Source organism: Cornus florida, unplaced genomic scaffold (assembly GCF_030987335.1).
Source record: "Cornus florida cultivar Cherokee Brave unplaced genomic scaffold, ASM3098733v1 CherokeeBrave_3.0.0_Hap2_Chr04, whole genome shotgun sequence".
Taxonomy (NCBI): Eukaryota; Viridiplantae; Streptophyta; class Magnoliopsida; order Cornales; family Cornaceae; genus Cornus; species Cornus florida.
In genome coordinates, this window is record NW_026775574.1 from 84315062 (window position 1) to 84378384 (window position 63323).

The window sequence follows — 63323 nt, forward strand, 5'->3', positions numbered from 1 at the left end:
AGGTGGTCTGACGGCGGCGGCGATTATGGACGAGGTGGTATGACGGCAGCGAGGAATGGAGGGTCTCGCCGCCCACTCATGGCCGGTGGCGCCTCCACCATGGCCTCATTTGGCTCACTCTTTTCAAGATTTTGAAACTGCTCCAAAGAAGGGCACTTTGTAATGTGTGTGTAATTTATTTATTTATTTATTTATTTTTATTTTTTTACTTTTTTAAAGAAAAAAAAAGATGTGGGTCTCTCTTCAAAACCCTCGGTGTATATATATATATGTGTGTGTGTTCTGAAGCTTATTTATTTATTTATAATATAAAAAACCCAAGAAGAATTATATATGAAAACAATTTTAATTTCCATTTATATTACATAAGAGATCTGCTCCCAAAATTATTCAATTTCTCTCTCTATTCTAGTAGGATTAAATTGGTTTTATATCTTCTTCTTCCCCTTTCTATGTATATATGTGTGTGTCAAGTATAACCGGACAAGATGATATATATCTGTACACATATATATATATATTTTGAAAAGGTTAGTTTGGTATATTAAAATTAATTAGAACGTTAAACTGGTAATTTTAGCATTCTAATGGGTCAATTGACAAGTCAAAGGACTTTCTAATTATTTTATCACGTGTTAGAATGCTAAGGGGTGTCTTTGTCAATTGGAACAAATTTGAGGGGATATTATTGTTCAAAAATAGATTAACTTTCATCTGGTTGTCAATAAGGCTTCAAAGAGTGTGAGTGTAATTAACGCCCCCAAAAAAATTCTTGATTAGAACTAAAATTTTCTCCAGCGACGTTAAGTGCTTGGGATGGTGGGATCTCGTACAGTGAGAATTTTATGAATCATTTTTTTATTTTTTTTTTCTCGGAAAGTTTAAAACACAACTTTGTTATTTGTTTTTGCTAGTATACTATAGCAAAACAAAAAGTAAAAGACTTCTGAAAAAAAGATCAAAATCAGAAGCATAAAAATGATATTTTTAATTGCTTTCGCACTATAGCAAAACATTGTTCAATTTTTTAGTCTTTTTTTTTTCCTTTTGAAAATGACACTTTTATATATTTTTATTTCCAAAAATTTTAGAATAAATTTACGTTACCAAGTAAGATTGGAAATAATGTTGAATCCAAATAGTGTTGAACACACTATTAGTATTAATATTATTGTTTTAGGTCAAAATAAAAATAAAAGTAAAAGTGATTACCAAACAAGGACTTAATATCCACCTTTAAACTGATGCAGAAGGATTGTAGTAAGCAAGCAGCTAAACTATCCCTTAAATTGTGGAAGTTCTAATTCCATAATTTTGCTTGCTTCCAATTCCTTTTTGCAATTAATCATACAGAATCTCTCTATCTCTCTCTCTCTCTCTCTCTCACACACACACACACACACACACACACAAACACAAAATCAGATACAGTATAATATATATATATAGATATATATATATATATATATATATTATGTACTTTCTAATGGCACAAATAAGAACATCCACAAATGTGGGGATGGACCCACCATTAAACAACACCAGCATTAAAAAATTTGAGTGAGTCGACTGATATATAGATAGTGCAAATAATGCGCCACCAGATAAGAAGTACACAGATTTTATCAGCTTTTAGAACCACAGCAATATCAATATGGAGTTTTTAAAACATGTAAATAGAATGTAGGGCCCATTTTTGCAGATGTAGAGTCAACCGGCCAACATAACCTAAAAGGCTACTTATCCTACAAGGTCACACCTCATGCGCCCTTTAAGTGAATCTTGAGGTAGTCCAAGTAACAGCCAAAAAATAATAATATTATTTTTTTAAAAAAAAAACAGTGAATTATTGAAGCAAGATGCATTTTCAACTCATTGGGTGCCAATTCTAATCACCCATATAATATATATAATTATGTCAACTTGTACCTATTGGGGTTCTTAATGCTTATATAAAGAAAATGGTTGGCTGTTATGATTAATAAGAAGTTAGTGTACGAGTTGATATGGGTATCTGTTTATCCTCTGCATCTTCAGAGATTCAAGATAGCCATGACAATGTGGTATTGTGACAGCCCAAGTTTTGTAAATTCGATGCATTAGTGATGATTAAAAGATGATTCGATAATAGATTCGAAATGCAAAAGCAAAAGGTGAAATAACGATCTTTAGAGATACAATGCGTCTCTAAGACACCAATGTGACCCTCAATGAGGTTACGGAACCCAAAGGAAACAAATGCAGAAGTGTCGTTTCAAAAACGGAAAAAAAGAACCTAGGGGCAAAATGGTTATTTTGCAAAAAAGTGGATTCAGGTGCTATCGAGTACACCGCTGGAAAGACAGTGACAAATTAGTCAAGTTCAAAAAAAAGTTTACTCAATTTGGAGTCCGAACGGGGGAGAAAAGTCAAAAACAAAAATGATGTCGTGGCGGCCCGACGAGGATAACCCACCACTGCTGTAACTGAGAGTAAAAACGAGTATCTAAACGGACTTTTTTGGAAAAACTCCAAGAAGAAACCCCCCCAAAAATCAAGTTTCCCACCCCGATCGCGGACGGAAACAAAAAAAATGCATTGTAAAATGCCCAGAATGCCCCCAAGAAAATCAGGTCAAGAGGAAAAAAACCAATCCAAGCTGCTGCCCAAGTTTTGGAAATAGGGCTTCGGGAGGTTTTTAAATTGCCTAAATTGAAAATGTAATTTTAAAATACACCCACAAGACCTCCGGAAGTTTCGGATCGGTCATGACGATTTTAAAAAAAAAGTCGATGAATAGTACCAATTACATTTGTACTAAAACTTTGCAAAACCTGGCAGCAAGGATTTTCTGAAAAAATATGAATTTTTGAGGGCCAAGATGATGTTTTCTGGAAAAACATAAAAAAAAAAAACCCCCCTCAAAATCAAGTTTTGTACGTGACTCGCGAGGAAAAATGAAAAAAAAAAACTCATTGTGAAATACCCGAAATGCCCCTGTAATAGAATAGGGTCAAACTAAAAAATATGCAACTTTAGGTTTTTGTTTCATCAAGGAAGGTATTGTTTGCCAAAGTGAGAATGCAAGTGTATGTAATATGATAAAATAGATATGCTACAATGACCTATGGCCTCATTATAATACATTTACAACATTTGACATGTCAGACCTCCAAGTTAGAAAAATTACATTTTATAGACAAATCATGAACATGCTAACACTTGCATGTGAATAAGAATGCTTCTGAAGAAGCTCAACTCAGCAAATCACCCAAGCAATTGCAATCTCCAATCTTGTATCCTGTACCTGAAATATGCCCAAGTATCGTAGGGGTGAGTAACATAAAGCTACTCGTAGGAAATGAGCATGCATCGACCTAAAGTTTTACAAGTTGCATGATTTAATTCTTGTGGTTCATTCCACCTAATGTCTATGTCAGGGTGAGACTCAGGGAGCATCCTAACTACCTAAGATCATTGCTAGCATCAATCACCTCATTCATGCAATTTTAATAACATAGGGTCATGCTTACACAAAACAACAACATAGGAGCATGCTTACACAAAGCAACAACATAGTGGTTCTTAAGGTTATCAACTTGAAGTCTAAAATGCAACATCAACGAAATATAACAGTTTAGCATAATTAAAATATCTAATACCATACATCATGACATAGATTCTCTAAGTTATCAACTAGAAATCTAAACGTGTGAAATCAACTAAATATAACAATTTAGCATAATTAGAATATCTAATACCACACATCAAGACATAGATTCTCTAAGTTATCAATTAGAAATCTAAAAGTATGAAATTAACTAAATATAACAATTTAGTATAGATGTACTTAACAACATCAAATCACCGATAGCCAAAACCACAAGTCACAACATAAACATGATTGTAAACTTGGAATTGAATGCGAAAACAAATAGTGGAAGACTTGGACATCACGTCTCGGACTAAACCAAGAACAAATTGGTTATTTCGGGCATTAACCCGCTGGGAAGACCACCCGAGTGCGCATTATCTCAATTGGAGAGAACTCGTACCTCCCGCACTAAAGTCGAACTTTAGCCATATCACAGTAACAATGTCCCAAGACTCCAAAATAATTAAGTTAACAACTTATATACGTATTAAACAGTACACGAAACTATCTTCATGCACAAGTAGGTTGTAACCACATAATACATGCTTTAAATCCACAACTACTATAGGATGACAATGTCGAATCTTCAAAGCGCAATTCGTTACGCACTATAATAACATCACATGTTGAATCTTCAGTGTGCGATTCGTTACACGCTATAACAATATAATTCAATATTGAAACATAAACTCATAATTTTATTATAAGCCTAAAATCATGCCTTAAACATATTATCAATGTCAATTACATGATTCAATCAACGATGCAACAAGGTAGAATTTAATTACATCATGATAATTAAATCTCTCAATTCTAAAACAACTCTAAATGATCCCAAATTAACATATGCTAGTACATAAGTCATAGTTATCACAAATATCAAGCTAAACACTCAATTAGGCCAACGGAACCCTTAATTAGATTTTAATTAATCATTTTAATTGAAATCTCTAGATTTTCATACTTGTCCAAATGCTCTCAAATTAAAGTATGTTAAACAACATGCCAAAACCTAATTTAGAAGTATACTACAACTTAATTTCATACAAGGTACGACCATACACTTTAATCTTTCACAAAAGATAAATATTAATTAAAAAGAGCAATTCTTATTTAATTAATCCCAATTTAATATATGTTAACAAACATATTAAAACTAGATTTTCTAGCATGCCACAATTCAAATCAAAGTTATATATCATCATGAATTTTAAATCTTATACAAAGAAAAAAAAATTAACAACTTTCAAGATTTAATACAAGGCATATATATAAGTTGTATAATCATACTAAAAACTCAATACAACACACACAAAAGCTTAAAACATTCCCTACCTCAATTTGAGATGAAAATCTCAAAAACCATCAAAATGGAACAGCTCCGAATCCGACGAAACTACTAGGTTTTGTCGGGGACAACGCCGTGAACATAACCCCATGAAAGCCCCATCAAAATCATAACTTGACCTTAAAACCAAACTCAAGAAATGGTCAAAACTGAATTCTAATAAGGAGGAAAGGTAGAGCACGGCGAGGGGAACAACAAACGTTAAGACCGAATACTTTACATCAAGGAAAAATGAACCAAAAGAGGAGAGAGAAGATGGCAGCACCCCTTGGGCTGCCATGGGAGCTCCAGGTCGTGCATGAAGAGGGGAGAAGATGAAAAATGAAATATCTCACCCCCCTTTTATAGAAATCTCAAAAAGTACCCCGGACGGGCCTCGCCGGGTCCAAAAAAGTAAAATTTGAGCAGATGCATTCAAATGGCAAAACTTTGTGAACAAAAAAGATTCAAAATGATAAAATATGAACAACAAAAGAAACAGCGTTGAAAACTGAGTTCTGAACAGAAAGTTATGCCCAAAACAAGTTTGGTACAAACTAGGGCCAAAAACCCTAAAACTGGAAAACAATGACCAGAAGGAATTTCTAAGAGTACACAACTCGACGAAAAGTGAAAATGAATCCCGTACGAGGATCCAGGCTCAAAACAAGGCATTTAGCAATAACTTTCATTAATTGCACAATGGCCCCTCCAAAAAGTGAAAACTGCACTAATGGTCCAGAATGAAAATATCTTCCAAAAATATTTTCTTAAAAACCCTTGAAATAAAATATCTTCAAAAGATATTTACGAAAAACACCCCAAGAAAAGAAAATAATTTCAAAGAACTTTGCATCTATGCCCCTATGGACACCTGGAGCAACCAGAGTACTTTCTTGCAAAAGTAAAGATACGTATTTCGTGGAAACCACTTAAGATGGAGATACATGAAGTCAGAAACCACTCCGAACACAAGAAGTGTGGTTACGCCAACAAAGTGTCAAACGGGGAAAAGACAAAATAGGGAAAAGGACGAAATAGGGAAAAGGACGAAAAGTGAATAGTGTCGAAAAACGAAAAATGTGGAAATGACTCGGTCCTCAAAGGAAGTTGTCAATCAACAGAAAAGAGTCTCGGAAATCACTCCAGAGCATTCGAGACGACACTAAGCGAAGAGGAACTGAACTCAGAAAGGAAAGACAACGGAAAAAAAAAATATCCGTGAAAATCCGGGTCATTACAGGTATGCTATGAAGAGACTGTAAGTAATGAAATTCAAAGGCTTGGTTCTCTTTGTTCTGAGCAAGGAAGCAAAGGGTCAAACCAGGATGCTGCAATTCTCCACCAGGTATGTTAATGGTCCTTTCTAGCTTTTAGAATTCTTTGCGGTTTATGGGTTGTGCTCGAATCGTAGAACTCTATGCGCTGGCTTGGTTTGTAACTCTGAGAATGCTTCGTTCAGTTTTATGAAAACTTAGTCATAATTTCTGAGTTATTGAGAACTGTTTTCAGAGTTACAAATCAAGCAGGCGTATATATTTTCCCAGTTTTCATTGAATGCCACAAAGATATAAATTTTCCAATAGAGATTTTTCTGAGAAAATTACAAAAGCATTCCTGATTTTTGTCTATTAACTTTGTTTTTTGCTCCTCTGGAAGGGCTATGGAATGGAAGGAGGAGCTTTTGTGGAGTGTTTGATAGGCATGGAATGAATGGTGACATAGTGAGCAAGCTATTCAGAAATCGTTTGCCATCTTTGCTACTGAACCAAAAGAATGCTCTGCCTGCAAGGCTTAATAATAATGAGAGTTGAAGGTGAAATGGCGCCAAAAAAGAATTTTTACAAGTGGAAAAAGTCCTGTATTAATGCCTTCAAGGTGATGGACAAGGAGATCAAGCTTCTTGAAAATTTGGACTGCCCTTGCAGTGGTACTACTGCTGTTGTTGTCGTAAGACAGGTAAGAAAATTAAACAAAGTACTATAGTCATATTAACGGTTTATTTTCCATAGATAATGTGAATTTTGGAGTTTTACTTTATGGTGTTTCTTGTGATTAATTCTGAAACTAAACTAAATAGGATGAGGATATTGTTATTGCTAATCTCGGTGACTCAAGAGCAGTGCTAGGGACAATCGCTGAGGATGGAGTCAAGACAGTTCAATTAACAATTGATTTAAAGCCTAACTTACCCGGTAATAGTTTTGCCTTTTTTTTTCTTTTTCTTTTACCTTTGTAAGGAACACAAACACACGCTCACTTTGCCCTTGTGAGGACTTGAACCCTCGACCTTCAACCTTCGAAGGCGGGGAAGTATCATTAGAGTGTCTGCACTATTTTCGTAGAGTACTTTGTCATTCTCTGTTCAGTGCAGTAACTTTATAGAGGGTTGAATTAGGTTTTTGACAGCTTTTTCAGGATAATGTGAATATGAACATGTTTATAATGATGGATTATTAATAATTTCATGCAGCGGAAGCATATCGAATAAGGAAGAACAATGGCACTGAAAGAGGAATCACGCATTCAGCGAGTGTGGTTGCCCCATGAGGATTCCCCTGGCCTAGCCATGTCTCGCGCCTTCGGAGACTTCTGCTGAAAAAACATGGCTTAATTGCCATCCCTGATGTCTCTTATCGCCGTCTAACTTCTAAAGACCAGTTTCTTGTTCTTGCCACTGATGGGGTAAAGGGCCATTTAAATGAAATAGTGATTTAAATGCTCTTCAATACCACAAAATATATGCATAATCACACACACACACATACGCAGTATTTATATTTCATATGGAGCACACTGCAATTTGAGACATTTCGTCTTTTAAGAAAATGGTACCAGAGACTAATAAATTATTTAAAATGGTGTTGATATAAGACACATTAAATCTAGTTCAAAAGTTTGTTTTCAAACGTTTATTAGTAGAATAAAATGAACTTGTGTCGACTAACCATATGTCAGACTAATTCAGGTGTGGGATGTGCTTGGTAACGATGAAGTAGTGACAATTGTGTCATCAGCAGAGAGTGAGGAGGCAGCAGCAAGAGCAGTGGTGTACGCGGCTATCGCTGCGTGGGAAGAGAAGTTTCCCTCCACAAAGAGGAATGATTGCACTGTGGTCTGCCTCTTCTTGCAAATGAAGGAATAATATCAATTGCTTGTGGAGACTTGAGTGTGTAGCACATCACATGGTTGGGCACTACACTACAGTTACTTGCAATGACCATGGTGCACAATCTCGAGTGTGTAGCACATCACCGTCTGAAACAGTGGCTGTAGCCTCTTCTGTTCGAGTTGGTTTTAGAAGAAACCTCTTTATTCTGCACCAGTGCTTGCCTGATGTTCTGCTGCTTGAATTGTTTCTACAAAATGGTGTAAAACAGAAAATAATAATAAACATACAAATAAAAAGCCAGCGGTTGCCTATAAGAATACGAAGGGAGTCATGAAGCATATTGCAATTGGACAACGAGAAAGAAGTGAGAAGTCATGAAATTAAAAATTAATAAGGTTCACATGCTGTTATTGCTATTGCACTGTTATTATGGCTCAAATTAGAGGTAATTCAGGGACAAATTAGTGTGTATTCGGCAATCCAACTGCGGTAATAAAAAAAAAATCTATTAGGTTGTATTATTAATATAGTTGTAACTATCTAAAAAATTTATTCATATAACTGTAAACCAGCAGAAATTGTATATGTTGCAATATTTCCGCATGGCCTAACACCAAGAACATGTGATAAGAAGAACTTTTATTGAGAAACCGTCAATTCACGGCATAGTTCCCTATTGTTTTGGTCTTCCATTTGAAGTTATACATTTCTCCCAAAAAATGCCTCAAAAATAAATAAAAAATAAAAAAGAAGCCAATTTCATGTATACAGGGGGACAATAGAATTTTTTATCAATGAAGCATCAATTTTCTAGGCCAGCGAGCCGTGAAATCATGAACAAGACAGAGCAGTCTGGATTCTGATACCATCTATTGGTTCTTGGTTTTCCCAATCTCAACAGACCCTCAAAATTTATTAGATATCCACAAATATCAAATCCACGATACTGGGATTAAAATGCAATCATTTTGAGGATCCAATGCTCCTTGAACAGAATGCACCCAAAATGCTGCATCATAATATCATATATGCTCCAATGCATGCATATGTATCTATATATAATTGAAAAAAGGAAAGCAGAAGCAGTCCCATTGTCAAGTGCAGATGGTTGGATGAGGATTTTTACATTATACACAAAAGGTATCGTAACACACCTCAAATTCCTTCACTTTTGTCATTAATGGCTCTTTGTAGGCATTTGGCTCGCGTGTTTTGAGGATGTTCCATAACCACCTGACCGAATGCATTTGCCTTCTGACCTCCACAAGCCTGAATTGCATCCACCTGCAATTATACATTCGAGTGCATAATGGAATAAGCAGAATGGAGAAATAATGGTGCAAGGAAGGTTTTCAGAAAAAATATTCAGTGGAATTTCAAATAGTCAACAGCTGGAATCCTCCGTACACAAATTAATGTAAAACATATAAAAAACAATCTTTATAAGAAAACAAACAAATATCATGCTCACAGAAATTACTATATCGAACAAACTTATTGAAAAAAAAAAAAAAAAAAAAAGCATTTTCCCCACAAGACTTGAGCTAGAACTTTTTCCCCATTATCTTTTTACCTAAAGACATAAGGCATGTGTTCATTGTTGGCACCATACCAGTTATGATTTTCTTCTTTCGAACGCTTACAAACATCCAAAACAAACCTGCACATATCAAGAATGCAACAACAGTCGGTTCTCAATCATGAACTCCATTTCCCACAAATTAAAATGAAGGAAAATAAAATTAAGAACCCTCTTTCACCATTCTACAGATTTCAGGTTTAACTGTTTAAGAAAAGTTAAGTAACGAACACATAGGTGATAAAAATGTTTCTCTTAACCGGTGGGAACTGCATAGATGGTTTAAACCTATTCACAGTTCTACTTAAAACATCCGATATTGAAATTAGTATCGAAATTCTAAGTTGCTGCATGATTTTCTCTTTCTAATTTCTCGCCATTTTTTCTTTAAAGGATATAAAAGTAAATGACAGAACAAAATAATAGTATGCAAATGATCATGTAATTTTTTATAAAATTCACAGATTTTTTTGATAATTATGTTAAAGAATGAGGAATTAGTACCTCCAACAAAAGGATTTGTTTGATCCATCTCAACTGATGTGAACATCATGTAAAGTTAGAATTTGAAAGAAGAATCTGGCAATCTATAGTACACTTCGATCAGATTATCTGAAAAATTAAATCAAAATAATTACAATCAAGTCAATTAAATAATAATGAAAGAATTGTCTTGTTAGAAAAACAGCTAATATTAGAGGGAATTGGAAATTTTGAATAATTAATTTGGGTTGAATATCTAAATTCACTATGAAGATATGATATATTTCAAAATAAACATTTTCACAACTCAAGTTCCATTCTATTTTGTCCAATTTGGGGTCCTATATATCCTTGCTGAACGGAACTCCATAATGTTTATAGAAATTTCAGCTAATATTAGAGGAAGTTGCTGAAAGGCAGCCTTTTTTTTTTTTTTTTGAAAGGCTCCTGCAGCTTTGATTTTACAAAAATAACAAAAGTGAAAACTTTGGAAATTACATGCATCTAAAATGCATGAATAAGGATGGAGTCTTAAATGTGATGCACAAAAAGCAAAGGTAATACGTAAAGGCAGAGTATCTCAGAATGCCAAACAACAAACTCACATAATTGAATCTGCGAATTAAGAAATTCTAAACTTATGATAAAACTTAATTGGACTTTTGTGATGCTTTGGACAAGAGTGCAGATTTCTTTGACTCAATACTTTGTAGGTTGAATTCTTGTTTTAAGTGTCTTAAATTCAATCATAGCAATAGATATTGCAGAGAGAAATCGGAATAATGATAATTAGAACCTTAATAATAGGCAGCTTTGATTATTGATGCAAACACAACCCTTTCACTTGCAAATATATCCAAACATAAGGAAGAAAGGACACACACGAATATATATACATACATATAATATTGACATTATATAATTGAATCGAAAAATAGAATCAAAATTTTGACATTATATAATGCATTAAGGATAAAAATTCGTGAAGTAAACTTCTGGATTAGACTTATTAAATCAGTAAATCATTAATTTTTTTTTTTTCACTTTTTAAAATATAGTTGACATGGTGGTGAGGATATAAGAGGTCAATTGTTCGTTTGTTGAATGCCAACCGTTGGGCATGAAAGTCACTTCCTTCCAATTCATGCACCGAGTCACTAAGAACAAATCACATACATGATGTATACACGCTACTTATACGTGTACATAGATTTAGCACAAATCGTGGAGGTCAACAATCCCTTGCAAACTTATGTGTGTATATATGTATAAAAATATATATACCGACAACCAAATGATACCATTCTAGGACAAACCCACCCCGCACAACCCCCTGCGTAAGTTTACTGCAAAAAATACCACTTGTCAAGGAAGCTCTAGGCTGTTTTAATAAATAAATAAATAATAAAAAACCGCCTCTCTATGTTATGAACCTTTGTTTTTACTGTGAGTCCCATTATATCTAATTTTTATTTGAATTGTTTTAAACAAATGTAATGTAGTAATAATATATTTAACTAGATTTGTGATAAAAAAAAAATTACTCTACTACTTCTCTAACACATTTTTTTCTATTCATGTAGAATTCTTTGTGTTTTATAGCTGAAGTAGTGTATTTATCTAACATATTTAATTAAAAAAACGTAAATTCTCTAATTAACTTTGTTTCGAGCACCAAAAAAAATCACCATTACAATCACTAATGAATGCAATTAATGCTTGACCTCATGATAATAGTCACGATTGTTTCATCAAATTAGTACATACTACGTAATAAATAATGCACAAATCATATTGTGTGGTAAAAAATATTAATGTGATCCTATTGTTAAAAGAAATAAAAAATTTAAAATGTCATAAAATAAAATTATACAAGACAAACAGAAATGGAAAAATTATAAAAAGAAAGAGAATTTTAATTTACAGAGAAGGTTAAAGTTTGACCGATTGATGAGAATGTAAAAGTTTGAAGATTTGTACATGATAATGGCAAAGAGACAGTGAGTTGATGACGGATTAGTATGATATGGAGCAAATAATTTTTGGTACAATCCTTACAGATAATATTATCATAAGATAAATCTCATTCAATTATCATCATCTCTACAAATTATCTTCATTGTTAATAACATAAGAGAAAATCTAACTTAAGTTGTATGGAAGTACACAAATGCAAAAATTTTGATTCTATTTTTATCATCTACAAACATAAGGAAAAAAAGACACACAAATATATAATATTTATTGAGAAGTTACCTTTTGTAACATGAAATGGGCACCACATGTAATATGATGATGAGACACACTTGCCTCCCTGCCTCGTTGTAATTCTTCCCATCGCCTGCATGTGCTATTCATTTATACGAACATATGGTATGCGTGCTATCTTATGCCAATCCTCCCCCCCTTCCTTCTCGCATCTTCTTTTGAGTTGTTCACAACATCCCGAAATCACCAGAGTTGTGAGATTGGTTAGGCTTTGAATGGTGTCTGGAAGTGAGTCAACCTTAGGGCAACGCCAAATACTCAGTTGTTGAAGAGATGCAAGATTTCCCAACCACTCAGGTAACGATGTCAGCTCTTTATTATTTATGATGTGTAGAGATTGCAGTGCAGGGACATGCTGTAAGGCCTCCGGCAAATCCACCAAGTCCAAATTGTCAGAAAATTGCAGCCATCTGAGGGAATGGAGGTGTTTACAATTAATACAATCCTCCGGTGGAGAAACGACCTCTGGCCATCCCTCAAGAGTCGAAGCCGTAAGGGCTTCAAAGGACTGATTTGCCTCGGACAGGGATTCTATCATTCCACCAACAGATTCTTTAATTCCACGTAAACCACAAGATTGGAGACGTTGTAGTCCTTGCTCTGCCTCACGACATCCATAGATATGCAGTGAGTTCAGAGCAGTGAGGTTCTGTAGCGACCCTTCCAGGTAGGAGAGTTGCTGATGATTCCTCTGAATCGCAAGCTCGGTAAGACGAGTAAAATTTGAGATTGAATTTAATAAGACATCGCTGCATCCCAATGCACATAAAAGATCGAGTGACGAAAGGCATGGCAATGTCAGTTGAGGGCAATCTTTAATGACCAAACAGGAAAGACGAGGGAATACTACTACATCTTTTTCTTCCTCTCTTGACAACCTTTCCAAACTTGGCAATTCAATAATAAACAGCCTCTCCAGAGAAGGGAATTTCATTCCAGCTGCTCCACCGTGGCCAGAATCATCATTGTCTATGTACTCCACATCTTTCAACCACCCTATTTCCAGTTCTTTTAGGAAACACAATCGACCAAATGGCGGAAGATTTTGACAATTATTACAACCAAAGAGTTGAACAGTCACTAAATTTTCAAGCACTGGTTCCCTCATCCAAAGTGGGAAAGAGGTACCTGGATAATTTGCTATGATCAACTCTTTCATATTTGGGTGAGGTTCAAGAGCGTCAAGTACGGTAAGTACCCGTTCAGCATTTTCTGCCAATGACGACTCTGATTCAACTTCAAATGTCCACCGCAATTCCAAGCTGTAGATGTTCTGTTTTTCGATTAAATTGGCTTCTCTAGCATCCATCCAATTCTCCACCCTCTCCAGATGTTCAATCTCTAATTTTCCTCCAAGGTTTAAGCCTCGCAATTCACCCAAACGAAAACCAGTCCTCCCATCCACAATGAAAAGACTTAATGTCTTGAGACTGGTTAATTGCCCAATTTTCGGAGCTACTTGTGTTAGCCTATTACAGCCTTCCAAAAATAGATGTCGGAGATTGGTCAAGCGTCTCATGTACTTGGGTAACCTCTCAAGACTCTCACAACATTCGAGGTTTAAGGTCTGCAAATTCAGCAAGTTACATATTGTGTTGGGGAGGGCAATAAAGCCATTATTCGAAAGGTTCAAGTACCTTAAATGGATTAAATTTCCAATTGAAGACGGCAGCTCACTTATACAAGTTCCGCTTGCATCCAAAACTCGTAAGGTACTAAATTTCATGACATTAGGAGAAAACATATTCACAAATAATGTTCTCAAAGATTCAACATTTTCTAATACTTTGGAGTCATGAACGGATATTAGGTGACGAGTACTCTTGTTTGGCATATTCTCTGGCCTTTCAACCTTCATCATGTGGCATTCATCTTCCATAATAGATTGAGCAAGATCATGAACAAGATCATGCATCTTAAAACTTTCAATATTGCCAAATTCATCATTCTCCACCTCTTGGAAAAAAGATCTCCAATGCAATTCATTCCATATCTTATTAGCAATATCTTCCAACTCCATTGTTCCATTAGATGAAATGCAACCAGTAGCCATCCATAAATGAATTATACGATCCTTCTCGATTCTAGAATCCTTTTCAAATATGGCACAATAAGCAAAACACTGTCTACACTCCAATGGAAGATTATTGTAACTTAATCTTAGTGCGGGCATTATGGAGCATTTTTCATCTTGTGACAAACTCCAAATTTCGCTATCTTTCACACGAAGCCACTCATTTTTTTCATTTTTTAAGCGCAGTAAGCTTCCTAAAGCCTTGGCAGCTAAAGGCACTCCCCCACACTTTTTCGCAATCTCCTTCCCAATCTCCTCAAGATCTAGACGTTCTTCACCCTCGTGTCCAAAGGCTCGTTGCTTGAACAATGACCAACAATAATCTTCTGTCAAACCCGACAAACGATATGGAGGGAGCGTTCCCATAATTGATGCCACATTTTCAAGACGAGTAGTGATGACAATTGAAGCGCCCCTTGATCCAAATGCGAGTACACATTTTAACTTGTCCCACTTTTCTTGATTATCGTTCCACACATCATCTAAAACAAGCAAATATCTTTTTCCATTCAATTTATCTCGAAGTTGTCTTTGGAGATGATCTAGCTCTAAGTCTTCGCAAGATTTGTTTGATGCTAGAATTGATTTTATGACCCTCTTAATTTCAAAATCTTCGGAAACACAAACCCAAATTTTTAGCTCAAAATGCTCACTTACCCTCTGATCATTGAACACTAGTTGGGCAAGCGTTGTTTTTCCGAGCCCTCCAATACCAAGTATAGGAAGGACGGAAACATCCTCACACTCACTTGCATGCTTCACCAGCTGTTCAATGATACTTTCTTTATCATTTTCTCTCCCATACACATGTGGTCCAGTTAAAAGAGAGCTGGTTTCACGCCATTCAGGAATTCCAACTCGATTCGCCACAACCACCTCATGCAAATGAAAATTTCTCCGATCCTCAGCAATTGCATTCAACTTCTCATTAATCTCCTTCATTTTATTCCCAATCTTATGACGAAACAGAACATTGTCTACAGGAGAATAACAAGATAAGAAACAGCCGCGTACCTTATCAAGAGTTTGGCGCTTAGACTCCTTCAATCGGGCAGCTTCAGTTGCACACTCGTCCAAGACGTCATCTATATGGTAAGTTGTTTGTTTGAGCTTCCGCAACCAAATCTTGATAGCTCCGTCTTGCAGCTGTCTGAGCTCAGCATCTTCAAGAACTGCCCTGATTGTAGAGAGTGTGCTGGAAAGCTTTTCCATCTCCTTATCAACACCCCACAGCAATCCTATCTCCCGTTGGATCATGGAGTTCAGATTGTCAAGAACAACTTGAAGAAGTGCGTCCGCCATTGTCACTCGAGTATAGCTGATCAGATCAAAGAGTGTGTGTAGTATATGCTCTCAATAATGCAAAATAGCAGAAATGGTAAGTTTGGAACTTGGAAAGAAGAAAGTAGTAGTACTAGTATTATTGTTCATATCGAATACAATGAGCTAGAAAAAGTCTCTCACCTGTAGAGGACCTAGCTATAACACCCACCAATCAATATTGGGCATGTTACTTTCGAGCAATGTTATTAATCCAATCACAGCATATGAGTGACCTAGCTAACAAGTCCATCTGGGTGACGTTACCACTGCTCAATGCAGTTGCAAAGAAGATGCCCAGGGACATCATCATTTGATTGGATAGGATTAGACTTGCTTTAGTGAAAGTCTTCGTCCAATGTGAATTTGTGGCTCATTTTTCCATTGATGTTCTTACTTTAGAAAGCAAAGGGCTCGCGACAGTCCAAGGAAATTAAAGATTGTAGGCCCAGTATACCAAAAAAAAAAAAAAAAATTTGTCCTCCCCTCCATCTCTTACTTTTTTTGAAATTTAAATTTACTTTTATAGTTGTATGTGAAGTTGGAATTTTCACTGTTCGTCGGTGGAAAGCTCAAAGCAAAGACCGAGGTTAGAAAAGTCGTCCAACGTCATCCGTGAGGGTAAATCCAGCGACGAGAATTTTGCCCCCGTCAGTTAAAAAAACATATGAGATATGAGTGTACAGTACTTTCGCCTTTTTCAATAAAATTTCTTCATTTTATTGCAAGATCTCTCTTATATAAATTATAAGAAAAATGAAATTCAAGCTTTACTAGGTAGTCGTTTTAGGCCTGCCTTCAGTACTTCAGATACTATCAATGGCATTAATAAGAAGGCATGTTGTCATTATTTCATGTTATGTCCAAAGAAAAAGTTAGGGGTTCAAATTTCATTAAAGATATGATGTGTGCGTAATTGTTTTAAGTTTTAAAAAAGAAAAATCTTGACCCATTTATTAAGCAAGTTACCAATATCATATTACTTATATAATCATTCTGTCGATTAAAATGTCATAACTATAGTTTGCAGTCGCGGTAACTATGGCACTGTAAATGGGACTGAAGTGAGCAAGTAGCAACTTAAGAGAGGTTTTTTTTTTTTTTTTTTTTTAAGTTTTTGTATTTTGGGTTAGAGTTGATGCTTTTTGGTCTTCTGAATATGAAATTTGCAATAAAAATATAATTAGTATATTGGGTCACTTTAGTGTTCTTTTTATATATTCTAAGGATTTTGGATTCATATGATCTCGTAGCATTTGGAGTACTAGTATTCAATTTTTCCTATGGAATAAAATGAGCTAGAAAAAGACAGGACCTAGCTATAACACCCACCAATCAATATTAGACATGTCATTCCCACACAATTGTATTGATCGATCCAATCACAGCATACGAGTGACCTAGCTAACTAGTCCATCTGGGTGATGCTATCACTGCTTAATGCAGTTGCAAAGAAGTTGCCAAGGGAGATCATCATTTGATAGGATATGATAGACTTACTTTATTGGAAGTCTTCCTCCACTCAATTTCCATGGACGTTCTTACTTTAGAAAGCAAAGGGGTCACGACAGTAGAATGATTGAAAGATTGTAGGCCCGCCCTACCTACTAATTTCCATTATTTTTCATTGATGAGTATACAGTGGCATGTTAGCATCACACAATACTTTCACCATTTTTTATAAAAATTTCAGGAAATGATATTGGGATATATTTGTGAAATATAATTATGGTATTGAATTGAAACCCTTTTTTAGGGCTCAACTTAAGTTATCAATTGTCTTAATTATATTGTTTTGACAAATAGGCCTAATTTGTATCATGCCTCAAATTATAAGGAATCTATTTGAGAGAGTGTGTTTGACAAAAGAGAAACGTAAAAGAACTTAAGTCCGGAGTGAGTTTTTTTTAGTGTCTGAGAACGATAAGGTGTGGGTCTATTTTTAAAATTGACATAGCAGATTCCTCATCATTAGATTTAATGGCAGATAGAAGCAGAAATATGGAGGAGCCAGATCCTTTTTTTAGGTCCTTGTAGCATTAGTAGTTAAGGTTACAATACTTGCAAAGTTATACGACTTGAACACAATACAAAATAAATGGGTTTGGATTGGGCTAAATTGTATTTACATCGATAATGAAACATGTCATGTTCTTTACTAGCCAACTCATTTATAACTCGATTAATCTGTTTAATCAAACATGTCTTATTCATATTAGAAATGTCTTATTTAGATAAACAAGTTATTATATTGTCATATGTTGTGTCATGTCAAGTTTTGACTCATTTATTAAATAGATTATTTCCTTTCATCATTTATTAAACAGATTACACATATCATCTTACTTCTGTAATAATTCTGTCATACTCGTGTTTCGCATCAACCCAAACAACGATATTTATGTCCTAACGCAACAAGAGCATGACCCGCAAACACAGGAAGATAAATAAAAAATAAAATACAACTACTTTGATACTCTCACTCTGGGCTCTTGTCACTTGTATGATCGAAGCAATGTGATTAACTCACATGCTGCAAGTCTGAGGGGAAATATATTGTTCATTGTTCCTTCATTGTAATTGAATACGGCTCTTGATTCATGTCAAAGTATATAAAGAATAAAAATGGTATAAAATCTTCGCTCAGAATTAAATAACAAAAATCCTCAATTCAAGTGAAGTTTCAAAAACGAACCGAGTATTCATACAATCCAACAAAAATGGATTCTTCTCTTCTTTTGTCACAGGAAAAGCGGAGCTCTTCCTTTTCCCCGAAGATGTGTAAGCAATATTTATTAGTGAAGGTCTTCCTCCACTCATTTTCCATTATTGGATAGGATAGACTTACTTTATTGAAAGTCTTCCTCCACTCATTTTGCATGGATGCTCTTACTTGAAAGCAAAGGGGCCGTGACAGTAGAAGGAAATGAAAGATTGTAGGCCCGCCCTACCAACTAATTATTCGTTGATGAGTATACAGTGGCATGTTAGCATCACACAGTACTTTCACCATTTTCAATAAAATTTCAGGAAATGACATTGAGACCTACTAGCCGGATATATTTGTGAAAAATAATTATGGTATTGAATTGAATTCTTTTTTAGACCTCAGTTCAAGTTATTAATTGTTTTAATTATTTTACTTTAACAAATGGACATAACTAGTATCATGACTCAAATTATAACGAATTCATTTGAGAGAGAGTGCGTGTGTTTGGCAAAAGAGGAATGTAAAAGAGCTCAAGTCCGGAGTGAGTTCTTTAAGTATTTGAAACGATAGTGTTTGGATCGATTTTTAAAATTGACATTGCAGATTCCTCACCATTGGATTTAATGGTGGATGGAAGCAGAAATATGGAGGAGCCCGATCCTTTTTTTTTTGGCCCTTATAACATTAGTAGTTGAGGTTACAATACTTGCAAAGTTACATAATAAATGGGATTGGATTTGGTTTAATTGAATTTAGATCGATAACAAAATATGTCATATTCTTCATTAACTAACTCATTTATAACTCGGACTAATCTGTTTAACCAAATATGTCTTATTCATATTATAAATGTCTTGTTTAGATAAACATGTCATTATATTTGTCACGTTTCATGTCTTTTGACCCATTTATTAAACAAATTGTTTTACGCATGTCATCTTACTTGTGTAATAATTCTGCCGTGCTCGTGTTTCGTATCAACCCATACAAAGATACTTGTGTCCTAACACAACAAAAGAGCATGACCCGCAAACATAGGAAGATTAATTAAAAAATAATTACAACAGCTTTGATACTCTTACTATTGGCTCTTGTATGAAGCAGTGTGAGTAACTCACATGCTGCAAATCGGAGGGGAAATACATTGTTCATTGTTCCTTCATTGCAATTGAATACAGCGGTTGATTCATGTCAAAAGTATATAAAGAATAAAAATGGTATAGAATCTTCGCTCAGAATTAAATAACAAAAATCCTCAATTCAACTGGAGTTTCAAAACGAACCAAGTATTCATACTATCCAACAAAAATGGATTCTTCTCTTTCTTTTGTCACAGGAAAAACAGAACTCTTCCTATCCTTTTCTTTTTTCCCCGAAGATGTGTAAGCAATATTTATTCTGTTGCCTCAATAGCTGCATCTGTGTCCGATCAAACAATAGGAAAGGTTTATCAACTCCAAAATCAGAAATTGGTAATATATAAGTTCTTGGAAGATCAAGTGGATTTGTTTTTCGGATTCTCCTCTCCAAGCAAGTCGTCGTATGTAACAGGCACCCGTATTCTATCATAAACAGATATGTGTTTCACCCCAGCATTGGACTGTTCGAGTTGGTTTTCCACAGGGGGCACTAGCTGTGCACCATCTGAAACAATGGCTGTAGCCTCATCCGTGAATGCATGGGCAGTTGTTTTAGAAGAAACTTCTTTTTTCTGCACCAGTGCTTGCCTGTTGTTCTGTTGCTTGAATTGTTTCTGCAAAATGTGTAAAAAACTTAATTAATAAACATATAAATAAAAAGGCTTCAGTTATCATACACTATTTCAAAATAAAAGAATATGTAGGGAGTCATGAAGCATATTACAATTGGACAACATGAAAAAGGTGTACTAGATCGTAGTTCATAGAAGTGAGAAGCCATGGTGGCTATGTTATAATATACAACAATTAGAATGGAATTAAAAATTAAAAAAGAAGCATTAGAATAGGGTTTACATGCTTGTTTTGCTATTGCACTGTTATTATGGCTCAAATTAGAGGTAATGCAGGGACAACCCCCAAAACTGTTGGACAGTGGTATTCAGAGTGACAAGATAGTATACAAATTAGTGTGTGTATAGCCAATCCAACTACGGAAAAAACAAAAAAAAAAAAAAAAAAGGTCTATTAGATTGTATTATTAATTTACTTGTAAACCAGTAGAAACTCTAATTGTTACAATATTTCTGCATGGCCTAATAGCAATAACATGTGATATGGCCATTTACTTATAAAGATGAAATTTAATTAATAAACTGTCAATAACATGTGATAGTTACCTATTGTTTTGGTCTTCCATTCATATTTATACATTGCTATACTATTCAAGTAGGGAGAGAGGAAGAGGGGGCAGCGTCTGAAGAACTCCCAAAAATCTTTTTACATCTGTGCATTGTCATACAATTTGAGTCATAAATAAAATGAGATGACTAGGTGACCTAAAGAAAGACTGCATTTTGATAAGAGAAGAAAAATTCTGACAAAAAGTAAAGAACGTAGATTTCCTTCCATTTGGATACCTACATTACGCTTCACAAATGGATGGATATAATTGATAAGAAAACATAAATTATATTGTATAATGCACACATGACTATTGCACAATTTGAGAAGAATGGGATCTAGATCAGCTTTCTACCAAAAAATGCCGCCTCGAAAATTAAAACAAGCCAATTTCATGCATTCAGGGGGGACTACAGATATATATATATATATATATATATATATATATATATATATATATATTGTTTCGGATAGGTAGGACTATAATTCATTATCAATGAAGCATCAATTTTCTAGTCCAGTGCCATGAACAAGACCACATGAGCAGTCTGGAGCATCAATTTTCTAGGCTAATGCCATAAACAAGACCGCATTAGCAGTCTGGATTCTGGTACCATCTATTGGTTCTTGGCTATCCAAATATCCACAAAATATCAAATCCTCTTCTTGAGCCATGATACTGGGATTAAAATGCAATATAATCCCATATTGAGGATCCAATGCTCCTTTTAGAACATGCACACAAAGTGCTGCATCATAATATCATATATGCTCCAATGTAGGCATATGTATCCATAAATATATAATTGAAAAAAGTAAAGCAGAAGCAGTCCCATTGTTAAGTGCATATCGTTTGATGAGGATTTTTTAAATTTTACACAAAAAGTATTGTAACGCACCTCAAATTCCTTCCCTTTTGTCATTATCTCTTTGTAGGCATTTGGCTCGCGTGTTTTGAGGATGTTCCATAATATGCCACCACCCGACCGAAAGCGTTTTCCATCAGCTGTTTTCTGGCCTCCACAAGCCTGAATTGCATCCACCTGCAATTATATATTCAAGTGCATAATGGAGATAAGAAGAATGGAGGAAAAATGGCGCAAGTAATAACAAATCAACCCTCAAGAAACAATATACATTGTAGCATGTTTTCAGAAAAATAAAAATTCAGTGGAATTTCAAATAGTCAACAGCTGGACTCCTCAGTACACAAATTCATGTAAAACATATAAAAAGCAATATTTATAAGAAAACAAACAAATATTAAATTCATAGAAGTTACTACATCAAGCACGCTTAATAAAAAAAATGCATTTTCCCCATAAGATTTGAGCTATAACTTTTTCCAAATTCTCTTTTTACCTAAAGACATAAGCCCTGTGTTCACATGTTTGTACCACGCTAATATCTCAGCCATCTATCTATGAATAGCAATCAGAGTTAAACAGTTTTTATGTCATTCTATCATAATAATCTGCCCACACACAAACACTTGCATTTAAATTCGGAACCTGGTTTCAATTGAAAAAAAATGGCTTGGCCACATACTTGCATTCTAGAATTTCTACACAAAATAAATTAAATAAATAAATAAGTAAAAATTGATATCATAAGACTGCAAGGGGGTAAAGTCTTAAATCTTTCACACTAAAACCTAAACGATGCAAGTTAGAGTCATCATAATAAACATGCTCTTAAGCATATATTTTCTCCATCTCAAAGTAAGTGTCATGCTTTCCTTTTTAATCTGTCCCAAAATAATAGTCCACTTTCCTTTTTCAAACAATATATTTCACATCTTTCCATATTATGTCATTTGAGTTTAAAATTTCAAACTTCAATATTCAAAACTTAAAAGGGCAAGTTAGTAATTTTCCAGGCAGACAATGCATGTCCAAACTATAGAAAATTCCTGGAATAATTGGACCAATTTCAGTTTGTTCAAGAGGATGTCATGTTTAAGTATCTCATCAAAATATCAAAAATCTCAGACCCTCCCTCTGCCAACCAAAAAGAGAAAAAGAACTGCTACTAAGGATAGTAGTGCAAACTCACTTAAAAATTCATGAAATCAAATACTATTATTAAGCAAAAGGTTTGAAAATATCATTTCAATTCAAAACTCAAATAAAAACTTGGCGATTCCAATGATAATGGAATTTGAAAATTTCAGTAGCTTTATAAATAATTTTTAAAAATTAAATAAATAATAAAAATAAAAAGAGAGAACAGACTGACACAGAGGACTGAATTTTTCCATCTCATTTGAAAATTATTTTTCTTTCTTATAGGATCTATTATCGATAAATTTTCTAGTCATAAGAGTGTCTATATGCGTACCAAGTTATGGAACTGCAAAATGATATGTGAAATCATTTGATATCAACCTACACCAATGGGAAACAACAAAGCAGTTCATCCTGGACATATCTCGGCTCAGAGTTCCACATGACTAAAAGCAATGAAATCGATTCTGCAAGAGACATCTGCGAGGGTATGAAAACAACATTGAGCATCAGAAACTAAGAAAAGCATTAGATCGTCAAATAGAGTGAACTATCACTGTCAGCTCTAAGCTGTTCCAAGATCAATTGGATCCCAGATTCTCACCTTTTCTTGCAAAAACCAAGTGGGACAATCCTGTCTTTACCTATGCCGAAGAGTAAAGACTTCCTAAAATTTCAACCTTAAGGGGCACTGAAAGCGGCAGCAGCTGGATCATAAGGGAAGAACATCCTTAGGAGTACTCTACTCACATTGTTACTTTAAGCCCACTCACTCAATGACAGTCACTAGGCCAGGAGACTCGGGACTATGTGAAAAAAAGCCTGAGGGTACAGCAAGGGATAGACTAACACACACTTTGTGCACCCAAAGGGACAGAGACAGGTGGAATTTTGATGGAGAAAAGTTTAACATAGCACAAACTCAAACTTACGCTATAACATACAGGAAAAAAAAAACTATCCCAATCAGTGCCAAAAACACAGCCAACCAGATACCATATATAATACCTCCACCATAGTACCAACATGCATACTTCCTGAAGATATCATGCAGATGTGATCTTGCCGCTCAAAGAAGTCTCATCAAACATAATTAAATTTAACATACAACCTAATTAGCAATGTCATGGAGATTTATCATGTCATTAGATTTTGCCACATACAGTGATTGATACTCGTATTGATATCACATATATCCCAACTCTTGCCTCGCGCAATGTTTAAGGTTGCGGTCTAAGAGCAGCCACTTTGTGTACAAAATCAATAAATAAATAAATAATTGTCAAATGTTAGGTTTTTCTCCAATCTATCCCTTCCAGCACCACATACATATGTGAGATGCATACTGGGTAACGCATAGAAACCAACTATAACATAGATCATTCATTAGTCATGGACATGAGAGAGTACATGCACAAGACAAGTAATATCATCAAAATATATATTCCGGCACCAAAAGCACAAGTAATTTGTGTTCAAAAAATTTATAGACAGCAGTTGCATTTATTCTTTTTCAAGAGTTACATTCATATTTTTTCAATGCATATCAGTAGCAATTTGACCGACTTATCTGCTTACTACCTTTATTTTCAATTTTGCAGATCAGATGAATATTCTTGATAAAATCCTCATTGAAGGAAAGAAAAGCAGCCACAAGACCAGGTGACCTGTTATTTCTACGATAGAATTAAAATTTACAACATAAATGCTTGTGAAAAGGCGAGTTAGCTGACACAATCAGGCACTAACCATTAGTCGACTTCCAATGCCTTCTCATGAAAGAGAATGGCAACAATGGTAAAGCGCATTTTGTCCCCATGGAGGAATAACTTATGCACCATTTTTTATATCAATATCACTAACACAACATGTCTCTGCAGCAATAAAGAAGACTTGGCACCTGAGAATTTTAAAGGAGTTTTATGTAATAACAAATGATGAAGTCCTGAAAACTTTTTATACCCACACATACAGCAATATCAATTAATATACATATACCATTTGCTCACACATTCCGTGCAAAGAAGCATCATGGTCTTATAAGTTCTTATCCTAGCAATATTTGCAATTCTTTAAATAATATATAAATGATCATACGGTGCAACAATGATCCAAGACTATATTGCATGAAAGAAATTAAAAAAAAAAAAAAAAAAATACCTCTTTGACAAGATCACTCAAAGCAGATGCACCTAGACAACCCACAGCAGTCCATATCAGGTATGATTTTCTTTCTTTCAAGCGCTTACAAACATCTAAAACAAACCTGCACATAACGTGAATGTAACAGCAGTCAGTTCTCAATCATGAACTCCCTCTTCCTCAACATTAAAATTAATAACCCTCTTTCACCATTCTACATCTTTCAAGTTTAACTGTATAAGAGAAGGTAACAGAACACATAAAATGGTGGAAAAGAAATGCTTCTTTTAGTTGGATTCACGTTCTTAAGCAAACAAAATGGAATGCCAAGTAACAGAATACAATAAAAGAAACCAACTATCATAGTAATAAATCAACAGAATAGATGTAATTCTACAATGGAAGTACCTACTGAGGACATGACAAAAGAAGATTCGCTAAGACGGATTATTAATGAGAAACAATGACCAAGGATCACACAAATAGGAGTAGCATGACTCGAGTTAAAGATGCTACAAGAACAAGTAATGCCAAAAGTTGAGTAAAAATCATGTCATGACTAATAATTTAACACTAGATTTGGCCCTAAATATAGCAAAATAATGGAAGAGGGTATGATCTCAACAGGGCAGGTTCCGACAGGCACTCTTATTGCGAACCCAACCCATGAAGAAAAAATACTTCTCAAACCCCACCATCCTGCTCCAGCCCAGGATGTGTGATTTTGAAAACAAAATCCAATCCTAAATATATTTTTTAATATGCATATATATACATATAAGCAAATGCTTAAACAATTATATGTATACATTCTTAACTTTGTACGTAAAAATTCAGATGATCCTAAAAAGAATGAAAGGAAAAACCCAAAGAACAACTATTGACATATATTTTTTTTTGTTACCAAATCTAAATCAGGGTAAGTTGGGGTTTTGACTCTCTTCCCTAAACCCACCCCTAACTTGATTTAGGTAACCCAAATCTGTCAGTAGGACAGGTAGAGACGGGAACCCATCTGGGTGGGTAAATCTGCCATCCCCAGTAGAAGATTGTGGAGCCAACCTCAAGTAGTTGTGTACATGTTTTCTTTTTTTAACTTGAGTTCAAAATTGAACTGCACATCTATCTACTCTGTCAGAAACATCCCTTTATACATTATTATTATCAGAAAATTTACCTTGATACATTGTTATTATTCGGAATAAAAGAGTAGTAAAACTCTGTCATCTAGAAAGCAGCTCAACATATACTTATAAAAAAACTAAACTAAATTACAAAAAAAAAAAAAAGAAAAGAAAAAAGAAAAAGAAAAAGAGCAGCTCAAGATATGACATTTCTTGTTCTGAAAATAAACTGCCCTTTTGAAAGGGCCAAAAATCTTAAAATAACAACCCACCTTACCATTAGGTCTATTGTACTGAAAGGCCCAGGGTGAAATATAATAAACTGGTTGTAATGTAAAATTAGGTTTTATTTATCATATGCATTTGGTAATAAACAGGAAATTAGAAAATACCTACATGAAGCACACCATTTCTTTACATAACCAAAAAGATGAGAATGTTTGGCAGAACAAAAAAACCTGTTAATATCTGTGACATTTGGCCCTGAACCACCTTTTCTTCTCCTATTCTTCCTCTTATTATTCTTACGTTTGCGATTCTTGCTACAAGATTCTTGATTTACTACATTAACATCTCCAGCACTGCTTTGTCCCCGTTCAATTTGTGAGTTCTGCTCCACAAGTTCTCCTTCTTCTAGATCAAGCATCTCAACATCCTCGACATCTTCCAAGTTATCCACTTCGTATATGGCATCTAATATGCTCTCTACTCCGTCCATGAAACCAGCTAAACTGCAATGGCTCAAAGGAATAAATCATTGGAAATTATAATCTACTAATAATCCATTAGAACAAAGACCATAATTAACACATAACAACCTCCTCAAATCGTATATATGATTAAAAAAAAATTTAAAAAAAGGGCAAGGGTAATACATCAACACATAGTATCTCACAATGCCAAAATAATATAATATATATTACATTATCAAATTTAATTTTTGCTCATTTTATCTTATCTACAATACCATAAATGTAACCAAAAAGAAACTATGTTACACAAGTAATTAAATTCATCATTTAAGCAATTAAGCACAAAACCAACAAATAAACAAAATAAAAATAAATAATAAGACAAATAGGTTAAAGTAAACCTCCTTCATGTTCATCATTCATCACATACAAGTCATAAGTTCAATCAAAACACACGAAATAGGGAAATAGAGCCACACACACACATATATATATATGCAGTAGCCACCACCAATGCACCAACTCTTCAATTTTTTAATGTGTAACTGTGTGTTTATATATGTTTGGACGGCAGAAGCGGGAAATAAAGCAACCACACACAATAAACACGGTGAGAAGAGATTCACTACATAGATATTTCAACAGTATAGAATTTCCAACACCATGTACAGACACTATACATAACAGTGGTACTGATGAGGTATTTTGTGTAAGTAGCATATTTTGTGTAAGATGCACAGTGCTGGCGGCGGCAGCTTCTATGACCACTGGCGGTGGTGGGGGCTGTGAACAACGATGACAAAGAGGGAGTTTGAATGCTGTGGCGGTGGTGAAAGTGCAGTTTTGGTGTTAAAAATGGGTGGTGGTTAGTGGGGCGATAGTAGTTGTGAAATATGAAATGATAGGAGAAGTGAGAAATGGACCAGATTGTTGAAGGAGAAGAGAGAGGAAGCGAGAGAAAGGGGGAAAAAACCTGGAGAGTAATCGCCGCCGCTGGCGGTGGACGATTTGGTACTAGGGTATCTTTTCCCACTATGCCTCAATGTATGAAGTGCAATTTAAACCATATCTGAAAATTAAGCAATGTTCATCAACAATATGCTTCTCGCATTTCGAAGAAACCCTAGCTACTATCGAAATCATTCACGTGCTTCATCTATAAAATCGAAACACTAGCATACATGCAGAAGATATACAACTATGATAAAAAATAAATAAATAAAGGAGATAAAAGATTCCATAAACACGCGGAGTTACTTAATTGTAATCTTGCTAATCTCCCAAACACAAACCCTAATCTTACCCTTCGACTTCGAGCCTTCGAGGAGCGACAGGAGCCCTAGAACACAGTTCCTTTTTTCATTTGTTTTTTTCTTGATTCGAAAAAACATAAAAATGGCTAAAGAAATTCAGTGGCTAAAAGACAGCCGAACTGAACAAAATTTGAGCCCATAAACCCAAACGTTTTGTTTCTATTATGGGCCAACATTTTTTTTTTTTTTCTGATCAGCATTTTTTTATGTAGGATCAACTTTTGTTTTGGTCCAAATTTTGAGGCCTAGTATAACTATATAGGTTGGGCCAATTTTTGAGGCCCCTCAAATTTGGAGGCCCTAGGCGACCGCCTAGGCCCGGGGCGGGCCCTACATACGTTTGTTCGGTTTTTGATTTGATGAGTGTGGTCAATCCTAAATTTTTTCTTTCCAACGCTACGGTTAACCAAATTTTATAATAATTTTGTCATTCCTCAAGGCATTATAGACTTTTCATACTCAAAACATCTTCTAACAGCAGGTGAACGGGTTTAATGGATCTAGCTGTGCGTAATTTGTCTAAATTTTTTGGGAGGTGAGTATAATTTATTCAAAATTTTAACTCAAAATAAATTAATAAAAAATAAAAGTTTTGATTTTGAGTCCACCCGTCCAACTCGCACCCCCTAATTACACCACTCTCCAATACTATGGCTTAATTTAAGCTATGCCCCTTTATTTGAAAATTTTTAACATAATTCTAACCGATCATAATTTTGACATGTGAATAAATGTGTTAGGTTTTATTCATATTTTTGCACATAAATATATCTGGTACGTCCTAGTCTTTCAAAATAGAAGGTGACATGAGTTTAAATTCCTCTAAAGATAAAATGAGTGTATATCTGTATTGTTTTTTAAGATATAAATAAATACAAGTAATAAATAAAAATCATCCTCAGACTTAGAATTTTCACATTCCCGTGTGTTGGTCAATCCATCAAAATCAACTTTAGTCCATCGATTTGAGACCAAAGGAATTTGGCCTACATTACTATTGTATTTTTAGCCAAATAAGTTTTCACAAATTATAACATGATTACTGAAAAAGTTACTTAAATAAAAATTTAGAAAATACGGAGAGTGAAAATTTTATCTGATCATCAAATCAGGTTCCAAGAGAATTTTTTTTTTTTATTTTTTTTTTTAAAGCAAATGTATCGTCCCACAATACACGCACTAATTAATAGATTTTGGACCGGGCATAGTTGCTTCAATTTCTTGTTTCCAAACAGTAAATCTTCGGACTTATCTTTCTAATTGTTGTCCTATTCACCAAAATGTAAGGGGCGCGAATCATCTGCTGTGCGATTCCCATGCCGTTTCCTACAATGAGCAGTAAGTGGCCTTGGTTTGGCCACGTTTTACTCCACTTAACAGACACTAAGAGTGTGTTTGGCAATTACACCAAGTAACATTTCACCACCATTTATAAGTAACATCACAGAAGTCTAAAAGTAATATCACATGGTCTAAAAAGTAACATCACCACCATTTAAGTAGTGATGTTACCCTCTTACAAATGGTGATGTTACTTTTTAGACTATGTGATATTACTTTTAGACTTTTGTGATGTTACTTATAAATGGTGGTGAAATGTTACTTACAAATAGTGGTGCAATTACTACTTAAATGGTAATGGTAGTGATGTTACTTTTTAGATTGTGTGATGGTACTTATAAATGGCGGTGAAATGTTACTTATAAATGGTGGTGTTATTTGAAATTAAAAGTGGTGATGTTTCCTTTTGCAAATGGCGATGTTACTTTTTAAATTCTGTGACGTTAGTTATAAATGGTGGTGAAATGTTGTGGTGTAATTGGCTACGACTTAGTGTCCGTTAACTAAAAAATAATATTGCCAATTATAGTAAGAAACTGTATAGGAATCTCACTACAGGTGATTCGCACCCAAATGTAAGTTGCCAACCCGGGCTCAAATCCCCTGCTGTGAGTTACCCTGCAGTCCCCTGCTGTGAGCTGATGAAAGGCCTTAATTTGGCCACGTGTGCTTCAGTTTGTAATATGTCTGTGGGCTCCACTAAAATGGTGCAAAACGCATTATTCCGTTAAATCTGTCTTCCGTTAAATATTCATCTCTCGGCATCTCTGAAAAAGCCCAAAAGAGCCAGCTCTACAAATTAATTAAGCCGTCTCCAAAAAATTGGGTTGAGCCATCTCCACATTTCTTCTTGAGCCAGCTGTCCATTATTTTTTTTTTCTTTTATTTTTATTTTTTTTTTGCTTGGCAAGGAGCCGGCTCTAAAAATTCTGATCACAGGAACTCTGATCACCTTCACCATCAAAATAAGTTATTGACACAGTTCTGTAAAACTAATTTCACACCTCTGTAAAACTAATTTGACACCTAAATTTAACATTTTTTAATTCTTTCATTTGTCAACTGTTAGTGTAAATTATGATATTTTTCTACTTGAAATTGACATTGGTTAAGCATTCTAGCATATTTGAAATGTTGGATAATTGTAGGATTTTTTTCTATAATCTTCAATAACCATTCTAGTGAATGTAAAATCTTACATAATTGTTTTTTTTAACTGAGTTGGCTTCATTAGGTACCAATTTGTTATCCAAATATTTTTTCTTCTCATGTATGCGGCAATTATACATTTCACAGGTTATTATGTGACATTTATGAGAAAAAATACATTGTGAAGTTTAATAAGTAGGGACACTGATTACCTTCACCATCAAAATAAGTTATTTACATAGTTCTACTAAACTAATTTCACACATCTGCAAAACTAATATCACACCTAAATTTAACATTTTTTTATTATTTCATTTGCCATCCGTTAGTGTAAATTATGATTTTTTTTTTACTTGAAATTGACATTGGTTAAGCATTATAGCGTATTTGAAATCTAGCGTAATTGTAAGATTTTCTTCAATAATCTTCAATAACCATTCTCGTGAATGTAAAATCTTCCGTAATTGTTTTTTTTTTTAACTGAGTTGGCTTCATTGCGTACCAATGTGTTATCCAAATATTTTGTCTTCTCATGTATGCGACAATTACACATTTCACAGGTTATTATGTCACATTTCTGAGAAAAAATACATTGTAAAGTTTAATAAGTAGGGACACTGATCACCTTCACCATCAAAATAAGATATTCACACAGTTCTACAAAACTAATTTCACACCTCTGCAAAACTAATTTCACACATAAATTTAACATTTTTTAATTCTTTCATTTGTCATCCGTTAGTGTAAATTATAATATTTATTTACTTGAAATTGACATTGGTTAAGCATTATAGTGTATTTGAAATATTGGATAATTGTAGGATTTTCTTCTATAATCTTCAATAACCATTCTAGTGAATGTAAAATCTTCCATAATTATTTTTTTTTAACTGAGTTGGCTTTATTAGGTACTAATGTGTTATCCAAATATTTTGTCTTCTCATGTATGCGGCAATTACGCATTTCGCAGGTTATTATGTGATATTTATGAGGAAAAAAACATTGTAAAATTTAATAAGTAAGGACACTGATCACCTTCACCATCAAAATAAGCTATTCACACAGTTCTGTAAAACTAATTTCACACCTCTGCAAAACTAATTTCACACCTAAATTTAACATTTTTTAATTCTTTCATTTGTCATCTATTAGTGTAAATTATGATTTTTTTTTACTTAAAATTGACATTGGTTAAGCATTCTAGCGTATTTAAAATCTTCGATAATTGTAGTATTTTCTTCTATAATCTTAATAACCATTCTAGTGAATGTAAAATCTTGCATAATTGTTTTTTTTTTAACTGAGTTGGCTTCATTAGGTACCAATGTGTTATCCAAATATTTTGTCTTCTCATGTATGCGGCAATTACACATTTCACAGGTTATTATGTCACATTTCTGAGAAAAAATACATTGTGAAGTTTAACAAGTAGGGACACTGATCACCTTCACCATCAAAATAAACTATTTACACAGCTCTGCAAAACTAATTTCACACCTAAATTTAACATTTTTTAATTCTTTCATTTGTCATCCGTTAGTGTAAATTATGAATTTTTTTTTTCTTGAAATTGACATTAGTTAAGCATTCTAGCGTATTTGAAATCTTGGTTAATTGTAGGATTTTCTTCTATAATCTTCAATAACCATTCTAGTGAATGTAAAATCTTCCATAATTGTTTTTTTTTTAACTGAGTTGGCTTCATTAGATACCAATGTGTTATCCAAATATTTTATCTTCTCATGTATGCGGCAATTATACATTTCACAGGTTATTATGTCACATTTATGAGAAAAAATACATTGTGAAGTTTAATAAGTAGGGACACTGATCACCTTCACCATCAAAATAAGTTATTCACACAGTTCTGTAAAACTAATTTCACACCTCTACAAAACTAATTTCACACCTAAATTTAACATTTTTTAATTCTTTCATTTGTCATCCGTTAGTGTAAATTATGATTCTTTTTACTTGAAATTGGCATTGGTTAAGCATTCTAGCGTATTTGAAATCTTGGATAATTATAGAATTTTCTTCTATAATCTTCAATAACCATTCTAGTGAATGTAAAATATTCCATAATTGTTTTTTTTTTTAACTGAGTTGGCTTCATTAGATACCAATGTGTTATCCAAATATTTTGTCTTCTCATGTATGCGGCAATTACACATTTCACAGGTTATTATGTCACATTTATGAGAAAAAATACATTGTGAAGTTTAATAAGTAGGGACACTGATCACCTTCACCATCAAAATAAGCTATTCACACAGTTCTGTAAAACTAATTTCACACTTCTGCAAAACTAATTTTACACCTAAATTTAACATTTTTTAATTCTTTCATTTGTCATCCGTTAGTGTAAATTATAATTTTTTTTACTTGAAATTGACATTAGTTAAGCATTCTAGCGTATTTGAAATCTTGGTTAATTGTAGAATTTTCTTCTATAACCTTCAATAACCATTCTAGTGAATGTAAAATCTTCCATAATTGTTTTTTTTAAACTGAGTTGGCTTCATTAGATACCAATGTGTTATCCAAATATTTTGTCTTCTCATGTATGCGGCAATTACACATTTCACATGTTATTATGTCATATTTATGAGAAAAAATACATTGTGAAATTTAATAAGTAGGGACACTGATCACCTTCACCATCAAAATAAGCATTTCACACAGTTCTAACAAACACATTTCACACACCTAAATTTATCAGCTCTTGGGATTTAATGGAGCCGGCTCTTGAAGTTCAATGGAGCCGGCTCTAAGTTGTTGAGCCGGCTCTTTGAGTTGGCAGCTGGCTCATAATAAATATGGAGTCGGCTCTCAGAATTTTTAGAGCCGGCTCTTTGCCAAGCAAAAATAAAAAAAAAATAATGGACAGCCGGCTCAAGAAGAAATGTGGAGACGGCTCAACCCAATTTTTTGGAGACGGCTCAATTAATTTGTAGAGCCGGCTCTTTTGGGCTTTTTCAGAGATGCCGAGAGATGGATGTTTAACGGAAGGCAAATTTAACGGAATAATGCGTTTTGCACCATTTTAGTGGAGCCCACATACATATTACAAACTGAAGCACATGTGGCCAAACTAAGGTCTTTCATCAGCTCACAATAGGGGACTGCAGGGTAACTCACAGCATGAGATTTGAGCCCTTGCCAACCCTATTCCACAAGAAAACAGGCTTTTATCCGAACGGCCGAACGGGCCCGCATCTCGTTAACCATTGAAAAACGTACCCAAAACTCATACTTAATTTAATATTTAATTTAGGAAACCGACATCATTAAAAGCGATTGATTTGGACACTTTATATTTTCTATTTTGTGGCAAAAATTAATATCTCTTAACAAAAGATAAAAATTAAAAAATTAAAAAACAAAAATGAGACTTCACTTTGAAAGCAATATCTAGAGTTTCAATAGATTATACGAAAGTAAGAGAAATTTATTACTATCTTATATTGTTTGTTGATAATTAATTATATCTCTTTTATTAGTAGAGAGGTGTCAAGACTTCATAATCTCAGCTCTAACAGCATGTTTTGCGTTGCTCTTGAAAAAAAATTAAAAGTGCTTCTATTTTTTTAAAAAATAGATTAACTTGTGTTTGGTATTTTAAAAAAAAAAAAAAAAATCATTGGAGTTTTGAAGCATTCCAATTTGCATGTACCATTATACATATGATTTTGTAAAATTTTTGTATAATGTACCCTTTAAAATTATTCTTTTCTAAAAATGTCTTCTTCTTTTTTTTTTTTTTTTTTTTTTTTTTTTCATAATTGATACTCACACTCACATGGCTCGTTGATTCTTTTCTAAAAATATCTACTTCTTTTTTTTTTCCCTTCCCTTATTACTCTTCTTAAAAAAAAAAAAAAAAAAAAAAAAAAAAGTGATAAAAGGTCGAGCTTTTCATTCTATGTACCATCAAAATCTATCAATAAATAAACTTATTATATTTTCATTCACAGGACATCATGGTCCTAAAAAATGAAGAGTAATACCTTTTTTGTAATTTTCACCACAAAATGGTGATAGGAAGTAGTATTTCCACTTCCATGTAGGAGGTTGAAATTCAGTGGGTATGTCAGGCGTCTTATTCCTCTAATCTTTGAATAAAAACAAAAAAAAAAAATAAAACAAAAAGCAAAACAAAGAAAAAAATGAAATTTGTTTGTAAGACTCTCATTAGCTTCATTAGAATTTAAGGATTTCTAATATAATAATTAATATTAAATTTATTTAAAAGTATGACTTAAATTTAAATTTAAATTTAAATTTCATGATTTAGATATTTGTTGTAAGTACATGTGCGACATCAAAATTAAAATATTTATCTACTAAAGAGTATAACATAATTATTTATACATCTCTATCACACCTCTTAAAAGTGTCAATCATAATTTTAAGGGTAAAAATTAGGTTGCAACTCAGCATGTTGGGCTAGTTGAGAGTACAACTTGAGCCGAACCCCACATGAGAAATATTCAACTTTTTCATCCTAACTATTTAATCCAAACTCAATCCATCAATATATTTTTAAACTCGAGTTTACAACTTTAAAATTTTAGGTTAAAAAATTGGGTTGACCAATCTCCATATTAAAACTTTAATTTAATTTTGAGTTAATTTCAGATTAAATTAATTCAAAACACAAAAAGTTTTTAATAAATTATTGCAAATTTTTAATAAATTACAAAAAAAATCTCAAAAAATTAATTCTCCGAAGTATTAACATACTATAAAATAAGATTTAAACAAAGGAAGTTGAAAAAGAAAAAAATGTGATCATAAATTGAGTACGATATTTAAAATATTTGAATATTATATATAACGTATTTATATATAAAAATAATATTAAAATTGGAATTTGGATTTGCTCGGGTTGTTAATAAAATCTAAACGCAATTCTAATTGCAAAAATAATTATCCAAACTTGTGAAAAATCAGACTAAGTTAGAGTTAGTTTTTTGTATTGCTAAGCACAAATTGCATCCCTAATAAAATTGAGATTTTAACTTTTGAATTTATGTACTCTTATATAATTGATGTCATGTTAATCCCAATTTATTTTACATTAGAAACTTAAATTATTAGAGAAAGATGTAAAATAAAATTATTTATGTCCACCAGCAATGTGTTAATATTTGAGACGCTCTATGCATGGGGATTGTCAACTAACCATATGTACAAAATAATTTTAAATTCACATTAACAAAATTTTTAGTTATATATATATATATATATATATATTAATTGATAAGAAATTCACACACATACTTTACATATTTAAAGATTCAAATCTTCACAATCTATTTTAAGAGGTAAATGAGATATTACATGCGCTTGATAATTTTATAATTACATCAATATATTTATTGTTCATATCTCTAATTTCACATCAAAGGTATCTCTCCCAATTGTATAACCTCACATTCTCATCGAGGAGGGCTCCACTACAAGCGAAAATTTTCTGCAAGATTTAATTTTTTTGTCAATGTAAAAATAATAATAAAAAAATTTTAATTTGACATTCCTTAAACTTTCAAATTCAACTTGAAACTCAATCTTTTAATTGAAAATTTGGTAGCATCCAGTCAAATAAAAACAAATGGATTATTGAGGAATGCACTTACACTCACACGCCACACAGTCTTGTGTAATTTATCACCATCCAAAATAGAATGTCCAGCAAGAAACTACCAATAGGCTAAGTGTTATAAGGGGGTTGTTCCATATTGGATAGGGATAGAAAGTAACATGGGCGTAAATGGGGAAGTATCACTATCCAATAACTAAAACTTTTGAATAAATGAGTAAATGCCCATTCTTTATAGTTAGTATCAGAGTCAGACCCAATCCTTAATCTGGTGTCACACCAAACGTCCGACTTGGAAGGCTTCCGAGTCTTCTCCCCGAGTAGACAGGGTGGTCCGACTGCAACGACGACGTTGCGGGGTTCAGATAAGGGAGAATCTTACAAAAGAAGACTTGTCCTACATCGGATCTAGATGGAAAGTGACATGAGTATAAATAGGCAAGTGTCTACCCATTATATTATGCCTGATCTTTGGTAACCTTGTGCTAAGTCATCACATTCCAAAATAGAATGTTCACTTCAAATAAATAAATAAATAAATAGACCTAATATTTTTTAGATTTGAGACTATAGATATTACTGGATTGTTGCTTTTAAATTATATCACTTGAAACTCATATATTGGTTATTTTATTTAATTTTTTACCAATAAATACGAGACTATTAAGGTCTGTTTGGTATGCTTTTATTTTTGACGTTTTGTTTTAACTTGGAACAAAACAATTATTTTTATTATATAGTGCTTTGAATAGTAATCAGAAGCATGTTAGGTAATTTGTTGTAAGATTTTTGAAAACAAAAATATGAAAACATGTTTGATAAAAAAGTATTACAATTTTTAAATATATAATGGTCAGTTTTAAAATATTATTTAAGAGTTTTTAACCTTTTTTTTTAAATAAAAAAAATTTACTATTTATCAATACAGTTCCAAACAATAACACCAAATTGGTGTTTGGATTTTTTGCTATACTGTGCAAAACAAAACAATTTTTACTAAACACACTCGACAAAAACAAAAATATTAAAAATAAAATGCATAGCAAACATAAGTCTTGAATCTTGATTGTACACTGTACATCCTTCATCTGCAAATGACAATTTTTATTTTTTGTCAAGGCGAAAAGTGTTATAAGTTTTAGATTAATAAACATAAAGAGTCAAAATATAACATTTCAAAATTCATCAAAAACACCCCTTCATTGTATTACCGAGACATCAAATAAAAAGTGGTTTCTTCGCTGTCAATAAATTAGATGAACTGATTTATGGTCAATAAATCAGATGAATGAAAAAAACAAAAAACAAACAAAAAAAATTGTCAGCATCACTGACCATTGAAGAAATGCAAGTGGCATTCCAGAGTCATTTGATGATAACAATTATTTTATTTTATTTGGACATAGATAATAAGATTTATTGAGCGGTTGAGAGTTGTACACAAGTGTAGCTTAGAAAGTTGGGATTCCCCGATATCATTAATTCATATTGTTTTTATGCACATAGATTCTAATCGATTCCATCCTGTCTCTTTCTCTGATAAAATTGATTACTTAAGCTAGTAGACAAACAAAGCCGTGTCACAACAAATTACCCAAGAGTGTGTGTGTGTGTGTCTATATATATATATATATATATATATTTTAACCTTTTTCAAATTTTGTGACCAATTGGAATAGTTTGGGTATAGTGGGTTTGTTTGTTTCAGTTTTTCTTTAAAATAATTTTTTTTTTTTTTTCTTTTTCAGATTTGGAAAAAAAATTTATAAAAAAATTTGCTTGATTTAGAAAATCGTTTTTTCTAAAACTCAGTTTAAATATAGAGAATTGTTTTGCGAATCACACAATTCACAAATCATACATACTCTAAAATTCTACCCAAAATTAACAAAATTTTCCCTCACAAGACTAGGAAAGTACCCGAATGGTATTGGGTAAATATATATATAAGAAAGTACCCGAATGGTAACACACACAAGATAGAGAAAGGGGAATGACAATAATTCATGTGCGATTATTATTATTATTATTATTATTTTTTTTTTCTCTCTTATTTTAAGCAAAGATAGAAGAAATAGTAAATACACCTTGCAAAAAAAAAAAAATTTTTTCTGTTCTCATCACTCAAGAAGTACAACGAACATTTCTATCTTTCTCTCTTTAATTTATTTTTTTAACTCCACTATTTTTATCATGTTAATTGTTACAGTATTGTTTTATTTTCACTTTTCTAAATTCAAAAGTATTTAGTTAAAACTATTCACTCATTTAAAAAAAATAAAATATGTTATTTTCTTTGTAACTTTTTTATTTTTCTCGATTAATTTGATTAGGTGTTGTTCAATAAAATTAAAAATTTATTTGACACTCTCTTAATTCCAAAATAAATATCTATTTTAGGTGTTGTTCAGTGTCTTCTTTAAAACTGTGACTCATCCAAAACAGATATCATATATATATATATATATATATATATATATATATATTTTGGGTTTGAAGCGGTAGTAACTAAATTTATTTTACTATGTATTACTGTATTACTTTGATACTTGGAAATTATTGTCGGTGAGGCTATCAAATTACACCCAACTTTCTCATTCATGATGGGACCCACTAAAAACCCAATCAACGAATCCTAATTGTACACGTCAGATCACGTTACTTTTAAAAGTCAAATTAGGGACTGTTCCATATACAATACTCCACACCATTAAATACCCCGTTTCTTCCGTTTATCCCTAAAACCACCTATTTATCCCTTTTAATATCTTCTCGCCGGGAACCACCATGATTCACCGTCTCGCCGGAGTAGTCTTCCTCCTCGCGCTCTCCACACTGATCGCCATCGACGGCCGTGATCTTCCCTCAGAATTGATCAGATTACCTTCCCAAGCCTCCAGATTCTTCCGTCGCTGGGGCGGTGCCGATGACAATAAAGTCGATGGTGACGACTCCGTCGGGACCAGGTGGGCGGTCCTGATTGCTGGATCTAACGGTTACTGGAATTACAGGCACCAGGTGATCAAAGCCCTAAAACGCATATTCGAGCTTATGATATGAATTGTTGTTATTGATAGTCGATTGCATCCTTGAATTTACTGGAAATTAGTGTATATTGTACATGTGCACATATATATATATATATATTGGTTGGATTTTTACTTCTATGGATTTTAATTTAGGTTTTCAGTTGCGATAGAAAAGGTGGGATAAGGAAGGTCGAGTTTTAAAACCAAATTAATATGTATCGGATGATTTAAAAGCTTATTTGGTGATTTTGAAAAAAAAAAAGAAAAAGGGTTTTGGTTACTGTATAGGTGATTCAGAAAAAAACTATTGATTAAAATTTATTGATTTTTTTTTTTTTCATCCGGGAATTAATAGTAGAATTAAGGTAGAGCTCATGAATTTTTTGTGCTCTGTTTTATTGTTGAGAAAATAGTATAAAATAAAAGAAAATGATTTAAACCTCAGGCTTTTCTTTATTGCATAAAGAGAGAGGCTAAAACTTTTACTAAACTAAGCTTACTACAACTTTGGGATTTGGTGATTCTTTGATTTTCAAACAACACAATATATGTAATGATCTATGTTTTATTTTGTTTGTTTCCTTACTTTACTTAGCAAACAAACAGCGGTTGGAGGAACGATTTTAGATAACAAGTTCTTCTGAACTACGTGATCATCATGCTATAGTCTATTATTTTCTGTTTTAAGAGTTATTTCCTTTAAAGTGTTACCTTTCCAGTTGGTATTTACTTTAATTTTGTTTTATATGGAAGGACCACTTTGAAATCACGCCTCATCAAACCCCAAATAAAGTGTTTGTTGAGTCTCTTTATAGGACCCATGGTTGGAAACTATTATTTGAATTGGGTGGACCACTTGGTTGTGTAAAATTATATTTAAATGAATTTTTTGGCTATGCGTATTGATTTATCAAATCCCTAAATTTAAGGACGGGGACATTGATAAATATCCATACTTTATAACATTCTCCTTTTGTTTTGCCTCTCATTCATGTTGAAGCTATAATATAGCATGAAATGTAATAGTGAGTTTTATGTGCAATCGTATGATAAATCTCAATTACTGGGTATGCTTGCTAGTCGGACACATTTTATATTCATACTCAATTGTCATGTGTCCAACGATGATACTTAACCCAATTAGAAGAGTCCATTTAAGTCACTAAACGGATCACAGTATCTCCTCATGTCCATGGATATTTATGGTTTGATACAATCTATTATAACATTTTTTTATGTTCTATCTAGAAACTTTGTCTAAGGCAATTTACCCACATTGCCTACATGGAACTGTAAGTTTCACATGAAATGGTGTTTTTTTTTTTTTTTTTTTGTCTGCTTTGTCTTATGTTTTAGATAATTTAAAGTGTCTTATTGTCTTCTTTTTGTTAATTTTGACATTGCCCTTCTTTTCTCAGGCTGATATTTGTCATGCCTATCAACTCCTTAAGAAAGGTGGGCTCAAAGATGAAAACATCATTGTTTTCATGTATGATGACATTGCTTTTGATGAAGAGAATCCCAGGCCTGGAGTCATCATTAACAGCCCTCATGGAGATGATGTTTACGAAGGAGTCCCAAAGGTCTGTTTCATTCACTCCAGCCATTAGCCCACTTGTAAAATTTCATTCTTTCTCATGTGGTTGATTTACACGTGGCAGGATTATACCGGGGAAGATGTTACTGTTAACAACTTTTTTGCTGCTATCCTTGGAAACAAAACAGCTCTAACTGGGGGTAGTGGGAAAGTTGTGGATAGTGGACCAAATGACCACATCTTCATATACTACTCTGATCATGGGGGTCCTGGGGTGCTTGGTTAGTAGCATTATTGTAATTTTTTATTTTTATTTTTTATTTTATTATTTTTTTTTTTTGAAAAGTAGCATTATTGTAATATTTAGAATACAAAATTACAATTGTGGGATTTTTTTTAGGTTTAAAGCTTTAAAATTAAAACACTTTTGCCTTTTCTACTCCACATCACTTTCCTCCCCACAAACAATCACACTCACTATCCAAAACTTTAAAGGACTCATGGTTTTAGAAAATGTCCTCTTCTAAAATCATAAAACTTAATTTGATTGTTACTACTTGCAATTTATTCTGTTTAAGATCCAATGCAGGCCATTCTTTCACACAAGTCTAAACTCAAAATTATCTGTTGATACATTGGAGAAAAATTACTTCTTGTAATTATTAGATATGTTCTTTTATTGATCTTTGTTGCAATGTGTCATATAATAAATGAGGTTAGGTCCTCTAATTACTGTCTATATCTGCTTAGTGTTTATCACGTGATGTGTTTCAGGGATGCCTACCTTTCCTTACATTTATGCGGATGATCTGATAGATGTTTTGAAAAAGAAACATGCTTCTGGGACCTATAAAAGCTTGGTAAAATTATATTCAGTGTTACTAAATGCATATTATATCTCTTTGGTGAACTCTAAATTTTGTTGGACCATATTTTGAAACTGCAGGTATTTTATCTTGAAGCTTGTGAGTCTGGAAGTATCTTTGAGGGTCTTCTTCCTGAGGGTTTAAATATATATGCAACCACAGCATCAAATGCAGAGGAGAGCAGTTGGGGAACTTATTGTCCTGGAGAGTATCCAAGTCCTCCCCCAGAATATGAAACCTGCTTAGGAGATTTGTATAGTGTTGCATGGATGGAGGACAGGTATCTCCAACATCTCTGATTTTCTGAAGTTTTGTCACTGAAGAAGGAAAATGCAACCCAACTGACATTAGGATCAGTTTGGTAGTATTAAAAATTTAAAAGTAATCGCAGCTCTAACATGTGACTCTATATATTAGAAAGAAAAAAAAAAAAAAAAAAAAGAACCAACTTTTAGCTGGATGGTATGACTTGAGCTAAACTGCTACTTTCACATGCAACTTATGCTTTGACCTCTTGGCACCATGATTTCTATTTAGATGTTCTCTAACAGGCAAAAGGTTAGAAAAACAATGTTCGAATGGTAAATCATTTTGTGCAAGTATTAATTAAATTTCTGACTTTGTTAACAGTGACATACACAATCTGCGGACAGAAACTTTGCGTCAGCAGTATGAATTGGTAAGATTTTTTTGGTGACTGATTTTTTTGAACAACTTAGGAAAAGTCACATCTTATGTATTACAACTGTTAAGAATTTTGAACAATTGGTAAGAATTGAAAATTGTTTATTTTATAAGCATATGCTTAAGTCCGTAAACCGATTCAGTATTCCTCAAATGGTGGGCCTGTGATATCTTCGTAAAAATCAGGAGTGTAGACAGTAGTATAGAAGTTGTCTCTGAAGGGTCTTACTCTGACTTGGCCAACATGCTTTATGCGTTCTTTTATATGCTCTTTAGAATTGCTTACATTGATTTTTAAGATTTACTATGCTGTCATTTGCAGGTTAAACTAAGAACTTCAAATGACAATTCTGCATATGGCTCCCATGTCATGCAATATGGTGATGTAGAACTTAGCAAGGAAAACCTTTTCCTGTATATGGGTACCAATCCTGCAAATGATAATTTCACTTTTGTGGATGCCAACTCCCTGAGGCCAACTTCAAAAGCTGTCAACCAGCGTGATGCTGATCTTTTACATTTCTGGGACAAGGTCAGTATAGATCTTTGTATACACCACGTTGAATTAATGAAATATGGGTTGGCTATTTTTATTTACATATTTAAGGACAAAAACTAAAATAAAAATAAAGAGATTAGAAATCGAGGAAGTTTTGTAGTGATTTAAGAAAAGAGAAAGTAAAGAATACTAGAAGAAACAAAAAAAATTTAAGAAGATAAAACTAATTCAATATGGAACAGGAGCCAAATATATGCAACTTGAATATGGTATGTAAAGGAAACTTGGTGGTAGAATGAGGAAGTCCAAGCAAATATTAAAACAGAAAGTTCATCATTAATCCAGCGTGGTCCCTTTTAACCGTGGGTGCTGGGGTATAGACTAGAATAGACTTAACCTTTGGCATTATTAAAATAAAGTGATTGCTGTCAGAATTTGAATCCATTCCTACGCTAGACAACCCAAATATTTGTTTTCATAGCTATGGATGAACTAACTAGCTTGTTGGGTTATATGTTTTAATGTTTTCTTGCTGATGATGTTGTTTTAATAAACGAAAATAAAGTAATTAGAGATTTATAAAGAAGCCATGAAATAAAGTGGATGTAAGATCAATAGAAAAAAAACTAACTAAATATGTAAAATATAACTAGCAAAATCAGGAATACGATGGGAAAAATAAATTTCATGCTTGGATGGATTGTATAAGTAGCTGCAAGTTGTGAGAAAAATAAATAAATAAGCTTTCTTCGTTGTGTACAAACATCATCAATCTGATCAAATATTGTTTTCCTTTTTTTTTTGACTGTTTATAGTTCCGCAAGGCTCCTGAAGGCTCTCCAAGGAAACTTGAAGCTCAGAAGCAATTTGCTGAAGCTCTATCACATAGAATGCACGTGGACAATAGTATAAAAATGATTGGAAAGCTCTTATTTGGAATTCACGAAGGTCCTGAGGTGCTGAAGACTGTCAGGCCCGTAGGGCAACCTCTTGTTGATGACTGGGAATGTCTGAAAACACTGGTAAAATTTTCATTTTATTACCATTTGCAATTGTTTAATTTTAATTTTCAAAAGTTATTACCCTTATCCCTGAATCCCAATTTGACCGAGGCATAAATGGCAAGGTTATTTATAGAGAGGTGTGGGTTTGGTATTCAACACCTCGCAAGCATAATCACACAAATCATGCCCTTGTGTCCAATCCTACTATCGTGGCATGCTATCCGATGCAATGACATTAATTAATACATCTTTTGATCATGTTACCTTCAAATTTCATTACAGAGACCTTTAATCATATACTTAAAAGTACAATTGCTCCACTTGCATCATTTTAGCATGCTTTCAACATTCCAAAGTCACCAAGGGTACCAAAATAGCAATAAGACATCATTTCAATCAAAGTGAACTTCATAAGAAGAAACACTCGTGTAGGCGCACATAAACCACATGGCTATCACATAATAGTCATGCTAGTACATCAATTCAACATTATAAACATAAAATTTATCAACTAGAATCATAGAATTCAGATCTTAGCACATATACACTACTAAATAAGCATTTTCTAGGGTTTGATCCATGTTTTCTTTGCATTTTATAGCCATAGTGTGTGTGAAGCATGCCTAGAACCCCCTACCTCAACTAGGAGCAAACCCTAGAAAATCCACCCAAGGCAAAGTAAGCCAAATGTAAAAAGAAAACTGTAGAAATGGAGCTGTCGTTGTGCTCTATGCTTTTCCTTCTATGGCAACTCCGGATTCAAAGTGCAACTAGATGATTCAAGGGCTTGAACTATGGATCAAAAAAATGAAAAATGAAAAGGAAGATAGGGAGAGAGATATAGCCGGCTACGGGAGAGGCTGAAAAATGCCTTCTTTATCCTCAGTCACTCATATATATACTAGCCTTACCTACTAAAGTCAAGGTGGGTCCCACTTCTCCCTTTCTATTTACCAAAATTCCATTTCTTAAGTTATATGCATTAAATTTCCATTTCGTGACATTATGAACGTGCTACTTGTTAATGCTATGTGAGAAAGCATGAGTTGAAGTGATAGATGCATTCGGTTTACGCATGATATGTGACATATATGTGAGATCACCAGAGAAAGGTTTGACACCCTTATGAGTGGAGGTTGTGTTGTCGTCGTGAGTTGTCCATCAGCCATTGGTGTGAGGAGTTTGCCTCCATCTTGATTGAGAGTGGGCATTCACGACTGGATGACTGTGCGTGACGGAGTGGTTGTGTGCACTCTGGGGGTGGATTGTTAGTCCTTGGGAGAGCAAGGCCTCTTCCCCTTCCTTGACCTAGTCCTTGTATGAGACTTCACAATTGGCGAGTTTCAATTTTTTCAGTAGTTTAATGTGGCTTTTTTGCATGACGTTACCTGTTCCTTCCTCATTCCAATGTTATGCATGGTCATTTGATGATCGGTGTTGAGGTTTCAAGGCCCATTTTGAGGTCGTGATCGTGTTGATCACATACGTTGACGGCTGTGTTTTGCTTCCGCACTTGGGCGTCGGGTCCGGTTTACCTTTCCATTTCTCATGAACTGGGTCTTCAGGATTCGGGGCAAGACAGTGGTTGAGGAGATCCCCCCCCTTCTTTTGGGTCCTATGGACTTAAAAAAATGCTAATTTGGTAGAGGAATCATTTCAGGCTGGATGCGCTTTTATAATATTATATTTTATCTTTTGTGCAGGTTAGGACATTTGAGACGCACTGTGGATCTCTATCCCAGTATGGAATGAAACACATGCGCTCCATTGCTAACATCTGCAATGCTGGAATAGGGAAGGAGCAGATGGCTGAGGCGTCCGCACAAGCTTGCGTCAGCATTCCTTCTGGTCCTTGGAGCTCCCTTCACAAGGGTTTCAGTGCATGATTGAAGTGGGGTGCACGTCTGAAAGACCAATTCCTTGAATGTATTCTGTATTTTGGTGTTTATATTCAAATTAAGGTCATCGTTTTGGTTAGTTGTTCGTCAGTACGATGCTTCAATGTAAATACAGCTCAGAAGCACATCCTTATCCGACCAATCTGTCATATGAAACTGGATGTTCCTACTGTTAAGTAATGTTACAATCTTAAATGCGTGATATACGATTATGAAACTGGATGTTTGTACTGTAAGTAATGTTACAATCTGAAATGCTTGATATACGATTTATGAAACTGGATGTTCGTACTGTAAGTACAACCTTAAATGCTTGATATATGATTTTGTATTAGCATGTGTCTACTTAAATTATTGATTGAAGCATCGAGTAGAAACAAAAATAGGTTTAAACAGTTACTCCAACTGTTCTAACTTCCCTCGATTGCTTTTCCAATTTTCTTCCTGGCTGTCTTTTCCAAACTTCTTGTATTTAACAGTCGATCGAACTCTTCTAGGGCTCATTTGGACTAGCTTTGCTTTTACTTTTACGCAGAAAAAAAAGAGAAGCAAAAGTTAGGACTTTCATTTGGCTTATTTATTAGTGTTTGGTAACGGTATTTTTGGAGTGCTTCTAGTTTAACATAGTGCAAGCATAGAGACATTTTCTTCACACAATCTCTAGCGTTGTCAAAATTTATGAAAACCTAGATGAATTTACATGATAAAGAGTTGCTATATCTAGCAAAGAATTTGCTTTATCTGTCTCATGAAATGATGTGAAGAAACTACAACATCGTGTAAAAGCAGAACAATATACAGATATAAACTTGTATACTTCCCCCTTAACAAGTCAAACAAAGGAAATTACGTACAATATTTGCACCCAAATGACATCATTGCATCCATGCCTCCTATCTCATACATAATATATACATATATACACACACACAAACACACATACATAGTTGAAATAGTCTTCACGCATCTTGAATCATTTAAACTTGACCTCGAACCCCCTTTCTGGATCTGGTCATCTCTTGATGAAAAGACGACGTTGAAATAATGAGCAAATCTTCGTCTGGAAAACAGACAACGACGAACTATTTCACATCTCTGCTTAGATAACAAGGTAGGGAAAAAAAAGTTGTATTAAATAATGTGACAAATAGTTAAACATGTGATAAATGCAACCAAAATGAGACCTACACTGGCCTGCCAAAGTGTGTGAAACGATTTGCAAAATTGTTAAAAATGAAATGGACAGTATTTTTATTCATCCAGCTGAAATATTTAAAAATTGCGCTGCATAAATACATGATTGAAAATTCAGTTTGCTAAACAATTGGCGAAATTTTGGGCAAAATAGTAAAATACAATTCACATAACCAATCCCAAGTAGTTGGAAAAAGCTTAGTTGAGTTAAGTTGGAATGAACCTTTTCATAGCTGAAGTACTTTTCTGCTTTCTTCATCCCTGGAGCCCCACATTTGCCTCTCTTCCATCGACTGGAGCTCCACAAATATAGCAGTCCAGGACCTATGGCAAATTGGAAACAATATATAAAATACTTTGCATTACTTATAATTGCACAACATAAAAAGGATTCTATGGGCCTGTTACCGCTCGTTTTTCGTGTTTTTTTTTTTTTGTTACGAATGGCGTTTCTGTAGCAAAACAAAACATAAAAGCGTATTTGGTAACTTTTGTTACGATTTAAATAGTACCGTGGTTTTTTTTTTTTAAATGCCAAAACCGAAAACACGAATTCGGTGGTGTTTCCAAATATTTCCACACGATAACAATAACATTGCAACAATGAACAATACCCAAAAAAAAAAAAAAAAAACCTTAATGACCTTTTAAACTAGTCATTTTATTATTCAAACTTGCAACATTTTTTTACCAAACATGTTTTCATATTTTTGCTTCCAAAAATCTTGCTATAAATTTTACGTCACCAAACATGCTTCCAATTACTATTGAACACAATGCACAATAGTAATGAAGCAAATTAAAACACATGAGCTTATAATTCCAAACAAAGACATAAACATGCCATAGAATTAAAGTGAGGGCGAGTCTTGGCACAACGGTAAGTTGCTTCTAAACAATGAAACATGTAATGGCGGGAGCCTCCGCACTGGTTTTCCTTTCTGCCCATAGAATTAAGGTTTTTGAAAGCAGATTAAAGCCAGATAGAGAGGGCAGCTTTAAATACAGAAATATAACAAAGAAAAACACTAGGAAATTATATACTCCAAAAATGCACAAAGAAATACATATATATGTACACTTATCACAAATATATGTGTGTGTTAACTATGCAAAAAGTTCGTAAGAAAAAGAAGATACCTTTGTTGCAAGAACATGTCTTGTACTTGTAATCTTCACCAGCTCTTCAAAATAACCTTTGGTACATGTGCTATCTTCCACCAATCCTCCCCCTTTCCCTTCTCGCATCGCCTTTTAAGTCCAGCGCATTCCACAATCGTCAAAGTTGAGAGATTGGTTAGGCATTGAACGCTGTTTGGAAGTGATGGAACCTTGGGGCATTCCCAAATGTCCAAACACTGAAGTGATGTAAGATTTCCTAACCAATCGGGCAACGATGCTAGCTCTGGATGACGGGTGATGCTTAGAGATTGCAATGCACGGACATGCTGCAAGGCCTCTGGCAAAACCACCAACTTGGGATTTCCCGAAATCTTGAGTTGCTTAAGGGAATGGAGGTGTTTAATACCCTCCGGCAGAAAGAGCAGCTCAGGGCATTCCCAAACAATGAGACACTCAAGGGATTTGAGGTGTTGTAGTCCCTCAGACAAGGAACTCAATTTTCTGCAGTCACGAAGCTCTAAATTGCGTAGAGAGTTGAGGCCTTGCAGTCCTTGTTCTGGCAAAGACTCAAGCTTGTAACAATTTTCGATAGTCAATGACAAAAGAGCACTGAGGTTAGATAGTTCGGTGGGCAACACTCTAAGCTTGGTAAATCTTTCGATTTTCAATGATCGAAGAGCAGTGAGGTTTTGCAGCATCCCATCCGGGAAAGGGAATTCACCATCATTCCACCTAATCTCAAGAGAAGTAAGACAACTAAGCTTTGAGATTAAACCAAGTAAGACATTACTATTTCCAGATACTTGTAAATCCTTGACTGGCATAAGGCATGGCAAGGTCAATTTGGGGCAACTGCTAATTGACAACCGGGAAAGACAAGGGAATACATGTCTTCCTTCCTCTCTAGAAAACCTTTCCAAACATGGCAACCTGTAGATCTCGAGTGTCTCCAACGATGGAAATGTCGTTATTGCTGCTACACCTTGGGTATCATCATCAATGTACTTGACATATTTCATTCCACTTATTTTAAGATGCCTTAGGGAAGGCAATCGACCATACGGTGGAAGATTTGGACAATTTTTGCAGTTATCGAGTTCAGTTCTAACTAAATCTTTAAGTACCGAATTCCTCATCCAAAGTGGGAAAGAGGTACCTCGATACTCTTTTATGATCAACTCTTTGAGTTTTGGGTGAGGTTGAAGAGCTTCAAGTACTTTCTCAACATTTTGTTGCACTTCATATTCACCTTCAAGACCCCAACACAAACCCAAGCTGTAAAGCTTTTGTTTTCCAACCAAATTGGCTTCTCCAGCATCCACCCAATTCCCTACCCTCTCAAGGTGTTCAATACGTAACCTTCCTCCGAGGTTTAAGCCTTGCAATTCACGCAGTTGAAAACCTCTCCTCCTCTCCACAATGAAAAGACTTAACGTCTTGAGGTGGATTAATTGCCCAATTTTTGGAGCAAATTGAGTTAAACGACAATCTTCCATAAAAAGATATCGGAGATTAGTTAGGCACCTCATGCGTTTGGGTAACCTCTGAAACTCCCAACAATGATTAAGTTTTAAGGTCTGCAAATTCAGTAGGGTACACAATGACTCGGGAAGTGACGTAATCCAAGTCGAAGAAAGGTTCAAGTACCATAAATGAATTAAATTGCCAATTGAAGATGGCAACTCAGTTATACGAGTATTGCTTGCATCCAAAACTCGCAAAGTACTAAATTTCATGAAATCACAAGAAAACGAATGGACAAATAATGTTCGCAAGGATTCAACTTTTTTTAATTCTTCAGTGTCACAAACAGATGTGACATGGCGAGTTCTTCTATTTAATATATCATTTGACCTTCCAACTTCCATCGCATGACATTCATCTTCCATAATAGATTGTGCAAGATCATGAACAAGATCATGCATCTTGAAACTTTGAATGTTGCCAAAATCATCATTCATCAGTACTTCTTGAAAAAAAGACCTCGAATACAATTCATTCCATATGCCATTACCAATTTCTTCTAGCTCCATCCTCCCATTAGTTGAAATAAAACCATTAGCCATCCATAGATGAATCATATTATCCTTTTCGATTCTAGAACCCTTCGAAAATATGACACAATAAGCAAAACATTGCCTACATTCTGATGGAAGATCATGGTAACTTAATCTTAATGCCGGAAATATGGAGTTTTCATCTTGCGGTAAATTCCAAATTTCACTTTCTCTAACACAAAGCCACTCATTTTCCCCACTTTTGCGTCGCATTAAGCTTCCAAGAGTCTTTGCTGCTAAAGGCACACCCCCACACTTTTTCACTATCTCCATCCCGATGGCCACAAGATTTGGACACTCTTCTGTTTCAGGTCCGAATGCTTGTTGCTTGAATAATAACCAACAATCATTTTCTGACAAACCCGACAAACGATATATAGGGAGTGTTCCCAAAATTGATGCCACATTTTCAAGTCGAGTAGTGGTAATAATTGAAGCACCTCTTGATCCACATGCTACTACACATTTTAGCTTATCCCATTTTTCTTGATTAACGTTCCACACATCATCTAATACAAGCAAATATCTCTTCCCATTCAACTTTTCTCAAAGCTGTCTTTGGAGGGGATCTAGCTCCAAGTCTTCACAAAATTTCCCAGACACTGATTCTATAATTGATTTTAAGATCCTCTTCACTTCAAAATCTTCCGAGACACAAATCCAAATTCTCAGCTCAAAATGCTCAATTACACACTCATCATTGAACACTAACTGGGCAAGTGTAGTCTTTCCCAGCCCTCCAATACCAATTATAGGAAGGATCGAAACATCCTTGCAATCACTTACCCTAGTCACCAGTTGTTTAACAATACTTGCCTTGTCACTTTCTCTTCCATAGACTTCTGGTCGAGTCAAAATGGAGCTGGTTTGGCGCCATTCAGGAATCCCAACTCGTTTGGTCACAACCACATCATGCAATTGAAAATTTCTCCGCTCTTGAGCAATTGCATCCAATTTTTCCTTAATCTTTCATTTTTTTGCCAATCTTGTAATGAAACAAAATGTTATCCACACGACAGTAACAAGATAAGAAAGAAGACGCACCTTACTAAGAGGTCCGAAAACTTGACCTCTAGACTCCAACCGAGCAGCTTCAGTTGCGCACTCATCCAACACATCGTCTACTTCATACGCTGCATGTTTGAGCTTTTGCAACCAAACTTTTATGGCCTTGTCTTGCAGTTGCTTCATCACAGCATCTTCAAGGACTGCCTTGATTGTAGAGAGCGTGCTCGAAAGATTTTCCATCTCCTTATCAACATCCCAAAGCAATCCAATCTCCCTCTGTATCAAACAGTTCAAATTCTCGAGCACAACATGAAGAAGTGCCTCAGCCATGGGATGATCAGAAATGTGTATCTGTAAATAGTATATGCCTCGAAATGTAAATTAGCTGAAAGTCGAAGACCTAGATGGCCTTTTGGAGGAAAGTCTCCTATGGTAATTGCCCAGAAATCTAGAGTATGAAAAGAAGGAAATAGGATGGAAAAGGTCTCATCACCTGAGACATTAGTTACTAGAGGTGGGACTTGGATGACACAAGTAAGGTTTATAATTTTTATGTATTTGTAACCGGGCACAGATCTACAGTCAGTGGGGGCATCCGACCCCACTAAATTTTTTTGTTATTGCATTTTACACCTCTAAATTTGTATTTTTTTGTATTTATGTCCATAAAATTTTGAAATTGCCCCTATTGAAATTATAAAAAAAAAACCCTTCTATATAAATTTGCACCCCCTCACATGAATTTTTAGATCCGTCCCTGTTTGTAACTACATGTTACTTATATAAAATAAGGTTAGCATTAAATGTACTTATATTTTTTTCTTAGTGGGTTGTAACAACCCGAGAAACTTAACGTAAAACTTAGTATGGTATGACATGGGTTGAAATGTAATGAGTTCTTCAGTACTTGGGTTTGGCAAGGTTTCAAGTATTATTACCGGGAAACTTAAGTATGACATGGGTTGAAATGTAATGAGTTCTTCGGTACGTAGGTTTGGCTAGGTTTCAAGTATTATTACCAAGAAAGTTAAGAATGACTTGGGTTGAAATGTAATGAGTTCTTCGATACTTAGGTTTGACAAGGTTTCAAGTATTAATAGTTTCGGTCTGAGTTGATCCTTTGCCAATCCAACCCGCCCAACTTCCACCCACTTATTAGTACTCATGGAAGTTGCAACGAAGATGCACATATATGCTGCATCTTCTCCAAGTGGTTGACTTTATTGGCAGAGAGCTGGTGGACTTGTTCAAAGTCAAGGCATACAGAAAGAGATTGTGGTGAGAATGCAAATATTAAAATGGTATGTGGTACATGACAATGAATTATATAACTTAATATTTGTAAAGAAGGTGAAACTGCTACACGGGGTCAAATGGTCTGCGCAAGACTTTCACCTCAAATATACACAGGCTTATCTCTGTGCGTTGAAATACCATTTTGATTTTTGGAACTTTCACCTCTTATTTCACATGTGTAGAGACTATTTTAGTGTTTCGACTTGTAGGTCAAAATGGAACAATTTTACCTTATTCTAAAAATTACCATGTTCCATTAAAAATCGATGGCATCAATTTCTAAACTTACATGCACACTAGGAAAAACTTGAAGAACACTTCAAGAGTTCAAGGTCTATATTCCAAGCGTTGTAGGTTTTTTGTGGTACTTTATTTTTGTCAAGGTAGAAATAAATAAATAAAAATAAAAATAATGAAAAGTACAGGGACTATACATAAATGTCTCTATTGTTAATGATGTGTTAAAAGCATATCCTCACATATGTGATATGTCAGTCAAAAAAATCAAGAAAGAAAGAAAAAATAAAAAACAAAGAAATCAATAAAATATAGATATTATATATATAGATATACAAGACATATGCATGTATAAAAGAAGCAAATGGATTCTGAACGTTGTGGTTGATGAATATGACGAATTCAATGAGTTGATGCTTAGACTGAATTGGAGCAGAAGGTTGGAACTTATGTGACACAGTACCTTAAAACCGATTTCGGCAATTGAGTCCAGAATTCCGGTGCCCGTCAGATTTCGAGCTAGTTCAACGGTTGGAAGTTGATTTTGGAGGGCTTTGGATCGATTTGGTGAGAACAATGTGGTTTGGAATTAATTTAATTTGCAGATGAGTGTGAAGCGTTCATGTTTTGGTTAAGGAGATGGTTTTTGTGATTGGAGTGGAAGTTACTAATTGGCTGTGGCTGTGTATTAGTAGAGAGAGAGAGAGATGGGAAATGGAGAGAGAGAGATCGGAGTATTTTGTACGTGTGTATATAAATATTACTAAGAATTAGTATAGTTATGTGTGTATATATACTCTACTAAACAATACTTCTTGTGCCGCATAAGATGGAACCACCTTCTTATTATAACGAGGTGACCTAATAAAATTTTAACGGATGTTTAAGTTTTAAAAGAAAAAAAAAAAAAAAAATTGATGAATTTCACCCTTCCCTCTTTAACGGATGTTTAAGTTTTAAAAGAAAAAAAAAAATGATGACTAGAAACAATAAAATCTCACCCTTCCCTCTTTTTCTTTCACGCAGCAGTATATATGTTTTGAATTTAAAATCAAACAATGTTTTTCGTTTTAGTGAATCGGACCATGTGAATTGTGAGTTGAATTGATTAATGACGGCATCTTCATTTTAGGGCAAATAATTAACCATTCCACCACTGATAACCTTTCAGTCTGTATTGCTTCACATCGATATCGTCCTTTATAAACAGTGGTGGTGGTGGTGGGCTAATGTATCACTTGTGTTCAACTTCCAACTTCCACTCACTCACTTTTTGTCCTGGGACTTAAATCCTTCTACTTGTACTTTAGAAGGTAATCACTAAGGCACAAAAGCTGAAATATATATATATATATCAGTAAAATATTGCTAGGATTACTTTAACGGCGGGAAGTGTTGCATACCTATTCGATGTGGTACAAATCTTCTCACTCGAACTTGCAATGAGGGCCTGGGTGGTTCACCTGGACGCCTTTCGGATCGGGCGCTTGTCGTGGCACCAAATCAAAGGACTGGATTTGGCTCTTATACAAATTGTAATGGGTAGGGCGCTTACTCATTTACCTAAAAGTTTAAGATGTTGGGTAGTACTGCAGACCCACCCAGTGACGGACCCAAAAAATTTTGTGAGGGGGTGCAGCTTTTTAATTTGTGGGTATAAAATTATATGATGGGTTCATTTTTGTAACTTTAATAGGGTTTTTTTTCATAAATTTTAAAAAATTTAAAGTATAAAATGAAAAAAAATAAATCAGTGGGGCAAATTATAATTCTAGTGGAGGCATCTTCATAAATTATCAAAATTTGAAGTATAAAATGCTAAAAAAAAAAATCCAGTAGAGGTGAATTGTAATTTTAGGGAGGACATTTTCATAAATTTTAAAAAAATTAGGATATAAAATGTAAATATTAAAAATCCAGGGGGGCATCCGCCCCCCTTGTCCCATGCTGGGTCCATCGCTATACCCACCTATTATATTCAATCACTCTTCTATCCAAATTTGATATGAGATAAATCTTCCCTTATAACAATTACCTTCCACCACGTTGGGAAAGAGCAGTAAACCTTTGGAACCCACAATCAATTTTTATTGTCGTTGCTATTTCACATTGATAGGGAAAAATATAAACCTACCCCAGCCTTGATAAGATTGATTATATTTCATTATCGTGGTTCAACAGGGTAAGAATAATCCTATCATAATTGGAGGAGGTCAAAAGGATTATTCATATCCCCGACAAATCTGGCAACAAATCTCCTATGATCTCGCACAAGCGGAAGATAAGATCAACCATCGACATCGGCGGATTGGATTCTAATCGACAGCCATAAATAGGGCACCAAGCCGTTAAAGAAGGTATGAGAGAAAACTCCTAAACAAAAGATACATAGTTATTATGTGATACGATTACAAGTACTAACTTAATTGTCGGAGGGTCCTTGGCTGGCACCCCACCGGTGCCATTCGAAGTGACGTCCCTTTGTTTTGCAGGTAAACGCCGTCGTTCCGAGTCGTGAGGATTTACGCATCAATTTGGCGCCGTCTGTGGGAACGATTAGTTCTCTGAAGAAATAATAATCCCGATGCGACTTGGCTCGGACGGCACGACGAAAGTTTCTGATCATGGAAACCTTCCCAAAGTCATCAGTTGACAGCGGGTTTCTATGTTCTTATATAAGGACGAGACTCTACATCTTGATTACTCGTCTATCATACTGGAGGCAAAACAGTGGGTTACGTGATACCACCTTTCAAAATTTGGCACGTCAACCCAGGCAGTCCAATATGGTATTTTCCATCTAGCGATGCTTGGTCCCTTCACTACTGAGGTTTAGTCTTCTAAGACCAGACTCCATCTCATATCGGGCAGCAGCCAATTACCAAGGCCAGATCGTTGAAGACTAAGGTCTGGTTTTTCTGTACCTACATAAATGGGTAGGTCTCCACCCATCAAGAAAATCACCACCAACAAGGGTGTCTCTACCTACTAGTAAAGCTTCTACTACTGAGGATGTCTCTAGCAACGGAGTTTCATTACTCCGTCCATTCATACAATCAGGGTGGCCTTCTACACCCAAGAATGTATCGAGACCTTCAGGTCTAAGGAGGTCTAATGTCCCTCAAGATCCCATATCCAATGAGGTCTGTATTCCCAAGCAGGTTCCTGAGTTAAGGGCGATCATTGGACCCAACGAGGTGCTGACCACTAGACCGTCATCTGGTACTGACCACTCGACCGTCATCTGTCAGCCGTTGGGTACCACGCTTCTATCCACCAGGCATCAAGCCAGTCGCTGGACACTAAGCCTCCACCTACCAGACGACAATCGTCACCTCCCTTCCCTTGCAGGTTAATTTTTAGTAATTACTTCTAACCCAATCCAATATTTTTAGACAACTGTAAATTGTTGCAGCACCAGACACCCCATCCGTTGCATAAACGTCTATAGAATGGGTCAACACCCAAGATCCCAACATGGGGGCAGAATAGTGGATTATACGATATCAATCGCTGATCTACATATGATGACAAGGTTTAGAAGATTGATCGTACCTTGGTACATCGAGCTAGTCGGGTTTCTAGTCTCTACACGACGGGAAGGGTACAATCCTTGGTTATTATAAATCAAGGCTTGGTTATCCAAAACCAAGACCTAGTCAACCAAGACTAAGAATTGATTGCCCAAAGTCTACAAAGGCTCGGTCATCCAAGATCAGTGCCCGGTTACCCCAAGTTTGGTCATCAGAGACCAAGACTAGGGCCTAACTGACAAAAGTATGGTCATCAGAGATCAGGACTTAACCTACAAAGGTCAGGTCAAAAAAACGATCCTCCCCCTCACGTGTTATACTTATGTGGTAATTAATTCCCTTACTAAAGGGATGAGCTGAGTAAAGCTCGTAAAGTTTATTCCCTTGCTAAAGGGATGGGTTGAATGATTCCCGTAATCAAATATCCCCGTACTATAAGGGATAGTAGTGTCCTGTACTACAAGGACCCGGGCTGAATGAATCCCGGAATCAATATTCCCGTACTATAAGGGATAGTAAATAAGTATCCTGCACTACAAGGACCTGGGCTGAATGAATCCCGTAATCAAATATTCCCGTACCATAAGGGATAGTAAATAAATGTCCTGTACTACAAGGACCCGGGCTGAATAAATCCCGTAATTAACATCCATGTACTATAAAGGGATAGTCAATAAAAATTCCTTATTAAAGGGGGACGAGCTGGGTGAAGCTCGTAAAATTTAATTTCCTTATTAAAGGAGTAACGACCTGAGTAAAGCTCGTACAATTTATTCCCTTACCAAGGGGAAGAGTACCTAGGGACAGAATACCCGATGGTACTAAAAATAGTACCCAGGGGCAAAGTACCTAGAGGCGGAGTAGCCAAGGGTTCTAGAAATAGTACCCAAGGGAAGAATACCCAAGGGTACTAAAAGTAGTATCCGGGGGCAGAATACCTAAGGGTACCAAAAATAGTATCCAAGGGAACAGTACCCAGGGTAAAAAAAAAAAATCCCTAGTTACTATTCACATGAATAGTACCCGCGGGAATAGTACCCCGCGGGTACTGTTCACAGGGGTTGAAAAAAAAATAAAAATAAAAATAAATCCTGAGTTACTATTCGCATGAATAGTACCCGCGGGAATAGTACCCCACGGGTACTGTTCACAAGGGTTGAAAAAAAAAAAAAAAAAAATATTTACATCCCCAAAGCTAGACGTGCAAGCTTGGAAATGGGGGGCAACTGATAGGGAAAAATATAAACTTACCCCAGCCTTGATAAGATTGATTATATTTCATTATCGTGGTTCAACAGGGTAAGAATAATCCTATCATAATTGGAGGAGGTCAAAAGGATTATTCATATCCCCGACAAATCTAGCAACAAATCTCCTATGATCTCGCACAAGCGGAAGATAAGATCAACCATCGACATTGGCGGATTAGATTCTAATCGACAGTCATAAATAGGGTACTAAGCCGTTAAAGAAGGTATGAGAAAAAAACTCCTAAACAAAAGATACATAGTCATTATGTGATACGATTACAAGTACTAACTTGATCGTCGGAGGGTCCTTGGCTGGCACCCCACCGGTGCCATTCGAAGTGACGTCCCTTTGTTTTGCAGGTAAACGCCGTCGTTCCGAGTCGTGAGGATTTACGCATCAACACACATTTACTTACATCATGCACAATTTTCAACATTCATGGATTATGTCTTTGTAAATTTCATATGATTTTATAAAAATCATATATAATTAATTGAATGAATAGGGTAAGGGAGAACTACAAAATTAATTATTTTTCCTTTAAAATTAAATTATTTTTATTTTTATCTAATTCGATTTTCTCAAAAGTGTATCGACATCTAAAAATTCATGCATCATTAAAGGTCAAATAAGTCAAAGGAGTAAAGTATCGAATTAATTAACCTCAAATCCATCCGATAGACATTGATAATGCCCAAGTGCATGACTTTTGCTTTCAAAAATCAAAATCATTTTTACAAGATAGATTACAACATTTTGTGAAATTTTGAAGGATAAATTTATGAAAACATTTATTTTAAAATGTGGTAACCACAATTTTTTTCCAACATTTCAAGGGTGCCTAACACCTTCCTTTGACATAATCGATCGAACTCCCGACTTCATAAATCTCAATTACGTGAATTTACATAAAATCACTATAAAAAAATTGACATGCTCATAACTATCTTTGAGAAATACTCTAAATATATAATGTTAAGGTAAACCTAACATACCTAAACCAAATGTTAGGTGACTACTACAAATTTCTACACAGGGCAATACATCAAATAATTTTTATCGCATTAAGTTCACGTTTTAATTAATTTACATTATTCCACTTCAAACCTTATTTTTTCAATATAAGCCTCGGAACATGTGCAAAGCAAAAATCTGGACGTGACAACTGATGACTCCAATAATGAGCTCAAGCTACCCAATTCTTTGATAATATTTTCCTCTTTACTCTTTTTTAATCTTTTAACAGTTGTATCCATAATTTTTGGCCTTCTTGTATTTCAAAGTAGCATTTTCATTATATTTGCAGATACTAATTCATTCTTTTATGTGCATAGAACAATCCCCATAAAATCGAAAGGATTATGATTCGGCTAAATAATAAAATAAATAATAATAAAATAATTAGTACATCATCAAATTAATTAATTGACAAATATCTCGATAGTTCAATAAATTAGTGTCTCACTATTCCAAATGACTCAGTATTGCATTATGTATCATTCAACCAGGTAGGCCTTCTAAACGAAAGGCTCATATATCGTGTCCTTTTATGTCACAACAAAAAGAGGAAAGTACAACAAATAATTAGAGGTTTTTGCGTGCAACACGCTTGTATCTACACTAGTATATATAAATATGGATATTTTTTAAAATTATATATATATATATATATATATAATTTATTTTCTCTCTATTGTATTTATAGTTCAGAATGAACACGTCTACTTCATAAATATATTTATATGCTTTGGATTTATTTATAAAGTAATAAAAATGTGAGCTCAGGAAGAGTGTTTTAATTTTTTCCTTATTATCTTAAACTAAAAGCCACAAAAAAAAAAAAAATAATAATAATAATAATAATGGTTAACAGTAAGATAAAGTAAATAATGTATGCTTTATATAATTTCTCGGGTCAGATTTATATATATATATTTTTTGGACAAAAAATTCAGCCACCGGTTTGTTTTTTTGGAAACTCAAATCCTCTGCTCGTCTTTTAAAGGTTGAGAGAAAATACGAGTAGCTTACAGCCTTTGATGATTATCGGATCAGACTTTCGGGTTGATACTGTTTTTGCTTTGTGGGTCTGGTCCTACCAATTCTCAAATAATGTGGTAGTGGGCTGTTTGTTTACAGAATAAAATAAACCAGTTGGGCCCCAATATGTTCACCAAAATGATTCTAACAAAAAGTGGACTTAGTTTTGGACTAACATGACCTATTTTGTCTGGATATGAGAGACTATATAGAACCAAACTAGGCTTAAGGCCTTGAAAATATGACATGCTGTTGTCGTGGAGAGGTGTGGCACGTTGTGTCACCTGTCTTTTTTTCTTTTTCTTTTTTTCTTTTTTTTTTTCTTCTATTAAATATTCAGTAATTTATTTTATTTTATGGGAAAATTTTCTCAGCTCATTCTAGGCTTAAATAATGTTTTTTATGAATGTCCAAAAATGTTCCTAATGAACACAATGGTTGTTAATTAGTTGACAAAACTTGAATTAGTATAATATTTATAATTTAAGTAATCTTCAAATGAAGCCAATCAAAATTTAAAAGTGCGCAAACACAATAGGTTATCTAATGTTCATTCAACTTTTAACTCTATTCCATGCATCTTTTTTTTTCTAACAAATAACACACGTACCTACATGCTCCTACAGAAAATTAAACATTCAATTTTTAATTTTGAAATATAAGAAAATACTACTAAGTTACGGCATTGGGTGATTTTTTGTGTTTTGAAGTTATACCAATTAAAATCTGAAAAAAATTTAAAATAAAAAATTGTAATTTTATAAAGAAAAAATAATTTTCAATAAAATTATCCTACATAATTTTCATTTTGGTGCTACATAATTTTCAATATTCTCAAAGTTGAGCCAAAGCTTAGCTTAACTATCATGCACAAGCAGATACAATCCATTCAAGAGTTCAAAATGGTGAAGTAGTGAGTTGATTCTTCGTTTAAAAAATAATTATTTTTATTTTTTATATAAGAGAGTATATCCAGGAATAAAAGGTAGGGGTGAGCAAATAATTCTTCAATTCGTCAATCCGGTCCGAATCAATCCGATCTGTATGATTTGATTCAGTTTTCAGATCTCATGATTCGGTGATGGTTTAGAAAAATAACAATCTGCTATTTGCGGTTCGGTGAATGAATTGGGCCCTGCAAAAACCGATCTGCTCCGTTACCTTAATTATATATAAATACATTATATATATATATATATATATATATATATATATATATATATATATATATATATATATAGTGTATTTCTATACAATATACTTACTATATTTCTATATATTTTTTTACGGAGTAATTCATTATTTAAGACTTTTCATTTTTGGATGATTTACAACTCTATTTTGTTATTAGGTAATTTAAGTTTATAGTAATATATGTTAAAAAATTAGTTATAGGTTTTTAATTACTAATTTGAGATTTTAATGAACTATAAAGTATAATCATATTGGGTTGTTTAAAAAGCCTAATCCGTGGAAACCAATCCAATCTGATCCGATCCGATCACGAATCGATTTAGTTCAGATTGAAGATTCTCACGGATCGATTTGGTTTTAAATTTCATCAATATGTGAGAACCGAATTGGATTAAACTTTACCCCAAACTAAATCTATCCGATCCGTGATCAGCCCTAATAAAAGGTATGGTAGAGTGGTAAGTCCTCACTTTTCAAATAGAAATTGAGAGTTAAAATTCTTATAAGAATAAAGTGGTTACATTATTGATACAAAACATACATATTAGGATTTTATTAATTTCTCTAAACTTAGCCAACTAATCAATAGGAATGTAAGAAATTTATTAACAATAAACGGAATTACATTAAATTAAAATGAAACGTTAACACATAATCCTTAGGAACCACATATCAATACGTGTTAGTGTCAAATTAATAGGTGATATCACATCATCGGTACTCGTCATACGTTAAAATTTTTCCCCTCAACCAAGCCATAACCACCTTGAAACACCCCCCCCCCCATCCCAAAAAATAAAAATAAATTCTCTTCCTCTCTGCCATCCCACATTCATTTTTTAAAAAATCCACATCTAATTTCGACACCTTCATATGCAAAAAATACATAATGCATGCATTCTTCCTCCCAGTTATCCCTCTCCAACTCCTTCTCTACCAACCTTTCATCACAATGAGTCGGATTCAGATTGATTTGGAAGAATGTAGCGCAATTAGAGAATTATTTCATGATTAAGGACTATACAAACTATTCAAATCATGAATAAATTATGTCAACTAAAAAGAAAAAAAAAAATCAAAAAATGATAAAATTGTAAAATCATTTGTCAAATTAATTTTTAGAAAGTTTAAATCGGAAATTAAAATTACCTATTTATCATCTCTTTAACCTAAGTTTACAAAAATTGGCGTTGATAGCAACTTCTAGGCTTTGGGCTCAAGTCCACATGAGAAGTTGAATCAATCGTAACGAGACGCGTATGGGTATATAAGATTCTATAGACGTTTTCATTAGGTGTAAGTCAATACACACAAGACATTCTCAATTTGATGACTTTTGAGCAAAACTAGGCACACAACCTGCACCATCTTGTTTCTTCCATGAATATTACCTAAACATTAATCAAATAATCAATCTCGTAAATGACCCAACATCAACAATTTTGTTAGTTAGCATCAACGGTCCAGATTCAAGGTCTTGGTCAACTCTATCATCATCTATGTATATTATAGTACTCCACAAATGTATATGATGCGATCTGTGTAGTAACTGTACACAAGAAACTGTACAGAATCGAAGCACCGCGGTTCGTCAAATTGGAATAAAAATAACCATGGTTACCGCAAACAACCTTAGTTAAGTTAGTTACTGTTGTAAGCACCATGGAACGGTTTAGCAAAGAAGACCTTCAATTAAAAGTTAATTCCGTAAAGTCCTCTCAATTATAGTATATGTTTCACATTGCTCCTTTAATGAATCAATTAACATCTTGTACCAATCTAAGTCACACGATCATTCTCAACAGGTATCGTTACGCGCACTCTCGCTTAAACTCTTACTATTTATGATATAATTTTGTCGCTTTCGTTTTATGTGATTTAGGTACTAATTCAAAAATAAATAAAATAAAATAAAACAAAAGCAAAACGTCATTAAAGAAAGTATAAGGATGAAATGCAAATAATGGATCTGTCCTTGTGAATTAAAAAAGAAAATAGTAAGGGATTTAGTTGTTTTATTTATTTATTTATTTTAAATAAACCTTAATCTAGGTTATTTTGGTAAAAAACAAAAATAAAAAAATGACACGTTTTACACAATTAGATGTCATTTTAAATTCTTCTTTGCTTTATTTTTAATACTTTTTTCTTTTGTCAAAAATTGCTCATCGGGCGGTTATTCTTAAATCGATACCATAATATTGGAGGTATATAAATAAATTTTATGTAGTTTGATTGCTACTCCCTCCTTCCTTATTAGTTGTCAATATTTAGTTTTATAACTTTTTAAAAAAAATGCAATTAATGCATTGTTTCTATTTCAAATTACTAAGTTATCCTTCAAACTTTAAATATATATAATACCAAGTTGTAAGATTTTTGAAAAATTAAAAGGGTAATTATGAAAAAATAATATTTATTTTATTTGACTTTTTAAAGTGGATATTTAATTTGGGACATTTTAAAAGAAAAAAATTGACTATTAATAAGGGATAGAAGGAGTAATGAAGTTAAAGAAATATCACTAAATTAGAATATTCATGATTTGATATGAAGGAAAAAAAAAAAACAAAACAAAAATTGACGTCTGATCAAATGCTCATGTATTTATTTAACACGAGCGCAAAAATTGAGTAGCGAGAAGAAAAAGAATATAGGTAAATTGGTGACAAAT

At 34.1% G+C, this 63323-nt stretch overlaps 3 protein-coding genes and 2 pseudogenes across 7 annotated transcripts; 2 read left to right on the top strand and 3 right to left on the bottom strand.

The window, feature by feature from the left end:
- The first annotated feature begins 2006 nt into the window (after positions 1 to 2006).
- LOC132303726 (probable protein phosphatase 2C 72) lies at positions 2007 to 8106 on the top strand (annotated as a pseudogene).
- Positions 8107 to 9227: 1121 nt separating this feature from the next.
- Positions 9228 to 16428, bottom strand: LOC132303725 (putative disease resistance protein RGA3). Of its 4 annotated transcripts, none has more exons than XM_059801115.1 (4): positions 12392 to 16428; positions 10157 to 10264; positions 9686 to 9733; positions 9228 to 9357 (listed from the first exon to the last, which is right to left on the bottom strand). In XM_059801115.1, exon 1 carries the CDS (start codon positions 15777 to 15779, stop codon positions 12486 to 12488), a length of 3294 nt encoding a protein of 1097 aa, XP_059657098.1. In that variant the 5' UTR covers positions 15780 to 16428; the 3' UTR covers positions 9228 to 9357; positions 9686 to 9733; positions 10157 to 10264; positions 12392 to 12485. The 4 variants fall into 4 exon arrangements, with proteins under 4 accessions (XP_059657098.1, XP_059657096.1, XP_059657097.1 ...); XM_059801113.1 differs by having other exon boundaries at positions 9647 to 9733; XM_059801114.1 differs by lacking the exon at positions 9686 to 9733.
- A 3101-nt stretch (positions 16429 to 19529) lies between these two features.
- Positions 19530 to 28185, bottom strand: LOC132303727 (uncharacterized). Of its 2 annotated transcripts, XM_059801118.1 has the most exons (6): positions 28096 to 28185; positions 27766 to 27861; positions 26559 to 26831; positions 24995 to 25100; positions 21728 to 21871; positions 19530 to 20260 (listed from the first exon to the last, which is right to left on the bottom strand). In XM_059801118.1, exons 3-6 carry the CDS (start codon positions 26816 to 26818, stop codon positions 20003 to 20005), a joined length of 768 nt encoding a protein of 255 aa, XP_059657101.1. In that variant the 5' UTR covers positions 26819 to 26831; positions 27766 to 27861; positions 28096 to 28185; the 3' UTR covers positions 19530 to 20002. The 2 variants fall into 2 exon arrangements, with proteins under 2 accessions (XP_059657101.1, XP_059657100.1); XM_059801117.1 differs by lacking the exon at positions 27766 to 27861.
- Positions 28186 to 38898: 10713 nt separating this feature from the next.
- On the top strand, positions 38899 to 46051 carry LOC132303729 (vacuolar-processing enzyme-like). Its single transcript, XM_059801119.1, has 9 exons — positions 38899 to 39218; positions 40648 to 40812; positions 40891 to 41047; positions 41541 to 41626; positions 41713 to 41912; positions 42263 to 42311; positions 42639 to 42848; positions 43631 to 43837; positions 45523 to 46051. Exons 1-9 carry the CDS (start codon positions 38988 to 38990, stop codon positions 45703 to 45705), a joined length of 1488 nt encoding a protein of 495 aa, XP_059657102.1. The 5' UTR covers positions 38899 to 38987; the 3' UTR covers positions 45706 to 46051.
- Positions 46052 to 48086: 2035 nt separating this feature from the next.
- LOC132305246 (putative disease resistance protein RGA1) lies at positions 48087 to 51428 on the bottom strand (annotated as a pseudogene).
- Between the last annotated feature and the right edge of the window lie 11895 nt (positions 51429 to 63323).

Bases quoted from the DNA above. Each gene is read 5' to 3' on its own strand.
- LOC132303725 (XM_059801116.1), bottom strand. From the start codon at position 15,779: ATGGCGGACGCACTTCTTCAAGTTGTTCTTGACAATCTGAACTCCATG.
- LOC132303727 (XM_059801117.1), bottom strand. From the start codon at position 26,818: ATGGACGGAGTAGAGAGCATATTAGATGCCATATACGAAGTGGATAAC. The intron at 21,872-24,994 runs GTATTTTTTTTT...ATATAATTGCAG, and splicing joins TGAGTGATCTTGTCAAAGAG to GTGGATGCAATTCAGGCTTG. The intron at 20,261-21,727 runs GTGCGTTACAAT...CACATTTTGCAG, and splicing joins CAAAAGGGAAGGAATTTGAG to AAACAATTCAAGCAACAGAA.
- LOC132303729 (XM_059801119.1), top strand. From the start codon at position 38,988: ATGATTCACCGTCTCGCCGGAGTAGTCTTCCTCCTCGCGCTCTCCACA. The intron at 41,048-41,540 runs GTTAGTAGCATT...GATGTGTTTCAG, and splicing joins TGGGGGTCCTGGGGTGCTTG to GGATGCCTACCTTTCCTTAC. The intron at 41,913-42,262 runs GTATCTCCAACA...CTTTGTTAACAG, and splicing joins GTTGCATGGATGGAGGACAG to TGACATACACAATCTGCGGA.